Source organism: Lissotriton vulgaris, unplaced genomic scaffold (genome assembly GCF_964263255.1).
Source record: "Lissotriton vulgaris unplaced genomic scaffold, aLisVul1.2 SCAFFOLD_1450, whole genome shotgun sequence".
Lineage (NCBI taxonomy): Eukaryota > Metazoa > Chordata > Amphibia > Caudata > Salamandridae > Lissotriton > Lissotriton vulgaris.
Window position 1 is genome coordinate 327,069 of NW_028243200.1, and position 72,089 is coordinate 399,157.

At 47.2% G+C, this 72,089-nt stretch overlaps 2 protein-coding genes across 2 annotated transcripts; one reads left to right on the forward strand and one right to left on the reverse strand.

Moving 5' to 3' along the window:
• Window positions 1-8,743: 8,743 nt before the first annotated feature.
• On the reverse strand, window positions 8,744-29,325 carry LOC147668670 (uncharacterized). The gene is made up of 2 exons (XM_086948531.1): window positions 29,187-29,325; window positions 8,744-13,263 (listed from the first exon to the last, which is right to left on the reverse strand). Exon 2 carries the CDS (start codon window positions 12,097-12,099, stop codon window positions 11,056-11,058), a length of 1,044 nt encoding a protein of 347 aa, XP_086804657.1. The 5' UTR covers window positions 12,100-13,263; window positions 29,187-29,325; the 3' UTR covers window positions 8,744-11,055.
• Window positions 29,326-31,014: 1,689 nt separating this feature from the next.
• LOC147668671 (uncharacterized) lies at window positions 31,015-35,651 on the forward strand. The gene is made up of 2 exons (XM_086948530.1): window positions 31,015-31,495; window positions 34,632-35,651. Exons 1-2 carry the CDS (start codon window positions 31,015-31,017, stop codon window positions 35,630-35,632), a joined length of 1,482 nt encoding a protein of 493 aa, XP_086804656.1. The 3' UTR covers window positions 35,633-35,651.
• The last annotated feature ends 36,438 nt before the right edge of the window (window positions 35,652-72,089 follow it).

Sequence of the window (72,089 nt, forward strand, 5' to 3'; positions counted from 1 at the left end):
AGTAGCGCATGCGCTGGCATCCACCAACGGACTAAGGCCTGAGGGTTTTGCGCCAGCTGAAGGCCGCACGTGTCTAGTTGGTAGCACTAGACTTGGATCGAGTGGAGTATGCCGCACTGAGGCTGCACCACACTTTCTATACTTGTGGAGACAGGAGTGGGAGGCAGCTAGCTAATAGACTCCAGATGCAGAGACAGGCTGCGGGTGTAGTTGCAATATATGAACCGACTGGAGAGGTAGAGGAGTCCGATCATCAGATTGCAGGGACCTTTCGACAATATTACAAAAGGCTTTACGGGGCGCAGAATCTCCCTACAGTGGCACAAGCTAAGTATTTGCAAGGGAAAGCAGCGGCGAAACTAACACCAGACCAAGCAGATAATATTGAATCCCCCATACAATTAGTAGAGGTAATTATCACTATGTAACCACAATGACCAGATAAATCTGGACTGAGGGAACCAGAGGCACGGGGTACTGGTAGGCGGCAGCCACCAACATGAACTGTGTACCACAATGAACCGCTACCAGTCTGAGTATTGCTAATGTAAGTGAAGTATTATTTTGTGAGTGCAGGAATCTCACAAAAAGTGAAGGACTGGTCTCACACACCACCGGGTGTCATGCTTCATCATTGACCAGTCCTCGCCCTCTAAAAACTTGGTTTGATAGAGGGCGGGCATGCACCTGACGACAGGGATGCACTTCTAAACTAAGTGGGGGCCCAAAGAAAAATATATAGTGAGTTAATAGGCCGTTATGGGTGTCTGCTTAGTTTTAATAGTGCCGACATCCATATGGTAGTTAAAATAAGGTGATCGGTGTCATGGGAATGTTAGTGTCCCCCCACCGCTGTATGTGAAGTCAACATGTTTCTGCCTGTAGGCCCAGCTGGGTCCGCGGCATTCATCAGGACTATAATATAAAGGGCTCTGCTCTTATCAAACTTCGGTGAGGGGGTTCCACTTGGTGGGGTGAGCTATATTCACACTCCACTGTTTGTAATGATTAGGTCTTAGTAAATCTGAAAGACAAAAACAATTCAAACCTAATCGCACTATTATTTATACTAGCATACAAAGAAACAATTAAAGCCATAATCACCCAATTTTCTAGCGTGAGTTGCTATTGGTGCAATTTGTGAAGTGAAAAAACAATCTGTGCACCAAAATTGGAGAACCTTTTCCCTTTGCGCTTACCCTGTGATGAGGTAAAATACGCCCCATGGGAGGGAGGGCAGATGGACCCTTTAGGTCCTGGAACTAAAAGAGGGGAAGGTGTGGAGAAAAACAGAATATTAAAACATCAATGGCCCATAGGGACCTGCCACAACAATCTATGAGGCATCTCTCTATTGTATGATAGCTGTGTAGCCTGTAATGAAAAAACTCATTCATCTCCTCATTCAAACTCTTACTGTCATTTGACGTGATCCCCGCCTCCCAGCCTAGAACTGCATGTCTCTGCTCCTCGATGGTAAATGTTTCCGCTGGAGATTCGTTTTTATAGTCAGCGTGACCGGGAATTAAGTGATAGATTGGATAATTACAGAGCAGCTGTGGGGATTCCGGTGTCGAAGTTCCCCCTTCAGTATGTGCTAGTCAGAGTGCCTGACTGCCCAAATATGGACATCAAGATTGTTAATTACATCCGGCTCTGGAGTACGCCACCGGGTGAGCGGCCTTGACAGAAGTGTCCCTGTACTGCGCATGCGCATAGACAGAGGAGGGAACAGCGCATGTCCGGATAGGAAGCGCCGAGTGTTTATGAAAAAACTAGTCTGGCTAGTGTGCGCATTCCTATGATTGTGTTGCAGTGTTGTTATAAGAGCGCATGCCTGCCCACGTAGCTCCGTATTGAGAAACTGATGTTTGTAGTTTGAATGATGTTTAAATCATGGAATCGGAACTCTAATGGAAAAACCAGTGCTAGCATTCATAAACCTATGTTGGTAATTAATGTTGGCTAATGAATTCCTATAAGTTCACACATGAAATCAAGTGTCAGCACACCAATCCAAAGTCTACAATACATATTTATTTAGATTCCAATTTTGTGCAGAGGATGTGGGTATGGTTTAAATTCATGTTAAGATGGGAGTCAGAAATATACCCAGTATGTGTAAACTTTCATGTAAGAGTTTTTTACGATGATATAGAGCTTATATTAGTGGGTTGCTGTGGATGATCAAAAAAGTCCAAGAATGGTTATAGGGTTATTGACCGAGTTGGAGCCACGGAATGTCATCATTAAGACCTTCTTTCCAGGTGCGGAGGCGGTACACCCACCGCTGTTCTCGAATGTGCAGTGGTCTACTAAGGTCAGTGGTGTATTTTTTCATAACTTCTAGGACAGTCCACCTGAGATCTCTATCTTTGTGGTTCTTTTCTAAGAAGTGTCGGGTAAGTTTAGTGTTATTTTTTCTGCAGCGAATGGTGCTGCGGTGCTCATTGATGCGTATCTTGATTTTTCTCGTCGTCATCCCCACATACCTAAGGTTACATGGGCACGTGAGGAGATAGACCACATTCTCTGTGTTGCAATTGCTAAAAGAGTTCAGTAACATGGGCGTGTCGTTCCTATGTCAATAGTTTTAGAGGTAGTTGTAAGAGGGCATGCCACACATCCACCACAGGGGTAATGTCCAGTGACTCTTTGGGAGTTGCATAATGTCATTTGATTATCTTCTCTAGATTCTGGATCCTTGGCCCGTACTAACTCATCCCGCAGATTTTTGCTTCTCTTAAATGTGAACAGGGGAGGTTCCCAATGTTTTCCAGCCCCCTGAAGGATGTGCCAATTATTTCTGATAATTTGCTGTACTTTTTTTGATGTTGGAGAGAATGTTGTGACACATATCATTCTATCTGATTTCTCTTTGTTGTTTGTTTCAAGAAGGGCTTCACGGTTGACATTTCTTGCTCTTTTCTTTGCTCTTTTGATAAGTTTCCGGGGGTAGTGTCTTTCAATTAATTTGGAGTCCAGCTCCTCTGCCTGTTGCAAAAAGGTGTTTATTTCTGAGCAATTTCTACGAATCCTAAGAAACCGGCCGATAGGGAGGTTGTCCCTCAGGGCTTTTGGATGATAGCTTTCGTAGAGTAATGAGCTGTTCTTATCCGTTGCTTTGATATGAACTTTGGTACTGATGCCCTCTGGATCCATTTTGATATCAGGGTCAAAGAAACACTGCATGCTTCTTGCTCATTGAGTGGGTGAATTTGAGATGTCTGTCTTTTGTGTTGACCCACTCTACAAAAGACTCAGCTGTAGTCTGGTCCCCTCGCCATACGATGAACACGTCATCAATAAAGCGTTTCCATGTCTTCAGGTTGGCAGAGAAGGGCTTGCTGTCATGGAAGATGTAGTCAACCTCAAACTGTTGTACATATAGACATGCTAAACTGGTGGCAAATGTGCTGCCCATCGATGTGCCACCAATCTGATGGTATAGGGCACCCTCGAATTCAAAAACGTTTTCAGTAAGGGCTATTTCTGCACACTCCATAACGAATCTTTGTTGTGTAAGGAAATTCCACTCTGTGTTATTAAGAATCTGTTCCACGACTTCCAAGGTGCGTTGTTGAGGGATGCTCGTATAAAGAGCCTCTATGTCCATCGTGATGAACATATCTTCCATGATGTTGGTCTCTAAATCCCTCAGGAGGCATAGTACATCTTTAGTGTCCCTTAGGTAAGATCGTGATTTCTGGACTAGTGGTTTGAGAAACCAATCACAAAATTGTGACAGAGGTTCCAGGATGGAACCTATGCCGGACACAATGGGTCTGCCCGGCAGTGGAAACTTCTCCTTGTGTATTTTCGGTAGAGTATAAAATCTTGCTGTTCTCTGGTTGTTATTCACCAGGAAGTCTGCTTCCTGCTTGGTGATCCAGTCGTTACAGACAGCTTCATTGACAATTGTCTTGATTTTGGTGGTTAATCGTTCTGTCGGGTCGATGGTGTGTCTCTCATAGCTTGTGTTATCTGCTAGAAGACGATTGCACTCATCTCTGTACATAGTTTTATTCATTAGGACAATCGCCCCACCTTTGCCAGCTGGTTTTACTGTTAACTTCATGTTGTTTCGGAGTTGCTGCAGTGGTTTTCGTTCTCGATTAGAGAGGTTCTGAAAGCTTTTTTCTCCCTTGAAGTCGATCTGTTCCACCTTTTTTAGGACTATCTGTTCACAAGCTAGAATGTGACAGGGGATCGTTTGAGTAGGTGGCACAAATGTTGATTTTTTCTTGAGTCCTGTGTCATTGTTCACAGAAGATCCCTCATCATTCATTTCCCCAAAGTAATTGCGCAGTTTGATTTTTCTGAAGAATTGTGCTAGTTCTGTATTAAGCACAAAGGGGTCATTAACTGGCGTGGGGACAAAACCAAGTCCTTTGGAGAGAATCGACTCTTCGTCCTCAGAGAGTTGGTAGTCACTCAAGTTAACAATGTTCGTTACTCTTTGCTTGTTGAAGGGCCATTCCCTCTCCCTCTGCTCCGGGTTGCCATTGCAACTGGAGTTTGGTCCTCCCATTGGACCCGTGTGTCCTGTCGTTTTTGTCTTCCTTTTCCCCGGCCGCGGCCCCGGTATAAAAAAGCCTGCAGTCCTGGTGGAAATCCGATTCCAGATCCATAAAATGGTTGTTGCCAGAAGCCATATTGTGGTGGTGGTGGTGGATACATCATTTGTGGGGGCTGGTTCTGTTGTGGTCTTCCTTGATAGCAGTCAGTGCTTTCATCACTGCTGCTGTTCCCATTCGAGCTCCTCTCTTCACCCGAACTAAAGGTCCAGTTTTGTGGAGTTGGCCTAAATCGTTGCCGCCTTCTATTTTGTTGGGGCTGAACTGTTTTTTCATAATATTCATCGGTGGTGTATGGGTAAATGGTCTCTTTACTGAATTTCTGAACATCTTTTTTCAGTTTAGTGAGTTTAGACTGGGTTAGATATTCCTGGTATTCGGAATGATCCTTGTTGATTTCATCCAGTTTCTTGCGGAAGATGGCTGTTGTCTGTACCATGGTTTTGAGTTTTTGAGTCGATCCTCACTTTGTTGGATCTCTACCAGTAATGCATCTGCTAGTTCTCTGGCAGTGGTAATGACTAGCCAATCCTTTGTGCACTTCCATGCTATTCCAGACCATTTTTTTCTAAATTCTTTGTCTTTTAACTCACTATATATTTTTCTTTGGGCCCCCACTTAGTTTAGAAGTGCATCCCTGTCGTCAGGTGCATGCCCGTCCTCTATCAAACCAAGTTTTTAGAGGGCGAGGACTGGTCAATGATGAGGCATGACACCCGGTGGTGTGTAATTATCACTATAACAGAAAATGCTAAAATCCCCAGGGCCAGGTGGGTTTACAGCCCTTTTTTTGTAAATCCTGTTGCCATATACTGGCCCCAAACCCCACCAGAGTGTACAATGCTATCTGGTATGCAGCGCAGATTACCCAAAACATGCTATCAGTGGTGTTGATTCCCAAGCCTGGTAAGGGTAAGAGACACTGTGCCTCTTATACGCAAATCTCTCTGCTTAATGTAGATCTTAAATTATTTACAAGCGTGCTGGCCGCCAGATTGTCCCCCCTCCTTCCTGGCCTAATAGATCCAGACCAGGTAGGATTCGTCCCCGGCTGCCAATGCGCTGGTAACACTAAGAGATTACTCCATATCACGGATAAAGCACAGAGGTTTGAGACAGAGCATATGCTATCGATCGACGCTGAGAAATGGTTCGATAGGATCCATTACCCCTATCTATAAGCAACCCCAGGACATTTTGGGATCCCCGACAGATTCATCTGAATGGTCGTTAGTGGCTACACCAATCCTACAGCTTCAGTTAGAGTGAACGGATATACCCCCTCTCCTTTCCCAATATAAAGAGGGACTAGTCAGGGTTGTCCCTTTTCCCCTCTCTTTTTTGCCCTATATATATTGAGCCTATGGCTCAAAGAGTGCGTGATAATGCTCAAATTACTGGGGTTTGTTTGGGAGAGACAGGCACACCCTAAGTTTGTATGCAGATGATGTCATAGCATCTCTGGAGGTCCCCGAGGTATCACTCCCGGCCTTTTTGGCCGAGTTGGAGGAATTATTTCAAGCTGCAGGGTTTAAAATTAATATTCAGAAATCCCAAGCTCTTAGCCTATACCTTAAAGCATCCAAGCTAGCAGACCTACAAGCAGCATACCCTATCCAATGTGCACCAGACGCAATTTCCTACCTGGGGATACAATTGACCACTTCCCGCAACAAATGGTATCACTGAATTACCAAGCCCTGCTCAAGAAAATACGAACCTCTTTTAGCCATTGGAAATCATATACCCTGGACCTCCTCTTTTAGCCATTGGAAATCATATACCCTGGACCTCCGCTATCTTTATCAAGAGCGCCAAGAAACCGACGGTGATAGTGCGCTGTATAAATATTTTTAATAATAATAATAATAATAATAATAATAATAATAATAATAATAATAATACCCTATCCTGGCTGAGCCGATTAGCGATGATCAAGATGACAATCTTACCCCAAATTCTATTTGTTTTCCAGACCTTGCCGTTAGATCCCCCCTCTGGGTACAATACTTACCTTAAAAGAATTAGAGCACTTTATTTGGGCCGACAAGAAACCCCGCCTATGCCGAGATCTCAGTTACAGACCCCCAGGAGGGGGGTCCTCGGGATTCAGAATCTTAAAAACTATTATTGGGCAGTGCAGATCAGGCCCTTGGAGGAATGGTCCCAGTCTGAATCTGAAAAGCACTGGCTGTTCATGGATAGGGCCCTGGCCAAAACACCCCTGTAGAACATCCCCTTCCTCCAGAAACGGAACCGTCCCAGGAATTTTTACCTTCACGGGTCACGCAGACAGACCTGGGGGCTTGGGATAAAGTGGCTGAGAGAAAGATGTTAACGATGTTCCCAACTCCCCTGACGCCTATAGCAGAAAATTTAGATTTTACTCCTGGGTTAGATACAAACATTTCCACTGGTGGTCACAAGAGGGTAGTCAATCCATTGGGCACTTCTTTGATGAATCTTGTCCCCTGACATTCCAGGATTTTCGTCAACGCGTACACCTGCGTAGAAACCGAGAGATTTAGGTATCAACAAATCTGGCATTGGGTGATGCAACCCAAGATACGTCCTCAACAACGCCATCTGATGTCATTTGAGAAGTGGCTTCTGTCCAAGTCATCCGATTATCGCCTTATCACAGAACTATATAACCACTTAAGGGCCCCTCCCCCAACCATCAAATCCCCTAGCCAGAGGCGATGGGAAACTAAACTTGGTGGTGAACTCACATTGCACGAGTGGGAAAACATATACTATAGAGCTAGGCACACAGCTAGAAACGTAACAGGTATAGAAACCGCCTAAAAAATAACTACCTATTGTCACCTCACACCAATCAGATAACATTGTGGAAACCCTGCACGGAACCTTTTATGTTGGAGAGTGTGGGGCTCAGGGAACCTTGACACATATACTGTGGGACTGCCCAATTTATATGAATATTGGACGCAGGTTCTGAATGATATAGATAAGTGCTGTGACATAAAACTTCCCCGCTTTCCGAACTATGTTGTGCTGGGTCTACCTAATGATCTTATGTTTCCGCTTAAATCTCGGATAAGCAGACAGATAGGCCTTGAACTAGGTGCCACTCCACACAATATATTGGCATTGTGTGGGACAGATAGACTTCCAACCCATACAGGCTGGCTGCATCGCATATGGCCTATCATGGGCATGGAGCAGATATTCTACTCTTTGGCTAACTAGGGGACTTCTTTTTCTCAACTTTGGAAGCCATTTATAGAGATGCTCTCAACTGAATTTAAGGAACTCACATGCCCCAAGTATTCACAAATACTAACTTAGGAAACCAATGCAGGTGGAACATTCATAGATTGCAATGGTGATCTTTATGAGAAAGGGCCGGAGCTAGGAGTGAGGGGGCTGGAGGATGGAGGGGGAAGGGAGTAGGGAAGGGGGTTGTTGGGGTAGACTCTTCAAAAAGAGGCTGGGTAGGCGAGGGGTACGGTTAATCAAGTTTTTTTTTCTTCATTGTTCATTTATGTACCTAACATAAAATTAAAAAGATACTACAAACCTAAAAAGCTTATACAAGCTCCCACATTAGGGATTCCATGTTGTGTTAAATGTGCATAGGCCACTGGTAAGCACTTGTATGTAAAAGCAGTAGGTTGCGCTATAATTAGTTACAAATAGATTCCAAGTGTAACACACATTGGGTTGTAACCTTTTATCAGTCAAGCTTGAAAAAACAACATAACTAGTTGATTCCTATAAACTGGAAGATTAATCCCCAACACAACGGATTTCTCTGGTAAAAAGTGTGAGAGTATTGTGGACAAGCACGACTCAAAGTTCCCGCAAATAAGTACCTGACCAAAACGTTGGTGGCGGCATGTTGCATGGATTCTGCTCAGGAACAGAACTATGCGAGGAACTACAGAACATTAGCAAGTAGGGACTGAGAAAACATACCACCTCAGTAGCTGTGAGCCTGAGCCAGACTACCTCAGTATCTATGAGCCTGAGCCTGACTATCTACAGTGCCTTACTTGACCCCCACCCTTTCCAGAGAAATAAGTGAGTTGGCACCCCAGAACACAACACTCTTGCCCATCTCAGGGATTGCGATAACAGGCCGCAATCTTTTGCTCTCTCACTCATACTTGTCAACAATCAGATAAACAAGAGACACAAAAGAAGTTTATAATATTTATTAAAACTATTGTGCTCAAAGATGTAGTGTGTGCACCACAATTAGACAACAAATGCATACCCAAAAATATCATTAGCATGGTTAACAAACCATATACCATAAAAAGCCCAGTCATGTTATAAGACTGCTTAGCCGAATAACCCCCCTTCTACTGAAGCTAAATGATTATATATTATAGATCTCTGGGATTTGTGGAGGACCCCGTACATAAGCATACATACGTGGATGTTTGACATCTCAGCTGACGCAGCACTCTTGCTTAAGGACCTTGACTCAGTGTGTTTTTTAGAAACACCTGACCTCAGTTATATGACAAGATATGTGTGCTCACAAAGAGAGGCTGCATTCGCATGTTATGTCTAAATGATAGTCCCTGACCAGAGAGAATAACAAGGGGCATTGTTGTTTGACCATTTTTTGTTTGTTCAGTCTAAATCACAGGAAAAGAATAAAATACGAAAACAAGTGCAGTTTCTGTGCGAAAATACAATGTGGCACAAAGGCAAGCATGTTATGTAGAAACATGTGTAAAATTAAACTTCCCTTTAACGCTAACAGTTAGGTTCACATAGTTAAAACGACAATGGGCAATGCAGGAAACACACGACAGTGGTTTTCCCTTTCAAGCCATTCTTCTGGGCTCAAACCCCTACTGGCCACCCTGCCAAAAGATAGCACCTCTTACCCTGGGCAGATTGTTTGCTCCTCTTCCTGAGAGTTGTTCTCAAATCTTTCCAGGAGGGCAGCAGGCTGTCTGAAGGACAACAGTTGTGTGCAACCAAAGACGGTTGCTGGAATGTTTTTGGGCACCTAAGTGACAACTTTCTAAAAATTGCCATTTATAAAATAGTTACATTAAACTCAGCGTGGGCATCTAGCTGGAATTAATGCAATGATTCTTTTGAAACCATAAAGTTTCACATTAGTAACTCCATTTGGAAGTTAGCAATACTGAGTTGCGAGTGTGTAACTCCACACTAACCAATGGGGCTACTAGTCTTAATACAGTGAAAACGACAATGGAGGGTTTTTGCTGTCAAGACATGTAAAACATAACGGATATCCTTCTCTTTACCATAATGCACCCTTCGTTTGAGGCTCGTTAGACCTACCCTAGGTGTGACTTACAAGTATTAATTAGGAAGGTTTAGGCTTTGCCACAGAGGGAAATGGCACAGTCGAGTTAGCAGAGTTAAAGCTGCTATGCCAGCCTGCATTGGCATGTGTGGGAGAGATGTTACACCTTGTCACACATTAGGGACTAATGTATTAGTAAACTTATACCAATTGGAGATAAGCCAATCAAACATACACTTTTGAGGGTCAGAGTAATGCACCGAGGCCTGGGATGCAGGGACCACAGGCACTACAGTCATTACACAGCACTAACTCCAGCAACAGTGGGGCAAAAGTATACGGGGAGCCTGCAAAAAGAGTCTCTCTCACACTTAACTACATAATTAAGCTTGCTCTTGGCTTTTTACAGTATAGCATTTCACATACTCAAAATAAAAATAAATATTTTTAAAAATAACCAATGATAATAAACACCTTATTACATGTTACGGATCTCCATACGCAATGATGTTTTTTCATGAGAATTAGTCACAGGTCAGTCACATTGCATTGAGGATATAACATGGAATTTTGTCACAATAAGACATTTTTTAATCTTGCTTTGTTGTTGCAAATAAGGTTGTATTGCACATTTATTTTCACAGGTGAGTATCTACATGTGTGCATATGAATTTATGATACAAGTAGTATTTTTTAAGGACAAACTGTTGTCATTGCAAGGGGACAAACAGTTATGATTGCGAGGGAATCTTAGTGAGTGAATGGGGTCATACAGACTTTAAAAAAGCTCTTGATCTGATACCATGGCAATGATGATCTTTACTTTTATACTTTCGTCTATTACGCACACATTTATATTTACCAGTCTCGTACCCCAGTGCACGGCAAGGTGGCAATGTTTATTATAAGAAGAAATTGTCAAATAATAGTATACGTAAGGTGAAAGAGAGGACTCTTATTGTATTTTGGATCTGACTTCTGGATTTGCTCTTGTAACCATTCTATCTCCCAAATGCTGATATTTTTCAAGTCCCCTTGCTTCAGTAGTATTCCACATTCAAGGCTATGAGTTTTCTACAATGAAAGGATTCTAAGATTATTTTACAATATCTGCATTTTTGTGAAGCTTTTCTCATGTTTGCCACAGAGAATTGCCTTTATTGAGGGTATCTGAGTGACGTTTCTTCTAGATTCGGTACAAAGAAAAGGTTTCGCTCATTAGTATGGATTCTCTGACAGGGATTTCTTATCAGTAACGCTTTCCATACATTCTGTGCATGGATACGGTTTCTCACTAGTGTGGGTTATTTGATGTCTTAAGAGAGCTTTCTTCCTAGTGAAGCCTCTCCCACATTCAGTACACCAATGCGGTTTCTCACCAGTATGGATTCTCTGATGCTTCAACAGCGTGGCCTTCTCAGTAAAGCTTTTCCCACATTCTGTACACTGATAGGGTTTTTCACCAGTGTGGATTCTCTGGTGTTTCAACAAAGTGCTTTGCACAGAAAAGCTTTTCCGGCATTCTGTGCAATGATAGGGTTTCTCACCAGTATGGATTCTCTGATGGGTGAACAGCGTACTATTATGAGTAAAGCTTTTGCAGCATTCTGTACACTGATAGGGTTTTTCACCAGTGTGGATTCTCTGATGGTTCAACAAAGTGCTTTGCACAGAAAAGCTTTTCCGGCATTCTGTGCAATGATAGGGTTTCTCACCAGTATGGATTCTCTGATGGTTGAACAGCGTACTATTATCACTAAAGCTTTTGCAGCATTCTGTACACTGATAGGGTTTCTCCCCAGTGTGGATTCTCTGATGGTTCAACAATGTGCTCTTCTCAGTAAAGCTTTTCCCACATTCTGTACACTGATAGGGTTTTTCACCAGTATGGATTCTCTGATGATTCAAAAAACTGCTCTTCTCAATAAAGCTTTTCTCGCATTCTGTACACCGATAGGGTTTCTCACCGATATGGATTCTATGATGCCTCAACAACGTACCCTTCTGAGTAAAGCTTTTACCGCATTCAGCACAGTGATAGGGTTTCTCACCAGAATGGATTCTCTCATGCCTCAACAATATGCTCTTCTCAGTAAAGCTTTTCCTACATTCTGTACACTGATATGGATTCTCTGATGTTTCAACAACGCATCCTTCCGCGTAAAGCTTTTGACGCATTCTGTACACTGATAGGGTTTCTCCCCAGTGTAGATTCAGTGATGTTTCAACAAATTGTTTTTCATCGTAAAGCTTTTCCTGCATGCTGTTCAATGATTGGGGTTCTCACCAGTAAGGATACTCTGGTGCCTCAACAGCGGACCCTTCAAAGGGAATCTTTTTCCAAATTCCGTGCAGTGGAAGGGTTTCTCTCCAGTATGGAATCTTTTGTGTTTCAACCAACTATATGTCTTAATGAAGATTTTCTGACATTCTGTACACTGATAGGGTTTCTCCCCCTTATGAAGTATCTGATATACCAACAGTTTGCTCTTTGCAGCAAAGCATTTCTCACTCTGCATACTGATAGGGTTTATCAGCGGAATGGAATGTCTGATTCTGTACAGTGATAACGTTTCTAACCAGTATGGTACTCCGATGAATGTACTGTATGCTAATCCAAGTGAAGATGTTCTCACATTTGGTACACTAATAGGGTTCCTCACCAGTATACATTATCTTATGCTCCACCAGTGTGACCTTATCAGGGAATCTTTTCCCACTTTCTGTTCAGTAACATGGTTTCTAACAAGTGTGAGCTATATGACAACAATGATTTCTTCTCAGCTAAGTTTTTCTCACATTCATTACACTGAAAGGTTTGCCGTGAGCACGGATTATGTGTTGCTTTACAAGTGTGTCATTCTAAATGTAGCTAATTCCACATTTTAGACAATTATAGCGCTAACCACCTGTGTGGACTCTCTGGTCTCTCAACAGCTTCTTTGGTTCGGTGGAGATCTTCCCACATTCCGTATACTGGCATGACCTATCCTATGAAGGAACTATTTGATGTGTGTGCAGCGAAGAACTTTCAGTGCGGGTTTACCCACATTCCATTTTTCAGCTTGATTTTCTGCCCACTAAGCATTCTATGATATTTCAACAGAAATGTTCTGGGGTCACGCTTTTCTCACACTCCTTACACTGGTATGACCTATCCTCAGGATATTCAGATTAACTGCTCTAATTTCGCATTAGAATTACAATTGTGGGAGTGCTGAGTGAACCAAAGATTTTCACACTCGGTATACTCAAAGAGATGATCTCTGGTGTGCATCCTTTAAAACTGTCCATAAAGATGAGCTCTGTATGAGCGTTTTCACACACTAGGTTGGTGTTTCTCCTCTGAACGTATATATCATAGGTTGTGTATCCAGGTCATCTGGTGCTGGGGTGCTGCACGTCTCTTCATCAGGTTGTTCGATTCTGTGAATGAGAAACAAATCTGTGAGAATGGGAATGAAATCAAAGGGACTATAACAGACAGAGAAACTGGATGAGGAAGGAGTGATTTTGAAGAGAAAGGCAGAGAAGGAGGGAGGAAAAAAAGGGGTATACACTTAAGATGTTAAGATTTAATGTCACAGTTAGAGCATAAACATAAAGGTCACTTTTTTTCTGATTGCAACTGGTGAACAACTCCAATCAGATCACGGCTGATCAGCCTGTGCAGTTTTGAAAAAAAAACATAACATGACACTTTACTGGTTGCTAGCCCAGCTACAGCACTAGTACACCCAAGATTGACCAGTAACTTCTAGGACTAGTAGAGTGTATGAACCGTCCCACCATTGACTCAGATTCCAAATACCAGAGCCCTGGAAGCACCACTGAAACCACCTTAGGATCTCATTGACTTTGTGAAGTAAACTTCCATAATGCAAGTAATATTGGATTACTTTTGTTGGACTTGGCCCTTCTGGCAGGTTCCCCCCTGAACTTTTTGCCTGGTATTATTAAATAATTATAGTGATTTCTGGTCTTTGCACACTTTGACACTGTGGCGCAGTGTAAAGTGCGTGCGCTCCCTGAGTGCGTGGGTGAGATTGGCCTGCTCTCCCATAGGAATGCATGGGGAATATGTGTGTCCCTGGTAGTTCCTGATGCGTGGGGAGTGCAGGTGCGAGTTTGGTATGTGCGGACTCGTGTGATTAAATGCGCAATGATGTATGCAGCGTGATTGTGTCTAGTGTGGAAGTGCCACTTCTAGAAGTTGGCATGTTTGTGTAATTTGTGTCTGGCTTGTGATTGGCTGGAGCTGGCTGGTGAGCCTGGCTCCATGAGTCATGATGGGTCTGCCCCGGTGGTGAGTGTTGAGATTAGCATGAGTGATGTGAGGGAGGAGTACACCTGGGACCTGAATAGGGCTGGGCTTTCCCCACACAATGCTGGCTCCGCTCCCTTTGGTGCATCTAATGAACATACCCCGGCCAGTGAATAGTGAGAGGGGCTGAGCCCATCAAGAGTGCTCCCAACCCAGCTGCGTCTGCTTTTGCCCCCACCCTGCACCCTGAGACAAAGGAATTCACTGTATAAAAAGGGGCTGTCTCCTTACAAAATGTTCTTGTTTCTAACTCGAATCTACCAGGGGCATGCTGCTGCTGGGGCCCAGGGGAAGGCTTGCCTCCCAGGGCCCCGCCCAGCCCCTGGACTGTTGATGTCCTGGACTCCTGAAGGACTTTGTTGCTGACTTTTGGGCCACTAGCGCATGTGGGCGCTTTCTTTTGGCCCCTAGCGCTGGAGAGCGCTTTATTTTACACTAGCGCCTGGGAGCGCTTGATTTTGCCCATAAGCGTTTGGTAGTGCTTTTATTCCACTTTTGCGGCTGCCCACGCCGCATGTTGCTGGGTACCTGCTGTTGACTTGACCCCCAGCAAGTGCCCACCTCGCTGTATTATTGATTTTTGAGGGAGCCTACCCCTCGTTGTATCACCGAGTTCACCGCCGCTGGCCCGGAACCCCTCGTGACGTCCCTCCCCGGGCCACGCTGGGATTGGCTGCCGGCCTGGGATACCCCCATGACGTCATTCCCCGCCGACCCAAGGAGATCCGGAAGTCCCGCCCCCGCCGTGGAGCAAGAAGAAGCAGGAAGCGGCGGGAGCCTACTCCGCGCTCCTGCATTGCCCAAGTGAAGCCGTTGCCCCCCCCCCCACCCCCTGGGCTCCCTAGAGCGAGGAAGAGCCCCGGAGAGCGAGAGGAGGCCGCAACGTCGGAGAGTCCCGAGGAGCGGGAGCTCTCCAGCCCAGCCGCCGCGAAGACCCGGTGAGTGCTCTTGAGGGAGAGGGGGGTGTCGGGGCACATTGACGGTGCCCGCCTCTCCCCTCCAGAGTGAGGCCCCCAGTGTTGGGAGGCCCGTGGGGCCTCACTTGATTCCGAGTCCTCCAGGGAGGGAATCCAACGTCCGGGGGCATCTGTAGTGAAAGACCCCAGAGAGGCTCAAGAGATATTCCTTTATTTACAAGCCCACGAGAGCTTCGGGGGCACATCGCTGCACAGAGCCCACAAGGCTCCTGAGTGGCGCAGTTGATTTCGCGGCCACTAGAGGCTCCTGGGCACACAGTTCTTTAGAGCCCAGGAGGCTCCCCACCCGCATTGTTAGTTTTACGAGCCCTGGGAGGCTCTGGGGTGCCACATTTGTCCTCAAACCCAGCGAGGCTCAAAGGGGGCCCAGTTGTTTGTGCCTAGAGCCCACGAGGCTCCCACGTTGTTCAAGGGCCCCAGTCATTAATACAGAGCACACGAGGCATCCCAGTTATTTCAAGGACCTAGAAGTCCCCCCATGTTTGGCGCAGTTTTGCTCCTCTGTGCGCTATGTGTATTCCTAGAGCCTAGAGGGCTCCAACAGGTGGCAGATGTATTACCAGAGCCTAGAGGGCTCCCGTGTGTGGCACAGTTTGGTTTCCAAGGGCCAGTGAGAGCCCCTGGCGCAATTTGCTTCCCAGCTGCCCAGCAAGTAGTGGGCAGCTCCACCGTTTAGGTTTTTCCTTCCTAGGGACATGTGTTCTTTGGAATAAGGAGCGGGTCGCACTCCTTCATCCCTACCTTGGCCTTCCCCAGCTGCGCAGCACTTAGTGCCAGCTGCAGCGTTTAGACCCGGTTCGGCGCCCTGTGCCCCGATACACTCAGCGACACTCACCTTGGACCTCGAAATGAACTGCCATATTCTGTTTCATCGACAATGACACAGCAATCAGACTGCGGACTGCACTGTTCCTCTTCCTTTGGACTTGTCATTTCATGATGGACTCGGGCTAGCCCTCCATGGGCCAACATTGCAAAGTGGGGTTTGCATGGCCCTGTACTGCTCCAACTGCAACACTCCACTGAATGTGCATTAAACATTCACAATCACACAGATGTGTCACGTCTATAATCTTTCAAGTGTGGAAGTATAGATAAATGTAGGGTCATTGATTCCCTCTTATGTCCATGTTGCTCAGGTCATTGGACTTGGGCCACAGGGTGACATGCTGCCGAATGCAGTCCGGGTGACGCTGACACAACAGGGACACACGCATTAGTTACTTCCTTGTCCAGCCAAGTACGGAACCATGCCAAGAACCCCGGGGTCATTGTTCAAACCCTTATGCTGGACCGGCATATGCCAGGCCAGCCCACTCCGCTTACGCTCAAAGGGGGCGACAAAGCTACATGTCCCAGGTCTTCCCTGTAGTGATCTGCTGATTACAGGTCTAGTTGTCAGCATGCCACAGCCACTCCTTCACGGCTGGCTTATACCCACACACATCCAGCACACGGGTCACAGGACATGTGACCCTGCCAATAAAAAGGGCAGGGCGCATGTGCTCAACACCATTTCCACTGTCTCTCTGGGTGTATCCGTGTGGTTATTTATGCATGAGGACCTAGGGCCCTACAACATCCCATTCTCCAGGGCCGGAGGTGACATGATGGCATCCGCACCACAATACTCAATCATAGAGGGCCCATGACTTGCGGGGCACAGACCTGGTGGCACCGGATGCACTGTGGCCGGCACAGGCACACCGCCACAGGACGGTGACTTTCGGTGCACTGAGGTAGGGGCACCTTAAGTGCTGAGCGGGTGTACACCCTGCGATGATGCCCCGTCCGGGCGGTCCAGACTAGTGAGGATCACTATGAGCACTGCTGGACCGTAGTGTAGGCCTGAGCCAGCGGGCAGCACGGGCCGACCACCACATGGTGTTGCTTCACGGGTCACAGAGTTAGTGGCACCGAAAGGCTGAGCAGGTGTACAGCCTGCGATGATGCCATGTGTGATATGTCCTCTGCCATAGCGAAATCAAGACCCAGAATCAAGTGTGAGACCTGGTGGCCCGCAGGGCTGCATGATGTGGAGGGTGCCATGTTTGCGGGCCCTAGGCTAGGGGCTTGCACCGGCACGTTGTGGGCCCTCTTGTAGATTCGCCGGTGGGGGAAGGTGAGCAGTGAGGCCTGGGTGCGCAGGGGCGGGCATGCACCGATGGGCGGCGGGAGGGGCTGGGGTGCAGCTGCCTGGGTGCGCAGGGGCGGGCCTGCACCGCTGGGCGGCGGGAGGGGCTGGGGTGCAGCTGCCTGGGTGTGCAGGGGCGGACAGGCGATGATGGCGTGTGCAATTGTATGTACTCTGCCATTTATGTATCTGGACTCTGTTTCAGATGAGGGACCTGGTGAACTGCAGTGCATACCGGCACGTGGTTGGAGACACACCGGTGGCAGCAGGTGAGCAGTGAGGCCTGGGTGCGCAGTATTTGCACTCTCTCTCCCTATCCCTCTCTTCTTTTCACTGTGTGTCTCTCTCTCCCTCTCTTTCTGTCTTTCTTTCTCTCTCTCTCCCTCTCTCTCTCTCTCTCTCTCTCGCTCTCTCTTTCGCTCTCTCTGTCTTTTGATGAGCGCACGACACACCATCTTATCTGGATTTTTGTCTTGCAGGCTGTGACATACAGATTGTTGCAAGGAGACCGGCCATGAATCTTCAAAATTGTTGTTTTGTGTTTTTTGTGTTTTTTGAATAAAATGGTTGGCTTGGTAATTTGAAGGTAAATGTGTGATGCTCCTTTCTGTGAAAACACATGCATGTTACCTGTTGTGATTGTGCGACATCAGGTGAATTATTTTGTTCATGATTCATGTCATTTGTGGCCATGTTTTTTGCGCCTGATATCGCAGGTAAACTGGTGATATGGGCTGTTAGCACCAGCTTGTGAATGGGGCAATACATTTATCGCCACTTTGGCTGTGTTAAAGTGCTGATAAATCCTTGAGAATATGCCCCTCTATATTGAGACACAACTAATATTTTGGTTGAAACTGTAAGATTATTTTTTTTTTCAAAGTTTGGATGTGGGGCTCAAACATGCAAATCTGAATTTTAAGCAACACCACTTGCGTAGTGAACCTCGGAAGCCTGTGCCTTAAAAGGTGAAAGTAAATCTGCAAACCCAAGAATGCAAAATGTTGTTGCCAAAAAATGCCATAATAATGGGGGGTCACTTGTTATTGATTCTTTGACTCCAGTCCAAATTAACAATCTGGATTGTACATTAGATATATAGACAGGTGACCAGGTTTCAAAGCGTGTTCGACGGAGAGCAGAATTTTTACATAACCTCCATCATATTTTTCTGTAGGTGGCCCACCCCAACCTATGAGTACATGTATGAAGAAGCTTGTGGTATTGTTGACTGACAGTCCGATTTGGGGTGATACTGTTATTGAGAGATTTTATGATGATATTCATTCTTTTTTGAGAAGGTACTTCAGTACTTGGAGCATTTGTAGTGACAAGTTAGAACCTGGCTGGGCCTACTCTGACTTTCATCTGCCTGAAGTTAAGAAAAACCTGTTTTTCATAACGTATTGACAGCTATCCCGGAGAAATGGAGTTCTTCAACCTCATTTAACAAAGAACTGTGTCCTGTGACAGTAGTGTTCAGTCACTTTATTTTCACAAAAGTATCAGATTATAATAGTTTTGCTGATAATAAATCCTTATTTGAAGGTCCTACCTTTAGCATAAACGACTTCATAGAAAACACTCTCAGACACTTTAGACATGCCTATTTCAAAGTGGAATACTCTGCTAAAACAATATCCATTCATTTAAAGCTGAAGAGATTACAAATAAAATAAAGTGCTGCAATAATGCTGCAACATTTAAATTTTTGTGCCCCAAAATTAGCAGATTTTTGCCACAATATCATGGGGGTCTGCTCAGTGCTCCTGAGCGTCCTGCAGCCTCAATGTTCCTCTGAGCTCCCTGCAGCCTCAGTGCTCCGTTGAGCCCCCTGAAGCTTCTGTGCACCCTGCAGCCTTAGTGTTTCCCTGAGCTACCTGCAGCCTCAGTGCTCTTCTGAGGCCCCTACAGCCTCAGTGCTCCTCTGAGGACCCAAACGCCTCAGTGCTCCTCTGAGCCATTTGCAGCAGCAGTGATTATCTAACCCCCCTGCAGCCCTAAGTCTCCTCTTCGCTCTCTGCAGCTTCATTGCTCCTCGGAGGTCCAGCAGCCTCTGTGGTCCTCTGAGCTTTTGCAGCCTCAGTGCTCCTGTCCCCCCGCTGCCTCAGTGTTCCACTGACCCCCGTAGCCTAAATGTTCACCTGAGCTCCTGCAGCCTCAGTTTTCCTCTTAGCCCTCTGCAGCTCCATTGCTCCTCTGAGGTCCTGCAGCCTCTGTGGTCCTCTTAGCTCCTGCAGCCCAGTGCAGGCCCAAAGAGCTCGGAGGCAGAAGAGAGCTCAGAGGAACGCAGTGGCTGCGGGGGAGCACTGATGCTGCAGGGGCTCAGAGGAGCTGCAGGGAGCTCAGAGGGGCAATGAGGTTGTAGGTGCCTCAGAATAGCCCTGAGGCTGCAGGAGCTCAGAGGAGCACGTAGGCTGCAACTGGCTTAGAGGAGCACTGCGGCCACAGAGGTTCAAAAGAGAACTGAGGCTGCATGGAGATCAAAGGCACACTGATGCTGTGGGGGGCCAGAGGAGCATTGAGGCCCTATGGAGGTCAGTGGAGCACTGAGGCTGCAGGGGCCCAAAGAGGACTGAGGCAGCAGGGAACTCAGTGGAGCACTGAGGCTGAAGGGAGCTCAGTGGAGCACTGAGGCTGCAAGCTGCTCAGAGGAACACAGAGGCTGCTGGGTGCTCAGAGGAGCACTGAGGCTACAGGAGCTCAGAGGAACACCGATGCTGCAGGGGGCTCAGAGGGGCACTGAGGCTGCAGGGGGCTCAGAGGGGCAGTGATGCTGCAGGGGGCTCAGAGGAGTACTGATGCTGCAGGGGTAGACCTGCTGGATATGTACAGGGTTTAAGCACAATGAATCTGGTCAGATGTTTTTGATACTGTTTATGGAGCTAGGATGGACTGGGTTGGTTCAGGCTAATCCCAATCGATGTTAATGTTGTTAGAATGGACCATATAGTTTAGATGCAGCGGAGGTGGTCAGGTGGTGCTATAGTGGTGCTGTGCTGTTGCTGGGTAATGGTGAGGTGGTACTGAGTGTTGTTTATGTGGTGCTCCACTGATGCTTCGATGTGCTGCTGCGGTACAGTGTTCCACTGATGCACTAGTGCTGAGTTGGTGCAGTGGTGGTGTTTAGAGGGTGCTAGCGTGGTGATGTGCTGGTGCCGAGTAATGTTGAGGTGCTGCTCGTGTGGATCTGCACTCGTCCTGAGTGATGCTGAGGTGGTGCTCCCAACCCCTGAATAAGAGCTCATAAACCTGTCCCTTTTGACGAGGATGTGCCTCTGAGTCTGAATGAAGCACCTCAGCTCAGATGGCCACACCAGCACAGACTTTCTAGGACAAAAAATAAATGTCGCTGCACACCTTATGCCTGACCTATGACAAGCACTGCATAGGGCGCCAGACATGGACAATGATGTTAACATGACCAGAACACTCAAACCATCTGAATGCATAACCTATAGGTATTAGCTGGCAAACCGGAAGCCATTCTATCCAGCTCCACAAAGGCAGCATTAGGCATCCATAATCTTCCTTGTGTTAAATTTAGACTCTGGACTCCACAGATTAAACAGGCCGGTAGGTGTGAAAAACTAGTATGGCTAAAAGTTACTGGTATAAAGGGGCATGGAGTGAAGTGTTCTAAAGGTAAGTAGAGTGTAATGTTATGTAGTGGTACAGCGCAGAGAGGAGTGGCAGTGCATAGAGTGGAGGTGCACAGAGAGGCAGTGCACCGAGTGGCGCTGCACAGAGTGGCGCTCCATAGAGTGGAGTAGAGTGCAGTTGTCTGGAGTGGCGTTGCGCAGAATGAAAGTGGCGTTGTGAAGAGTGGGGTTGTGTGGAGTGACAATGTGTACAGTCGCATGTCGTAGATTGGCATGGAGTGGTGTGCATTTGTGTGAAGTGGCGTGGTGTAGAGTGGAGTGCTGTTGAGTGGAGTAGCATTGTGTAAAGCAGAGTGGTATTGTGTGGAGTGGAGCGGCATTGAGTGGAGTGGCATGGCGTTGAGTAAGGCGGAGTAAGTATATTATCCTTATCTTAGGTACCTCCCCCTCCGCCTGGGACGACTCTTGGTGGCTAGAGTCCCTTGGAAAAGCTCCCATCACGACGGACCACGCACGGAACCTGGGCGTCATCCTGGACTCATCACTCTCTATGAACAGACAAGTAAACGCCGTTTCATCATCTTGCTTCAACATTCTTCGCATGCTCAAAAAAACATTTCGCTGGATCCCCACCGAAACCAGAAAAACGGTCACCCATGCACTGGTTACAAGCCGCCTGGACTACGGAAACACCCTATACGCCGGTATCACCGCAAAACTCCAGAATAAACTCCAACGCATCCAGAACGCATCAGCCAGACTCATACTAGACATCCCGCGTAAAGACCACATCTCTAGTCACCTGAAAAACCTCCACTGGCTCCCCGTCAATAAGAGGATTACTTTCCGACTCCTAACCCACGCACACAAAGCACTTTATGAACATGGACCTGAATGCCTCAACACACGTCTTTCCTTCTACACCCCCTCGCGTCAGCTACGATCCTCCAACCAAGCCATTGCTACCGTACCTCGCATCACTAAAACCACCATGGGAGGTAGATCCTTTTCCTACCTCGCAGCTAAAACCTGGAACTCACTCCCCACTCACCTTCCTCTCACTCAGAACCATCTAGCATTCAGAAAGCAACTTAAAACTTGGATATTCGACAAATAACTCCCCACATTTCTTCAAGCGCCTTGAGACCCTCCGGGTATGTAGCGCGCTATATAAATCTTTTTGACTTGACTTGACTAGAGCGGAGTGGCGTTGCATACAGTGTGTGCATTGGTGGCTGTTTCTTCACAATATTAACGATAATATTGCACCAAAAACTCTATGCTGAATGTCTAAGATTCCATATAATATGCTCCACAGGGTTCTATGCAAAGAAATTAGTACATATGGCAAAGAACGCCAAATGCCCAAGACCACACCGTTTTATAGAGGTGAGAAGCTATGACCAGAAACCATGAAGTTAGAAACAAGACTTTGCAGTCTAGGTATTTGTCAACTCCAGCTTTCCATAATGCCAGTGGCCGGCTCCTCAGAAAAACGTTCTGCCCTTACAATTTTTTATAAGAAATTAGGGACCAGATAAATTTACAAATCAAAATATTACCAAGTGACGAACATTGTATTACAGTGTTTAAATGTCACCACATCATCGTTGCCCCAACACACCAGAGAAATGAAAACTCAACAGACCATTTATCAAAAAGCAGAGCTACGAATTTGCTTCAAACCACATTTACCACTTGTTGCACCAATTACATGCAAACAGTAGTTAGGAAAGTGAAAGAGGCATGCCCATGAAAGTTACTGAAATATTTAGCACAACCAGATCTTAAGCTAACAGTTCCTATCAGCAGGTTGTTATGCAGCACAACAAACACTATTACATACAGCAAGATGGTGTGTACATGACGTTACACATATTTATTGTATGAAAATAAGTATATTACACAGAATGCATTTCAATTTGTATCTCTGATTGTATCTCAAGTAACCTTTACCATAATGGTGTACCTTTTATCATAAAGTCACAGAGGGTACAGGTGGTTTACCAGTATAAGGAGAAGATATCTCTGGAGTAGACATTTTTTACTCTAATCAGTTTACATCAGGCAAAACTGAGGCATAGTTCTTTCTGCCTTATGCAAAATGCCGAAAAGTGCACATTTCATGTAATACATTGTTGCTCAAGAATACACGTCCACAAACAAAAATTTCACAAAAAGCCTAATCAAGACCTGACTGACTTAAGCTTGTTGCTTGTGGAAGAGGTGTGGCGCAGCGGCCAGGGCGACTGACTCCGAAACCTGGGGGCTTGCGGTTCGATCCCTGGTGCCAGTGGCAGATCAACTCAGCACCATGTGACTCTGGGCAATAGCTCACTTAATTTTCCCGACGGCCCCCAGCGCCATGACACCTTCGGGCAATTGTTTGTGCATTATAAATAGTGGACATTTACATTTAATCGAATGAAAAAAGGCTTTGCTTACATTGTGTGCCCCCATATTTGTGCAGGTGCTGCTGAGAGAGGGAGGATTTGGGCAGGTAAAAATGCATCCTGCCAACACAAACTTTCCATAGAGCAGCACTGTGAGAGGTGAGTATGTGCGAGACGAGACGCCATGCAGCTCAGGCGAAAAATCAAAAATGCCACCTTGGGTCAATCGGCAAATGCTGCTCACTGCTACGAGGTCACAGGGTATGGGTGGTGCCTTGCCTGAAAAATGCCAGGCCAGGCATTGCCCTGACACACGTGAGAGCAGTCAGTGCTGCCTGATTAATTTTTGTTGTCTTTGAAGATCAAACAGGCCGCGCTGCGAGAGACCACGTGATCCACACAGAGGCTAGGCGGGGGGTTGCTCAGCTTGATTGAGACCAGAGTGGCCTGTTTCAAGTTTGTCTCATTTACATCTAACGCGACCACTGCTTGCCAATACAATATTATTGTTATATATGTATTGCTCAACAATATAATTTTATTGAGAAGAGACTGGCCAATTACAGGGCTAACTAACTTAAAGGTGTTTTGATTGAGCCTATCAGAAAACACAGAATCTTCCACACGATAACCCAACATCCGGCACAGTCAAAAACTTAACACAGCACCTTTGGAAAAGGGTTTTATTTTACAGAATGAAAGGACTCTCTCTTTAGAATAAGGCTTGGGGTTTTATTTTACACAATGCATGTTGTGTTCCGGAAAAGATGCAGGAAATGTTGGAGGTGAGAAGAAATTTGCGTTTTGAGCAAGCACTATGTCCTGGTATATTTTGTCCACTTTCTGGCCAAAGAAGGAAGCCAAAGCCTCAAATTTCTGTTTACTGAGCGCAGGGGGTCTAGAATGGGGTTTGGAACCAGCTAGCTCTGACCGTATTAAAGAGTGTTTTGGAGCAGTTCAGAGTGTTCGAGATGGTGGTGGAGATATAGTCTGCTCGGGCGGTTCTGCAAAGAGTGTGATATATGTTTAGGGTGGCTTTGTATCTGATTTTGGATTCAGGTGTATAATTCCTTCTCCACTTGCCTTCCAAAACTTTACAGTTGTGTTTTTTCTTTTTTCAGCACTTCTGTAAGCAAAGGTGCTCTGGGCCGGTGATTGTTGGCTCTATTTTTTGAGAGAGGTAGGCAGGTGTTAATGACGTTAAGGATCCATTATTGCACCGAGGCTGAAAGCAAATTCACCAATTGTTTGGGGAAAGGCATGTGAGAGTTTAAGATATTGTTTATGGCACTGATATCGAGTTAGTTTTTTTCTAATTCCTGGTTAGGGATCCTGAGTCGGAGTTTGGTGCAGGTTACGCAGGAAGAGACAGGTTGAACCTTGTGAGAAAGTGATCAGACCAGCATATGGGGAGTTCCAGGGAGCATTGAATCTCAACAAGGTTGGAAAAGATGGAGTCTAACAAGTGGCACACCTCATGTGTGGACCCGGAATTGACTAAATTATCATTAAAAGAAGCCAAATCAGAAATCAGATTAGTGCTAGTTTTATATGTGGGATTCTCTAGATGGAGATTTAGATCACCCAGAATTGAGAAATTCGCTGTTTTTATGGCCAGGGGCATTATTAGTTCAGGGAAAGCAGAAGCCCTGGGACCAGAAGGTCTGGGATACTGGGGTTGGGATCCTTAATCACTCAGCAGGAGATGGGTCAATTGGTTTATAGCACCAGCTCAGGCCTTTTTACCTTCCGGGCTTCTCCTCCCCCAACTCTCCGGATACAGGGCAGCCTGGTGCCATCTCAACCCCCTACCTGGGTCAAGTCCTCTCCCAGCTCCACTCACCTTCAAGATTCAGACAGTCAATCCACCTTTCAGGAGAGACCCACAGAAATGCTTAAAGCATAAAACTCAGCCACTTTCTAAAAGACTGGTTTCTGAACACTCAGTGACAAAAACACTTTTACAGAAAGATGCGTTATGACACTGTGAGTTCATACATACTAAACTTCACCTCTCAATTTTAAACTTCTAGGAAACTAGGCTAACAAACATAACACCCAGCCTCCTCCATTCTGTCCTTTGGACAGTATGGCCTTTCAGCAGTGAAAAACGAAATGGAGTTTTTCACTGTCAGGACATAACACACACCTTAGTATATGTCCTGCCTTTTACCTACACTGCACCCTGCCCAGGGATTACCCGGGACCTACCTCAGGGGTGCCCAATGTGTATGCAAAAGGAAAAGTAAGCCCTGACAAGTGGTTGCACAATGCTGTTCCATGGATCCCTCTCTGCTAAGGGGGCCCTCCAAGGGTGCTGGACCCATGCCAACCCCCCCTGGAGTGGTACCCTGGGGAGACCCATCGGTCAGGATACTACCTCTAATTATCCTGTCCTCTAGGTTAAGAGTGGGTCTACCTTGGTCCCTCCTAGGGGACCCAGCCCCACTGACTGGACACTGTCCCCCTGGTGTCCCCACTGGGGAACACAACCCTCTCTTAACGTTCCATTTATTTTTCCGGGCCTGCCACTTAGGAATGGCACCCACAAACTTCAGGATAGAAGGAGCTCTGACTCCAGACTCCCCACGCCCTCCTGACGCTAGGTGTTCTTCCCCACACTGCTGGACACTACGCACGAGGCCTGCACTTGGGGGCTACCCTACGCCCCCCCCCCCCCCCCCACCCAATGTCGGGTGCTTCAGGTGAGAAGATAGGATGCTTGACGCTGCAGCCACGGGGATCTGGAGACGTCGACGATGACCAAAGTCCGGAGGTGAGCTGTCCCACAAAGGATGCTGAGTGCTGCGGGGTCAGTGTCCTGATTGAACACCAACAAGCCTTGGCAACGGTCACCCACGCGGGCAGAGGAAACCGGTTACAGTGAGGACCAGCAAGGTCCTGGGGACTCTTCAAGCTATGGGGAGTCACAGCACATCTGGAGCAACCAGGAAAGCCCACAAGAAATCAAGTTACTTTCGTAGGGACCCACAGGCCAACGGACCAGGGATTGCGATGGAATTACAAGATAAGTGCAGAGTTCTTAAGTCAGATTGGCCGGCTGTCTTGTAATGGTCAATCCGACATGCACTCTTCTGCTCAAAACAACTGAGCAACTGAATAACAGCCAGTGTATTGGAGCCACAGGCCACCAGTCACAAAAGTAACGCTGGGTTAGCCTGCTCCATCCAATCCAGGTGCTTCTCTCATGCTGAAAACAGGATTGGGTAGTGTGCAGGATTGGTTAGGTTTGAGTTAGAGTGACCAGACAGCAGACTCAGAGGGCACAGGCTTTTGCAGTGGACTTCCCTTTGTGGAGAAGGTCAACTAATTTTAACCGCACCCTGCTGTCGTTTTCTATCAAGAAAGTTAAATATTGGCAGTTTCCAGAAAAATTAAAAAATATGAAAGTCCCTCAGCAGAAAGCAATTCTGGTATTTTACTGACCTCTAATGGTCGTTTTCTATCAAGACAGTTAAATAGAGGCAATTGAACAGACGAAAGTCCCTAAGCAGAAGCAGACAAGTCCTAGGGCTGATCTCCAGAGCCCACAAAGTACATACACATATAAGTATACACTAAAGTATATTCAAGAGGTCTTGAATGCTGGACCTAAAAAGTAAAATTGCACGTTAAAGAGAAAATGATCTTAAACATCAAATAAGTCAGTGGCTACAGTGTCACCCTGGACGTCAGAAAAGCAACGGTGAAGAAAAGATTGAATATCAAAAAGAACAGTGTTTCAGTATCGCCCTAATAGGTCCATGCCTACAGTGTCAAAGTGTCTCAATCACAGCACGAGCAGCGGATGGACACTAATAAAGACATTAATCAGTAATTGTTCCATGCTTCATGGAAGAGAAACATACGAAGGCAGAAAGAGAAACTGGCATGCGCTGACCAATGAGAAGTGAGGAAATGAGTGACAACGAAGTCAACCAACGGTTTGGATACTATTTTTCTCCAACTGTATATCCAAGTCAACACCTGTTTTAACTGAACTCTCAAAGAATAATAGGTTTATGCAGTCAATGTTTACTCCAGCAGGCTGTTGTAGGTTTAAAACTTATTTACGGTTTGGCATAGTAACCACCCTTGAACTCAATCCCCTATCAGAGCTGAACCTCTTAAAACAATGGTTATTTATTTTACAGGAAGTAAAGTGGATCAGTTAAAATACTGGACAACACAAAACAGATCATTTGAATATCTTCTGAGCCAGATATATAACCACAGTTTTGAGACACATAATTAATAAAGCACTATGAAAGAACTGGGGAGTCAGTCAAACAATGACATCCTCAAAGTTTCCATCGAATGTGAAAAAGATGCAAAACAGGACACAAAACAATGTTACACACGTACGTAACGTTTTATGATATATATTTGACCACTGTCCTAGTTTCTGAACAGTCGTCTGATCAATGGAGGAGTTGTAGTGAGTTCGTGAAAAAGCAGTCGAGGTACGGCCGATATACAAAGACAAACGTATAACTTGGGGACTGGGGTTATACACCTTTGTGAATCAAGCCCCCCAATCCAGTGTCATGGTGGAGGGGTGGAGAAGTGAAGGCACAAATAATCGGGCTTAGTGCCTCTGTGATACCTGCTGTAGCGTCCCTTCAGTGTCCATACAAATATATGCATTCTCTCTGGAACAGGAAAGACAGAGCCAGCAGAGACTTGGCCTCTGTGTACTCAAAGGCGCTCTGTCCGCACTTCCCAGTGACCACTGCCGGTTGGACTCTCCAAGAGAGAGTGACTGATTACTCCAGACACACCCCTCCATCCCAAGAGTGATTGAATACTCCAGGCACACCCCTCCATTCCAAGAGTGAATGAATACTCCAGGCACACCCCTCAATTCCAAGAGTTAATGAATACTCCAGGCACACCCCTCCATCCCAAGAGTGAATGAATACTCCAGGCACACCCCTCCATCCCAAGAGTGATTGAATACTCCAGGCACATCCCTCCATCCCAAGAGTGATAGAATACTCCAGGCACACCCCTCCATCCCAAGAGTGATAGAATACTCCAGGCACACCCCTCCATCCCAAGAGTGATAGAATACTCCAGGCACACCCCTCCATCCCAGGAGTGATTGAATACTCCAGGCACACCCCTCCACTCCAAGAGTGAATGAATACTCCAGGTGCACCCCTCCATCCCAAGAGTGAATGAATACTCCGAGCACACCCCTCCATTCCAAGAGTGAATGAATACTCCAGGGCCACCCCTCCATCCCGAGTGAATGAATACTCCAGGCACACCCCTCCATCCCAGGAGTGATTGAATACTCCAGGCACAGCCCTCCATTCCAAGAGGGATTGAATACTCCAGGCACACCCCTCCATCCCAAGAGTGAATGAATACTCCAGGCACACCCCTCCATCCCAAGAGTGAATGAATACTCCAGGCACACCCCTCCATCCCAAGAGTGAATGAATACTCCAGGCACACCCCTCCATCCCAAGAGTGAATGAATACTCCAGGCACACCCCTCCATTCCAGGAGTGAATGAATACTCCAGGGCCACCCCTCCATCCCGAGTGATAGAATACTCCAGGCACACCCCTCCATTCCAAGAGGGATTGAATACTCCAGGCACACCCCTCCATCCCAAGAGTGAATGAATACTCCAGGCACACCCCTCCATCCCAAGAGTGATTGAATACTCCAGGCACACCCCTCTATCCCAAGAGTGATTGAATACTCCAGGCACACCCCTCCATCCCGAGTGAATGAATACTCCAGGCACACCCCTCCATTCCAAGAGTGATTGAAAACTCCAGGCAAACCCTTCTATCCCAAGAGTGAATGAATACTCCAGGTGCACCCCTCCATTACAAGAGTGAGTGAATACTCCAGGTACGCCCATCCATCCTAATATGTTTCAGCCGGGTTTCCGCTCCTCACCTGTCCTATCCGGGACTCCTTCGGTACCTTCGGATCAGGTCCCAGCCCCGCCCTGCGGCCCCAACAGTCCTTGGTTAATATTGTTTTCACTTGTTGCACTAAGACAACTGCCGGAAGTGGAATGGAAACCGGAAACGCATCACTTGCCCGGGTCCTTCGACCTTACCCATAGGAGCAGGCGACTCACAGGCGCGGCCAATCGTCACCAGTATAGGGAGCAGCTGCCAATGACACGCGAGGACGTCATCAGCCCGGAAGAGCGGCTCGATGCACTTCCGGTGCAGAAAGAAACGAAAGTGAGACACCTGAATGAACAGTGCTCAGCAGGGCTTTGCCCCTTGGTTCGGCCCCCCCCCACTCCCCAGGGGGAGGGGGGACAGTGGCTGGACCGGGGGTCTCAGTGGAGGCCACCCCCGGGAGGCAGAGCCCGAGCACCCAATGATTGGCTCGAGATAAGGGGAGCAAAGGCAGGGAAAGAGAAAAGAGCGGGCCCACCAAGCATTGGGGCTGGGCCAGCTCAGCCATAAATTTAAGGTAGGAATGTGTAGGGGGATTAAGGGCTATTTAAGGGTGGGCACCGGGCACAAGGCCCTCTTTTCTCCGGGGAACAAGCCCACCAGCTCTAACTCCCCACCCGCCCCTCCCACCCCGCAGCTACAGGCCCAAGCCTAATGCACTATTATGCAGTTATATACTGAGGGGCCCCTCCATTGCTGGTCATTTAAACTTGTCACTGGGTAGCATAATCGCATACCCATTGTTTAATCCATGGGCCAATGAATACACCGTTTTGTCTGAAAGCAAATAATATGCGCATAGACAAAGGGACCAATAAGCCACAGCGGCCATATCTCACATCCTAGTGCCCCTCCACGTTGGGGGACATATCTCACATCCTAGCGACCTTGCATTACTGGCACTTTGCAGCAGTGGTAAGACATCGTAGAGTCTCTCGTTGCTCAGATGGGCGGAATGTCTGAGTTATAGGTTCCCACGTCTGCATTGCGAGTTGAAGAAGTATAATGCGTGGCTTATGGTGGTTGAAATGTCACGGTAATGACGCTGAAAGTATGAGTAGGTCACGCAAGGGGTAGGGGTCAAGGCGAAGGGGTGCAGTAAAGCAAGAACACGGCAATAAAAGGGGGGGGGGACCAGGAGGGGAGTCGGTATTCGGCGCTGGGGAGAGCGGGCAAGGCTAAGGCCGGGGGTTTGGGGTGGGGGGCGAGTTGGGAGAATGGTGAACTCCTAACGCCTCCCTCCCCCTTCCCCAGTGCGCCTCCACCAGGGCCGGCAGGGGTAGGGGGGGCAGGGGGGCAGGGAGAAGGATGATCGGGGGTTAAGGGCGTGTCATAGACAGACGGAGAGGCTGCCGCACGAAAAAAGGGGTGAAGGGCTGGAGGTAGGCGAGGGCAGCTATATACAAGGGTGTCCAATGATGAGAACTAACATGTGGTTTCTTTTATAGAGTGAATACGGTTCGAATACAGTGGACAGTGAAGGACAGAGGAACGAACAGAGTGGGGCCAACAGTGGCGGAGGTCACTGACTGGGCAAAGGGTCAGGAACGAGCACAAAGGGTCGTGACGTGACGGAAGGTGAGTCAAGGGACAAGGGGGCGATGCGAGGCAAAGTCGTGGAACACCCCGGGGGGGCCAGAGGACAGCACAGCAAGGCCGGGGCACCGCAGGGGTCGGGGCGGCACAACTAGTGGGCTAAAGGAGTTCGCACGCGGAAAAGACACTGACAACAACTGCTTGCAAGGTTAACACAGTTTTTCAATTTTAGGTCAGCAACGTGAACGGGATTGCTCCAGGCACACCGGATAAGGATGGGAGAGGAGGGGATGTTTCACGGCGGTGCATTGGAACTAGCAGCAAACGAGGAGGCGGGACCTAGCGGGGTGGTCCCGGGAATGGAATACAACCGCGGCCAGGATGCTCAACAGCTGTGGGCCACCTTTGCATCAATAGCAAAGGCAAAGAATTGGGAAGGTTGGGGGCTGGCAATGGCTCAAATGCAAGGACAGGCCACAGAAGGCGTTGGACAATGCAAGGACGTGGAGGGGTTGCAAGGGGACTTTTCTCCTATTAATGGGCATACCTATGCAGCGACACGAGGGGAAAAACGGGGTATGGAGAAGAAGGCGAGGGGGCGTGGTGGAGCTGTCGCAGGAGCCAAAAAGGCAAGGTTACACACAGAGGACATAACAGCAACAGCATTTATGGGTGATGATGCACAAAGTGCGGCAAATTTGCGCAAAGACCAGTCGAGTAAACAAGGGGCATTAACAGCTGAAAGTGGTTCCTTAGGTGAGTTGTCAGAAGTCATTAGAAAACTGTTGGATAATTGGCATAAGCCTATTGGTACAAAGAAGGGGGAGGTGGTGGTGGTTGATGAAGAAACAACGAAGGGCGGGTCACAGGAGGGTTCCCCAACGCTAGTCTGGGAGGGAGGGAGCAGGGAACAGGGGGGCGAGGTAGGGGGGGGGAGGAGAGGAGCGGCTCAGGCGCTAAAGGGTAGCACCACGATCCTGGGACGGGATCCCTTGTCAAAGCCATCACAAGATAATGACAGAAATACAACGCTGCCAAGGAAGGTAGGGCTAAGGGGGGCTGAACGGGCCACGGTCAGAAGCATGGCACATACCTCTGGAGGTTAAAGAGAGAGTTTGGAGGAGGGAGTTCATTGATATTTTCACACTACTGGAGCATGTGCGCAGGGGGGTAGACACGCTACGGGTTGCTGGACCCGGCAAGGAAGGGAAGGATAGGAAGAGGATCAGGCCGGAGGAGAACATTAACAACTGGTTAGACGCATTTGCACTGCTAGCAGCAATAATGTTAGAGAAGTTCCCTGAGCAAGGTCCAGCGTTGAATAGATACAACCAAGCCATCCTGGACAGGTTCAGGCGATACGGAGGCATGGGATGGCTGCAATATGACCTCAACTTCCGCCAACGCATGGAGGAATCACCTGCTATGTCATGGGATGAAAGAGAGGCTAAGGAATGGATGGAACAGATGGGGTCCAAAGCAGGTTATGGTATAGGTTTGGCGGGCGCAGACAATGGTGTACAGCACTGGGGCGCAACGTCGGCGGGACAGGGTTGGCAGGCTAACAATACACAGGCGCATTCGCGGGTGAGTGCGCAATATGGGTTGGGTCAACAAGTAGGGGCAGGATTCACACAGCAGCAAATAGGACAGGTGCAGTTTCAGCAGGGGGTAGCATACGCGGGTAATGGATCAATGGTGGGGTCCCAGCATCAAGGTGCGGTAGTTGGGGCATGTCAACAGGCCCCTCTGGGTGGCGGGGGGCAGCAATATACATGGACAGGTCCCATGCAGCATCAGGCAAGTGGGGGACAGACGCTGCAACAGCATTTGGGACCAATAGGGCAACAGTTCACACAAGTGGGGCCTGACCAGCAGGTGGGTACCGGTAGTGCAGCGTCCACAATACAGGCGGGGGGGCAGCTACAACAAGGCAGCAATGGGCTCGCAAATGGGCAATTCAACGCGGGCAGGGGCCAGCAGCCGCTGAGGGCGGTAGGCTTCCCAGTGGGCGCAGGGCAAACAACGGCAGGGCATCAAGGGGAGCAGAGTCAAAACTACATGAGGACAGTGGATAATTCCTCAGGGTCAGGGATAGGACAGGGACAGATGATGGGTAGGCAGCAACAGCCTCAACAGGAGCAGCAGCAGGCATTTCGAGGGCCAAAGGGGGCAGATGATTTCAAACAGCCGCTACAACGTAAACAGAGGGATAATACATGTCGGCTGTTCAACGCTGGCAATTGCACCTGGGGGGTACAATGCAGATTTCGGCATGGGTGCGCCCAGTGTGGCGGAGACCATCCCGCTGTGGCATGCAAAACAATCGTTAGAGATGCAGCGGGCGCCACCCTCATGGGCTAGCCATGGTCTGGGCCAGGTTACAAAAGGCCCATCCCCAATACATTTTGAATTGCTGGCAACACTTTTAAATGGATACCCAAAGATTGAGGAGAGGGAGCTACTGTTTTGGGGTTTCAAGGAAGGGTTCAAAATACCTTACAGTGGTCCTTTAGAGGGCAGATCATCTAAGAACCTCCGCTCAGCGGAGGAGCTTCCGGAAGTGGTTGCAGAAAAAATACAAAAGGAGCTGCAGCTAGGGAGAATAGCAGGCCCTTTTGACACCGCCCCTTTAAGGAACTTCATTATTTCTCCGCTAGGTATTGTTCCAAAAAAGGAAGCAGGCAAATACAGAATGATTCACCACCTCTCTTATCCCAAAGGTAACTCAGTAAATGACTGGCTAAGCCAGGATATTTGCACGGTCTCCTATGCAACATTTGACGAAGCCATCGAGTTAGTCAGGCAGGCGGGGAAGGGAGCCCTCATGGCAAAAGCGGATATTGAGGCAGCTTTCAGGCTGTTACCAGTGCATCCAGACAGCTTTCATTTGCTGGGGTTCCATTTCAAGGATAGGTTGTATTATGACAAGTGTATGCCCATGGGTTGTTCGGTTTCCTGCGCTTACTTTGAGGCATTTAGTTCCTTTTTAGAGTGGGCCACGAACAAAGTCCAGCCAGTGGGTGGCAAGCTCCATTATCTGGATGACTTTTTGTTTGTAGGTGAGGCCAACTCACCCGAATGTGCTCAGGCGTTGGAGGCCTTCAAGGTCGTATCACAGGGCTTGGGAGTTCCATTAGCAGCAGAAAAAACTGAAGGCCCAACAACTAAGTTAACATTCTTGGGGATAGAGTTGGATTCGGAGGGAGGGGAGTCACGCCTCCCAGTGGGGAAAGTACAGGACTTTGCAGCAGCTATCAAAAAGGTATTGGCAAAGGAGAAGGCAACGTTGAAAGACGTCCAAGAGTTGATGGGCAAGCTCAATTTTGCATCCAGGGTCATTCCGGTTGGGAGAGTTTTTTCAAGAAGGCTGGCGGGGGCCACAGCAGGCATGACTCGGAAACATCATTTTATCAGGTTAAAGAAGGGGCTGAAGCAAGACTTGCAGATGTGGCTGTCTTTTCTCCAAAGTTTTAATGGGGTCAGGATATGGCCGTCGCTATGGACGGCGGATGAGAGGGCGCAACTGTACACAGATGCCTCCAGGCAAGGAGGTTTTGGGGCAATATTGGGGTCTGCGTGGTGTGCCAAAAGGTGGCCAACTGCCTGGCGACGATGTGGCTTCACCAACAATATCACAGCATTAGAACTCTTTCCCATTGTAGTGGCATTGTCATTATGGTCAGACACCTTGGCTAACAAGAATTTGGTCATCAGGTCAGACAACATGGCAGCCGTCCATGCAATTAATAATCAGGCGGCGTCATGTCACGTAATATTGGGCTTATTAAGGCAGTTAGTGAGCAAATGTCTCCAGTATAATATTCAGATAACAGCTAAGCATGTGCCAGGTTTTCAGAACAAGGCAGCTGATGCTCTTTCTCGCTTGCAGTGGGAAAGATTCCGTACAGAATGGCCAGAGGCGCAGCAAGAAATGACTCCCTTCAAAGAGGATTACTGGAGAATAATGCATTAGAACAGGAACTACAGAATATGGCTGAAGAGGCTTTAGCGGTGGGAACAAGACACCGGTATCGGCGCTGTGTGGACACTTTCCAAAACATGACGCCGGAGGTTTCCATGCTTCCGGACAATGTGCAGCAACTGGGGATGCGGGTCAAAAAGTTTGTGTTGTGGGCCAAGGGGGCCGGAAAATCCAGATCATGGGTGGGGGAGCACCTCGCAGCAATAGCATACTATGCAAAGATAAGGGGTTTGGAGGATCCGACTAAGGGTTTTGTGCTTAGGGCAGCATTGAAAGGATGGGCCAAAAAGGAAGGCAAGAAGCAGGACAACAGGTCCCCGATTGATTTTAACACACTAAAAATTTTAATGGACAACATCCCTAGGGTGTGTTACTCGGAGTCTGAGAGTAAGTTGTTCAGACTAACATTTTCTCTGGCCTTTTTTGGGGCCTTTCGCATTAGTGAACTAATAGCCAGGGCGAAAGGGGACAAAAGCAACAGGGCCCTGTTAGTGAAGGACATATCCATAGGCACACACCAGGTGTCCCTTCTGGTGCGACAATCTAAGACAGATCAGGTGGGAAGGGGACAGTGCATCACACTGAACAGGATGGAGGGGCACAGCTCATATTGCCCAGTGACGCTTTTAACAGGGTACTTGCAGGAGCGGGAAGGTGCGGATAGGAACAGCTACCTCCTCACTCACAGGGATGGGACTCCGTTAACACTTTATCAGTTTAAAAGGGTGTTAGCAGCAACGGTGCAAATATCCGGCCTCCAAAGGTGTCACTACACTACACATTCATTTCGCATTGGGGCAGCCACCACAGCCTTCCAGGAGGGCATGGCTGCGGAAGGAATAAAAAAGATAGGCAGATGGGAATCGGACAGGTTTAAGGGGTACATTCGCCCAACAGCAGACAGATAAGGAAATTGGAAAGACATGTGTTGCGGTTATTCAATTGGGGGATCGGATATACATGCTGTACAGCAAGCTTTATGTATAATAAAAGGATGATGGGTGACGTGTACTGAACATTTCCGTGCTTCTGTTCTAATTCACAGAATACAAAACAGTGTGGGTCATCGGACACTCATACGTGTCCAGGGCGGCTAACAGAGCTCACTGCCTTGGGTGGAATGCTACGTTCCCATTTCAACGGACAAGGGTGCAATGGTTCGGAAAAGAGGACTTGCGCTGGAGAGAATTGTGGGGTGTCATTGAGGAATTGCGCGCAGGTGCGAAGGATCCGAGTATTTTAGTAATTCACCTAGGGGGAAATGATCTTCCAGAGATGGGGCGGGGTGACCTGCTTCACACATTAAAGAAGGATCTCACCAATTTAGCCAAGTGCATGGGCTCAACGGAAGTAGTATGGTCCGAGATTATTCCTAGAATGGTATGGGCTGGTGCGCGCTCCCAAAATGGCATGGAGTTGTCAAGGAAGAGGCTAAATAGCTTGATGGTCAAATTTCTAAAGGGGGCAGGCTTAGGGATTATCAGGCACACTCTGATTAACTTGCGGCAGCCGCAGTATTACAGAGCGGATGGGGTATACCTTTCTGACACTGGGACGGATGTCCTGCTACGAAATATGCTTGCAGTGTTGTATGCAAGGGGCTGTTGGTAGTTTGCAGGAATGGGGCCGCAGTTAAGGCATGGGGGGGCCTCGCAGGCAGCGATAGCTACCGGCGAGGCATGGCGGTACTTACAAAGCGATCCAAGAAGAATACAAAAAGCAGGTGGCGCAGAGGGCTCAGACTACAAATGGGGCAGGCGGGACCCAGGGGGTCACTGGCAAGCTCCCTGAGCTCCCTGTGTTCAGGTGAACCGGAAGTAAACAATTAATGGCGCAACGCGGGCGGGGGGCGGGGACAAACGCCAACCCGGAACAGAATGTGTGGGCCCCGGAAGTGAAAAGGTCACCCGGCCGGGTGGGAACCGGCTGGTTACCCGGGAGTGATTGGACACCGGTGGCAAAGGGGGCCATCCGGTTTGGGTTAAAGCAGACGCTTACCCAAGGAGTGTGTGGAAACCGGAGGTAAAAGGTTACCCGGTCGGGCCGGAAGCAGAAGCTTGCCCGGAGAGAAAGGAAAAGGTTTGTCCCAGGGAGGGGGTGGCCTGGGCAAGGGTAGCTGCACTGAATGTAGGGCACAGTGCAGAGGCATTGGTGGTTAAGGACGGTGACAAGTCCCTTTGTAAAGAGAGCCGCACTGAATGTAGGGCACAGTGCAGAGCTGGTTGGGTAAGGACGCACGGTCGCCAAAACAGAAATAATGGCTTGTAAAGGATCGCTTGTAAGTGATAAATGCCTAATAAACTGCGGCCTTAATTCTTCCATAAAATAAACTGGTGTGGTCTGAATTTATTGGGATTCGGGCGGTGCGACCATGTGGGGGGTGCCTCTGCTGTGCCCCTTGGTTCGGCCCCCCCCCACTCCCCAGGGGGAGGGGGGACAGTGGCTGGACCGGGGGTCTCAGTGGAGGCCACCCCCGGGAGGCAGAGCCCGAGCACCCAATGATTGGCTCGAGATAAGGGGAGCAAAGGCAGGGAAAGAGAAAAGAGCGGGCCCACCAAGCATTGGGGCTGGGCCAGCTCAGCCATAAATTTAAGGTAGGAATGTGTAGGGGGATTAAGGGCTATTTAAGGGTGGGCACCGGGCACAAGGCCCTCTTTTCTCCGGGGAATTTTGGCAGGAGAAGACCCGCCCACCCACCCTTGGAGGGACAGGAATTGAAGGGGGGGATAGACAAAAGAGGTGAGAGTAGTCGCAGAGGCATATGGGGCTTACAAGAGATCCTGTGGTTTCGGAAGAAGGGACAATAGGCGGTACTTACAAAGCGATCCAAGAAGAATACAAAAAGCAGGTGGCGCAGAGGGCTCAGACTACAAATGGGGCAGGCGGGACCCAGGGGGTCACTGGCAAGCTCCCTGAGCTCCCTGTGTTCAGGTGAACCGGAAGTAAACAATTAATGGCGCAACGCGGGCGGGGGGCGGGGACAAACGCCAACCCGGAACAGAATGTGTGGGCCCCGGAAGTGAAAAGGTCACCCGGCCGGGTGGGAACCGGCTGGTTACCCGGGAGTGATTGGACACCGGTGGCAAAGGGGGCCATCCGGTTTGGGTTAAAGCAGACGCTTACCCAAGGAGTGTGTGGAAACCGGAGGTAAAAGGTTACCCGGTCGGGCCGGAAGCAGAAGCTTGCCCGGAGAGAAAGGAAAAGGTTTGTCCCAGGGAGGGGGTGGCCTGGGCAAGGGTAGCTGCACTGAATGTAGGGCACAGTGCAGAGGCATTGGTGGTTAAGGACGGTGACAAGTCCCTTTGTAAAGAGAGCCGCACTGAATGTAGGGCACAGTGCAGAGCTGGTTGGGTAAGGACGCACGGTCGCCAAAACAGAAATAATGGCTTGTAAAGGATCGCTTGTAAGTGATAAATGCCTAATAAACTGCGGCCTTAATTCTTCCATAAAATAAACTGGTGTGGTCTGAATTTATTGGGATTCGGGCGGTGCGACCATGTGGGGGGTGCCTCTGCTGTGTTCGTTACTTGCGCCACGACAGGAATACGAGGCAGAGTATCGGGCAACGAGAGGTCACTTATCAACACTGGGATTTGCGGCTCCATGTGAAGCTGTAGCAGGACATATACCGCTAAGCATAGGGTGGCCAGGCGGCCCGGGTTTTGCCGGGACAGGTCCGGGTTTCAGCAGCTGTTACAGCCGATTGCGAGAAATTAAGCTAATGTCCCGGTTTTTAGAGAGGGTCGACCGAAAACGATGGGAGGTGCCCTTTTATGTTTACCAAAGCAGGGATAGTTTGCAGCTGTGATGAGAACGCAATTTAATTAACCGGCTTGTCACTGGCTTACAAAAATTGCATTTGATTTACGTGTCTGTAATTCTCCGCTGAGGAGCGCTGTCATTTTCTGTGCTCGGTTGGAGTAAATTGTAGTCCGTCTATTTTTGTGAAATATTCCGGTTTTTGGCTTTCAAAGTCTGTTCACCCGAACAAAGCACAGGGCGCTAATGTGATGGGTAGAAATACACGGTACTGTGGAGCGCCTGGAAGACGAGTGACGAGCTAAGGGGGTGTCTCGCGAGCTACTCCAGAGAATGATGGATTATGAAAGTCAAACTGTCACATGCCTGATGTAGAAGAGGGTGGGTGCAATGAATGGTGCTGTGCCTAGGCCACTCGAGTGGTGCAGTGCCTAGAGCTCGCATGAATGCTGCAGTGCATACAAACCCACTCACGTGAATGAATGTTGCTATGAATATGGCTAATTATACTTGAAAGAGAATTACACTATGCATTGACTGGTCAGGTCTAACGACATGAAGGGTGCCATAAGCAACGACCACTATACAACAAATAGCAGTACTGTACATAGTGCCCCCTACATAATCATGTGAAATATCCGTGCTATAAAAAGGAGGAATAATTAGTGTGTTATTAGTAGAGGTCTTTCCTTGGGCTCAATACATAGGTAGAAATGGGACTCGCTCCAAGACTCCTCACATATGAATGAATTGGACTCCTGACACATGAATGAATGGGGCTTCGCGCTAGCCTCCATCGGTTCGGACACAACAAAGTTAGAAGTATATTTACTCATCCACCGTTCTTTTCAAGCCATTCGCGCTTCTCCTGTCCCAGGTAGTGGCTCAAAACCCCCACCAGTCTGTGGGGGTCTCTACACAGCCGCTTCTCCTCTTGGCCAGAGATCCAGCGAATGCAGTGAGCGCCACCAACCGACCCCAGCTAAGGTTGCCTCGTCACCCAGCTGCTGGGCCAGCCGGTGCCAAACCAGGGCAGACTCCGGTGCACAGCAGGAGTCTTGGAAGGAGTCCCGGTGCGGCTCCAGCACCTCGGCAGTTACGCTCATTAGGGTGCTGACCTTGGGGCTGACCGGTGGCCAAGAGCTGGAGGGGCCAAGGCTGCAGTTTCAGAGGTAATCCTCCAGCAGCTGGCAAGTCTCCTCGCTCAGAGAATCAGGCATGCCAGGATACAACAAATAATTTTTTTGTGTTCTGTCATTAATATGGAACACAGAAGACAACACGTTACCCTCACATGAGTCTCCATCAACAAACAGAGTATCACTTTCAGCTTGTTGTCACATTAAGCAATCAATCAGTTATTTGCGATCTGCTGTTTACTGTGTGTATGTAAAGCACTCTGATACTTACGGGTTAGGCTAGCGATATATAAAACTTTTAAAATAAAAAAAATTAAATCACCCGTGAGGGTCTCAAGGCGCTGAGAGGAGGCTGGGTGCAGGCGGCAAGATAGGAGATGGATCTTATTTTATGCATTTTTATATAGCGCAGACTTTACCCGAAGGTGTCTGAGCGCTTCACAATAGGAACAGAACTGATACATGAGGAGAAAATTACAAGTGAACAAATTACAAAAGTAAACGTTAAGTTACATGAGGCAAAAGTGAAAATTGTGAGCAAACAAAATACAAGAGGTAGCAAACGGTGCATTACAGGAGGAAAAAGTGACGTGTGCAGGTTACAAACGCGTACAAAATACAAGTAGAGGTAGTACTGCAATAAATGGCAGACACTCAAACACAAGAACAAACGTTACGTAGGCAGTGGTGGCACTTGTGCAAGTATCTAAAACAAACAAAATGTAAGAGGTAGCAAACAGTGTGTTACAAGAGAAAAGTGACGTGTGCATGTTACAAAAGAGTACCAAAAACAGGTAGAAGGATAATACTGCAATAATTGGCAGAACACACTGGGAAGGCACTTCCATAGTCGTGGAGAAAACGATTCTCTATAATGGAAGGTCTTCCTTCAGATAATAGAGAGGGTGTGAATTAAATTTGGAAGGGTCTTTGAAGGAGGAGAATTTTGAGGTCAGTTTTGAAGGCCTGGGAGGAGGTGGTGGTCCGGAGCTGAGGCAGAAGTGAGTTCCACATTCTCACTTGGTTGCCACCGGTGGAGGTCCTGTGGGTGTATGGGATGGTGGCAAGATCGGCGGAGCGAAGCTGGCTGTTCGGGGTGTAGACGGTGAGGCGTTTGTTGAGGTACACTGGTCAGTAGTTGTGGAGTGCTTTGTGAGCGTGGGTGAGGAGCTTGAATGTGATCCTCTTGTTGACTGGGAGACAGTGCAGGTCTTTCAGCTGGGTGTTGATGTTGGAGTGGGGGATATGTCGAGAATGAGGCGTGCAGATGCGTTCTGTATACCTCGGGAGTCTTTTTTGGGGTTTGGCCGTGGTTCCTGCGTAGAGGGTGTTGCCATAGTCCAGTCTGCTGCTGACGAGAGCCTGGGTGACCGTCTTTTTAGTTCCAGTGCGGAGGATGCAGAGGGTGTTGAAGCAGTAGGAGGAGATGGGTGGAGAAGTGTGGTTCAATGGTTAGAGCAGCAGACCCTGATGCAGAGGTCTAGCCCTGAACCAGGGTTCAATTCCCCGCCTCGGCGGGTCTTGGGCTCAAAAGTCCACGGACCTGATAATTCTCGCCTCGGTGCCTATTCTAATCATAGAGTCCCACTCTGCAACTCTGGGCAATAGCTTGCTTAATCTCCACAACGGCCCCCACAACGCTAAGGATTCCTGGCCTTCACCCTGGGGGTGCCCAGGAGTGGATGCCTCACAGGGAAAGCCAGGTCGGGTTCCACAGCGGTATTCGTACAAGCGCCTTGAGACCCTTTCAGGTGAGTAGTGCACTATACAAGTATCAATTTACAATTTAGACTGCGTTGACTTGCTGGCTCATTCAGAGCGAGGGCTCCAGGTTGCGTGCGTGGTTGGTGGGTGTGGGTGCAGCTCCCAGGGCAGCTGGCCACCAAGAGTCGTACCAGGCGGAGGGGGTGGAGCTGAGGATGAGGACCTCTGTCTTGTCTGAGTTAAGTTTCAGGTGGCTGTTCTGCATCCAGTTGGCGACAGCCTTCATTCCTTCGTGGAGGTTGGTTTAGGTGGTGGCAGGGTTCTTGGTGAGTGAGAGGATCAGCAGTGTGTCGTCAGCATAGGAGAGGATGTTGAGGTTGTGCGAGCGGACATTGTTGGTGAGCGGTGCCATGTAGACGTTGAAGAGGGTAGGGCTGAGGGATGATCCTCGGGGCACGCTGCAGATTATATTGGTAGCTTCAGAACAGAATGGGGGGAGGCGGACCCTCTGGGTTCTGACTGTGAGGAAAGAGGTGATCCAGTCCAGGGCCTTGTCGAGTATTCCTGAGTCGTGTGTGCATAGTGTGTGGTGACAGACTGTGTTGAAGGCGGGCGAGAGGTCCAGGAGGATGAGGGCCGCGGTTTTGCCATTGTCCAATAGGGTCCTGATGTCGACTGGCAGTGATGAGTGCGGTTTCGGTGCTGTGATGTCTGCGGAATCCATATTGGGATGGGGCCAGGATGTTGTTCTCCTCGAGGAAGTGAGGAAGTTGCCTGTTGACAATCTTTTCAATGACTTTCGCCCAGAGATGAAGCAGAGAGATGGGTCGGAAGTTCTTGAGGTTCTTTGGGTCCGCTGGGGGTTTTTTGAGTAGGGTGTTGATCTCGGCGTGCTTCCAGCTTTCCGGGAAGGTGGCGGTCTTGAAAGAGCTGTTAATGATCTTTTGGATTTGGGGTGCCAATATGCGGTTTGCTTTGTTGAAGATGTGGTGAGTGCAGTGGTCAGATGGTGAGCCGGAGTGGATGGTGTTCATGGTCTTGATGGTGTCATCATCGTTGATGTGGGTCCAGAAGATCGGATGGTTGGTGAGGCTGGGGTAGGGTCTACGGTGAGTCTGAGGTGTCGGCAGCTGTAGGGAGGGTCTGGGCGTTGAAGCTGTTGTGTATATCTGTGATGTTGCGGTGAAAGAAGGTGCTACGGAGTCGCAAAGGTCTTGCAACGGAGGGATGTCGTTGGAGCTGGGGTTGGAGAGTTCCTTCACAATGTCGAAGAGCTCTTTGCTGTTCTGTGCGTTGTTGTCGATGCCTTCCTTGAAGGAAGTCCTTTTGGTGGATTGGATGAATTGGTGGTGCTTGCGGCTGGCTTTCTTTAGGGCTGCGTGGTTGTCAGGTGTCTGTTCGCGTCACCCCTTTTTCTCGAGTCTTCTGCAAGTCTGCTTGGATTCCTGGAGGTCTGTGGTGAACCAGCTGGCCTTTCTGTTGGTGCGTCTGTTTGAGGGTTTTTTGATCGGAGCGAGAGTGTTGGCGCAGTCGTCCATCTATTCCCTGAGGTTGCAGGCGGCTGTGTCAGTGGTGTCGGTTGTTGGGTCTCCGGCAAGGGTGGTGATGAGCTGGTCTCCGGTAACCTTGTTCCAGCTGCGGTAAGGGGTCCGATGCGGGTGGTGGTGCGAGGTGGGTTTTTTAAAGGTGAAGTGGACACAGCGATGGTCGGTCCAGTGGAGTTCGTTGGTGTGGCTGAAGGAGACGTGTTTGCTGGTGGAGAGGATGAGGTCGATCGTGTGCCCGGCAGTGTGGGTGAGGGTCGGGACGAGCTTTTTGGGTCTGAGGTTATCAAGCAGAGCGACGGAGTTAATGTTGTTGGCTTTCTCAAAGTGGAAGTTCAGGTCTCTGAGGAGGATGTAGCCTGTGGAAGCAAGATTGTGCGTCCTGACGATGTCGGAGATGGCGTTGATGAACTGTGCACGGGTCCACGGGGGTCTGTAGATGAGTGTTACTCTGAGGGCCCTGAAGCTGTCACAGGCATGGAGAGATGAAGAGGGTGACAGAGGGAGGTAGAGGGAGGAAGACAGAGGGAGTGAGAGAAAGGGAGGGAGAGCGAGGGAGGTAAAAGGAGAGGGAGGGAGGAAGGGAAAGGGAGGCAGGGAGAGCGAGGGAGGGAGGGAGAGGGAGAGCGAGGGAGGGAAAGGGAGGCAGAGAGGGAGAGCAATGGAGGGAAAAGGAGGCAGAGAGAGGAAGAGGGAGGGAAAGGGAGGCAGAGAGAGGAAGAGCGAGGGAAGGAAGGAAAGGAGGGAGGACTGAGCTCAGCTAGACGGAGCTGCTGGGGAAGAGGGGATCACTGACCAATTACACTTTAGCGGAACCTTTACATGCATCTCTTTCACTTAAGTGAACTTTTTTTTTTAGTTGGAGAAAAATTTGTATGGACAAGTAGAAATACATGACATGTACCAAATGCCAATCCAAACCAAAGGACAATGAAAAACAAGAGGGGGGAGACAGACTGCGTGGGAGACAAGCGCGGCCAAGCCAATTATAAACAGATGGCCCATGCGCACCGCTGCTGGCTCCCAAGAGCAAAACGCTCTGGAAGTAAACATTTATCACAGTGGCTGCGAAAGTAACCTGATACTGGAATGCAGACTGCTGTCCAGCTGGCACACTGCGCACTGCGCACTGCTGATGACTGTGCTCGCTCCAGAGACACATAGGCTGTGAAAGGGAACATTTAAAGATAAGGCGCGACATACCCGAGCCTTTAGCCATTTGCGTGCTTTTTTTGTGGAAGCCTTACGCAAATGGCCAATCAAATGCGTGGCCGAAAGAAAAAGCAACACAAGGTTAAGATGTGTGTGATTAAAGTTCTTACTAGAAGCCTCACAAGGCAGCGCATGCGTGCTGGCTCAGGCGAGACCTAAAAAAGGGGGAGGTTGACGTTTTGAGAGCAAGTACTTCTAAGTAGGCATCAGAAGTGACAGCGGAGGCTGTTCGCATAGATAGGTGATTTCTTTTTAGATCAGAGAATTGTTGAGATGTACTGAGTTCCTGCATCTATTAGCCTGGACACTTTCAGGAAGATGACTCTGGTAACAAGGTTTATGTGTTTGTCAGGATAGGATCTAGTGCACAAACTCACAAACTTTCTCTCGGGCCACAATTTCAGTGTGGTTTGTGGCTGAGGGCCGCACCAGTGGGGGTGGGGCCAGAGGGAGAGGGCCTTGGGCTAAAGCAAAAAAAAATGTGACCATGAGGTTGAACACAGGTCCCTGCAGCAGATGCCTTCGTCCACTGAGCCACCACATGCATACGCACATCTCTCTCTCTCTGCCTCCCCCTCTCTCTCCCTCGCTCTCTCTCCCTCTGTCTCCCTCCGTCTGTCTCCTTCTGTCTGTCTGTCTCCCTCCGTCGCCCTCCCTCTGTCCGCCTCCATCTGTCGCCCTGCTCCTTCTGTCTCACGCCGTCTCTCTCTCTTTCTCTCTCTCTCTCTCTCTCTGTCTCCCTCTGTCTCTCTTCACTGTCTCCCTCCCTCCTCTGTCTCCCTCCTCCCTCTTTCGCCCTCCTCCCTCTCTCTGTCTCCCTCTGTCTCCGCCCCCTCTGTCTCCCTCATACGGTCTCCCTCCCTTTATCTCCCTCCCTCTCTGTCTCCCTCCCTCTCTTTGTCTCCTTTCCTCTCCCTCCCTCTGCCTCCCTCCCTCCCTCTGTCACCCTCTGTCTCCCTATCCCTCCCTCTGTCTCCTTTCCTCTGTTCCCCCTGACTGCCACTCTCTGCCACCCTCTGTCTCTCTCTCCCTCTGTCAACCCCTGTCTCCCTCACCCTCCCTCTGTCTCCCCCCTGCATCTCCACTCTGACAATCATTGGAATCCCCCGGCCCCCACAGAGATGAGTCTCTGAGAAACCGGGCGTTTACTGAAACAATAATAAAAAAAAATGTAAACATAGGTACGATGTCTGAAAGGTCCGCAGGCAGCCAAGGAAGGCTTACCGGGCCGTACTATGGGTACCCGTGCTCTAGTGGGTGGTGGCTGACAAGCTTGTGCCACTAGAGTGGGTGGGTCGTTTCGATACGTCTGGAGAGCGTGCGTCTGAGGCAGAGCGTTCCTTTGGGAAGGTGCAGGGAGGCCACTAAAGACAGCAATGATCCTTATGTAAGATATTTTTACTGGCAAGGCTCTCTCCGCTGCCGTTACAGAGACACAAATGTAACAAGTCAAAATATGATAGACTTTAATGATTGAAATTAAGACAACCATGAGGCCTTCCTCATGGCAGCACACCAGTCCACTGCATTGTACGTTGTCTGCACTATTTGAGATGGGATCATCTATATCATTGTTTCCAAAACTGTGGGTCCCGACCCTGTGGTCGCTCATGAGCTGATGTGTTGGAAAAGCCCAAGCAATAAAAAAAATACCTTTAAATTCTGTGTTTAACTTGTCACATTCATTGTGCTTCAAAATCAGAGAGGTCAAATGTCAGTCTAGGTCATCTGACGAATTGGTGCTTATTTTGTAAACTTGGGTATTGGTGTTTACAAACTCCTCTCACTTTGCAGTTATAGAAAGAAAAGTGATTTATATGACAATCTTACTAGGGTACAGACACGGTGAAGGGAAGGCTTCAGGGTTTTGTAGCACACCAAGAAATGTAATCCTTGCAAATGAAATATATACATTCAGCAGTTAGGAAAGTAAAAATGAAGCATATTGTTTTGTAATTCTGAAGGGTGAGGCAAAGAAAGATTTTATTAGGATCAATACAAATCAAGACACTTTACATGGTGATGCACAAATGATATTCACTGAAATGTGATGTGCACATATAATCACCTGCAGGCAAAATATTTTTTCAGAAAAATTGTTGGTCCATGCACATTTAGTGGTTAATACAACGGAAATGTGCTCTTTGTAAATGACAGTGCCATACCAAACTATGCTTTAGTTACATTGAAAAAATCGCCCACCTTGTGTCCATTCAAGCTCGGCCGTTTGCAAAAGTTTGCTGATCTTAAAAGTGGGTCATGGTTCTTAAAACTCTGGAAAGCAGTGCATTGTACAGGGTTGATTTTGGCCCACGGCCTACCACCTCCACCTAACAGCAGCTGCCACGAGTGGCAAAAGGAGCACTGATTCTGCCTCAACTGCAATGTGCGGCTGGAACAGCTGCGGAAAGTACAATTAGTTCGCAAACTGCACCTGAGCTCACAAGTAGTAGAGCCACATGTCAGGTACTTCAAAGCCACCTTGCCCAAACGGTTGCACCTGCACATCCCAGCTACATCTGGGCTTCTTGCCTCCACATACGAAAGTCAGCAAAGCTGACTAAAGCATATTAAACAACACGATATTCAGCGGATCGGGATGTTGACGAACAAATAGAGAAGTTTGGGCAAAATAGTCATTTTAGTGACTGCTATTCGATCCGCTAGCGAATGCGGTAGCTTGGGCCATTGTGCTGCTAGGTCTGTAACCCTAGTAATGACACTGCCATAATTCATAGAGAGCACCACATTAGGATCTCAATGCAACCATATGCCTAAATACCGCACTGGGTTTGTTTACCACGTCAGTGGGAAGTCCAATTCCACTTCACAGGTACCGCCCGTCAGCAGAAACACCATAGACTTTGCCGACTTTAAGTTTAGACCAAAATATCTTTAGAAATTCACGTATTCGAGTCGCAATTCCTGTAAACACCTAGCCGGCTCACGAACATACAGCAACATATTGTCAGCGTACAGCAAGATCACTAGTGGCCGCTGTCGAAATCGCAACGCCACTGGAGCATGCCGCTGACACAATTTACAAGCCAAAGGCTCCAATCTGAGCACAAAAAGCATTGGCGACAGGAGGCATCCCTGTCGCTTACCTCTTTTTATAGGGAAAGTTTCAGACACCCAGCTGTTCACGCGTATCCGCGCCACTGACGCAGCATACAGCAGTAGGTGTATCCATTTGAGGAAGAAAGGTGGCAGGACCATTAGCAGCAGCACGGTGAACACATTCTCCCACTGCAGAGTCGAACGCCTTTGCAACTCAAGCAGCACAGCCACCGCTTGAAAATCTGACTCAAAGTAATGCAAAGTGGCAAAGACAGTATGTGAGTCATGTGTCATCCATCTGGTAGGCATAAATCCAGACTGGTCCGGGAGTACCAGGTTAGGAACTAGGGGCTGGAGTCTACTGGCTATAATTTTTTCCAAAATGTTGGCGCCAATGTTAATAATGGAAAGGAACCTGTAGGAGTCGCACAAATTTGCCACTTTGTCCATTTTCAAGAGCATGACAAGGAGTTCGTCTTTGAGTGTGGGAGGGTGGGAGGAAGCGTTCCAGTTTCATATGCCTCCGCAAACACGTCCAATGACCTAGGGGCCAGTTCTTCGTCATAAGCCTTGCAGAAATTCTTCAGGAGTCCGTCAAGGCCCGCTGCCTGTGCACAAATACACACACCCTGTATCGTGACCTTGAATGCTTCCCACAGGACCTCTGCGCTGTCCACAGTGCCCTCATTTTCCTTAATATAGTTACAAATCGCCTAACCAACAGTGCTCTTAACCACTTGGATGCTATGCTACTTCTGGCGCTTCAATGTAATTTCCATTGAAATCAATGGAAAGTCCATGACGAGTTACCCTTGTCATTAGCGGCGAAGAGGTTAAAAACTGGATCAGTCATTGAGTCCTGTTGCAATTGCCACATAAACGGGGGCCTCGCTCACTTGTGTACTGTTGTGTGTCGATTTAGATACCGTATATAGGTTTCCCGATGTATGCCATTATATAGGCACAATTCTCATTGCCTTTATTTAGGCAAAGAAATCCAACCCTTATTTAGGCATTATCCATGCTAACCAAATACAGGCATGGTCACCTACATCCGTCCATCCACGTCACAACTAATTTACTATGCATGGCCATCTATTCCTTAGGGGTTCATTCATGACGTTCCTCTGCCCGACTATTACGTTAATAATGGCATTCCTAAACACCTTCTAGGTATAAATATACCTGCACTTGCCCTGGCAAACCACGGCTCGGCTGCACAGCTCGATACGGCTCGCCACAGCAAGTGTGGAAGGAATTCTAGTCTCCGCCTGACACACTGACCAGACGCTGTCCTCCTCCTTTCAGAGAATCCAGCTCCAGTGTTTCTGATTCCCCTTGCGGAGAGTTAGAGATCGAGACCCGGAAAGAGATTCCAACCTCTCTCATTTTAAGGTATGGAGCAGACTAGAACCTAGAGGGGCTTTTGGCAAATCTTGTCAACACCAATCCTAACTATAGCTAAACTAGACTATAGAAAAAACAGCACCTACTTCATACCTCGTACTACCCTTAGGTTAGGTACACTGGGGTAGAACTAGCTAGAAGCACCAGACGAGTATTCACATTTTAGCCTATGTTATTTATGTATGTATTTTTATGAATATATGTCATAGCTACAAACCATGCTACTGCAGTATTATTGTATCGTACTGCTAACGCTTTACGTATTATACTTCGCATTCTGTTTTATGATTGTAGCAGGTCATATCTCTTGCACGAGAAATAAGACTGTTCAATAAACCCTTTTTATTGAAAATGCCTGTCTATCTATTACTGTACAACTCTGTAGAAACGAAGCATGCCCGATTGACTGAGTGAAACTGTTATCTATTGTTTCCACGATTCTGAGAAGAACTGTTCCGATTCTAAGGGAAACAAAGTTGTCATGTGTATGTAGTTGTCAGAAACGAATCCCTTCTTGTTCATTCGAGAAGTTTCTAGTGACCTCTGAGTTTGCTGGCACACACAACTATTTAAGTTTAATGTACTCGATAGAGGCATACTGACCTCAGTTCTATGCTACATCTATAGGGTATATTATTCCGATGCGCAGAGCCTATCAGGGATATAGGAACTACACTACATGGCGCCTAATGGTTTGGTAACAAAACAACAAAATAGATGCCAGTACAGTGAACACTACTAAACAAAACTAAATTGTCTCACACAGTGAATTAAACTGAGTGCGGTTTCAAGCAATTTTTTCGAAAAAATCACTATTTATTTATCATTGTTTTTTAGAAGTTTTTTTGTTGGTTATTAAAAATGTGCAAGCTTGCGACTTAGACGCTGACACCGATTATAGGAGACTGTCATCCCCTCGAAGGTCCCCGACCCTTCCTTGGACTTTCAAGTCAAACGCGGCGGACTAACAACAACTCCCAAGTCCACGATTCAATTTTGGCAATCTACTCTATGCAGAGCAATTACAAATAACACACAGACTTTTGTGCAGCAGTAAATTGTCAACGTCAGGTTTCTGAGTAATTAGTGCACACCACTCTTTGTGAAGTTATGAGGTCCTGATGAGAACCCCCAACCTGTCAGGGGTTCGAAACGCGTAGACCGTGTGTTTACACCATAAGATCTCTCTTCACTAAATTGTGTTTCTGAAATTATTTAATAATTTCTGAGTATATCAAACAAGTTTCTTTAGTGTACATTTAAATTTCTATTTTGTGACATTGGAATTGTAAATATTGATTTGTATGTTGGTGTTGTGTGTGAGTGTGAGAATGGAGTGCTGATGTTGATCAACCACGTCTGATTGATTGTTTTGTTATTCATGCACATTTTTTAGGCTAATGTCATTTTCATCAAAATTGTTGTATGTAATGTCTGTTTTGTAATTTCCTCTGTGTACTTTTGGTGAATAATAACCAACAAAAAAACTTCTAAAAAACATGATAAATAAATAGTGATTAATTCGAAAAAATTGCTTGAACCTGCACTCAGTTTAATTCTCTGTGTGAGACAATTTAATTTTGTTTAGTAGTGTTCACAGTACTGGCATCTCTTTTGTTGTTTTGTGATTGAGAGGCTTGGCCTTACTGTCGGAAACCCACACCCAGTGTTGTTTTTCCACTAATGGTTTGGTAAGGCACTATTTTAATGCTAGATACTGAAGTGACTCAGTCGTGCTTTTCTCAGAGACCCCTCCGCATAAAACTCCATAAGATGTCTGGAGTGGGTAGGGATAATATCCACTATAGCTGAGTAGAACGAAAATCCTATGTATTAGCTGTTTTGTTTGTTCAACGTTGAAGGATACAGTGTTCAACTTGTCTCTGTTCCCTTGAAACTTGGTCTGCATTTTTTCATTTACAAAATGACCGAAAACAAGACTAACACCGGAAACAGTGGAGCTGCGGCTGAGCCAGTCGTAACAGCTTTTAATCGTAAAGGTTTTCAGGAAACCGATGAGGATGCGATAATCATCCCTCCTAATTTAAGGAGAGCCATCACTCTAAAACGTATAAAACATGGCCTAACACCAAGAGGTGGTAGAGCGGTTTAAAAAAAAATTATATATTATTATTTGAATTTTTAACCAACATAAACACAGCTGGCACGTCACAAGCGATTAACCATACACTTCTGCGCTCCCCGACCCCCACCCACCCTCCATAGTGACAATACCATAATCATCAGCATATCAAGATCCAACACCCTCCTACAGTACATCGGTTCGCATAGTCCATTAAACAGCCAGCAACCCCCTTCGAGTCCGGAGCCCCCAGACCACCCCTCAGCACCCCGGAACACAGCCCTATTCAGCAGGACCCTTAGCACATCAATCAGAACCTAACCCCCCGTCAAGGCCATGATACCTTCTCCACTTTCCCCATACTCTTTGGAATTTCCGGGGACAACCTCTAGCTTTATAAGTGACCCTTTCTGCCGCCATATACAGATCAATACCTCATCTCCATTCCCCCACCCGGGGCGGCGACACAACAACCCTCTTCGCTGCCGACAGGGCTAGCATAGCGAAGATCAGGTGTGGGCGGGGTAGAGTAGTTTTTGTGCTGGAGGCACATGAATCTCACCAGACAGAGGTGTTCTACTCACAGATAGTATTCCCTGAATCACACCCAGTAACAAAAATGTTTCACTTCTACAGAGAAGATGATCCACCTGAGGAATATATTCCTTTCAAGGATATTGAGATTCCTCTCATACACCTGGAGCATGAGCTCTGGTCTAAATGCGCCCTAAAACATTTAAATCACATTACCATGCTCGGTCCACTAGGTAGACCAGGAGCAACATAGACGATTTTAGCAGGTTACACACCTTATCCTGACATTGAAGACATGTCAAAGGATGAATTACTTGCTCACCTCAAAGAGTTAATCAAAATTTACAGACAATTGGTTCAGTATGTCATGCAGACTTTCACAGTCAAACCACCATTAGTTATTCCACAACAAACCTCTCACCACGGGAATACACTCAAAATCACTACACAGACTTTACACGCAGTCGTGGGTAAATTACCAGCAAAATGTGAACAAATTCCATTCTGAATAGCTCAAAAAATTACTCATATAGAAGCAGCATTTCCTGATTCTAGCCATTATGAGAAACACAGAATCTTAACGATCTGCTTACCATTGGGGATCACACCACATTTGGAGGACTGCACCTCTTGGGGCACAGTCTTTACTGCTATCTACTCAAAAACACATGGTGTTCCGTCTATGGCGGTAATACCTGATGTCCTGAAACAAATTCAAAATGAATACGGGACAGAGCTTGCTCTGAATTTAGGTATGAAACTATTGGATAATTTCGACTAGGTGTCAACAATAATATTATCTAATATTAAAGGAGAAGCAGCATCAGTGGCAATCCACCAGAAATTAAGGGAATTTGATGTAACAGAACAACAACAAGCACTACCCAGAATAATTGAAAAATCCTATGAAGAATTAGGCAGAGACAGTTTGGGTGGGAAATCAGTTAAATCACAATTGTATGAAAGTCCTGATAAGGGCTTTACTAAATACAATCCTACCTCTTCTAAAAAGAAGTGGGAAAATAGCAAGCAACATTCCAAAGAGAAGCGTTCTCCTCCCGAGGTAGGTCTCTTCAAAAGGAGCCATCTGAAGGGAGGTATGACCTCAGGAATAAGGATAATTTGAGAAAACCTGATAGGTATCAAGATACTGATACATGTTCCTCTCGTACCTTTTAGATATCGTCACAGACATCCAGAAGAAGAGGGCGGTCAGAACAAAAAGAAGAACGCGTTAAGTCCACAGACGATCAACACGTTCAGAAAAACAAACAAAACCTCAATTCTCAAAAAAGAAGGTAGCAGGTCTGAAGATCAGACATGCTGAAAATTCTGAGGACACAACTAAAGAACGGAGAATGGGCCCAGGCAATGCTGGACAGGGCAGCAGAAGTAACAATAGCTCACCAGAACCTGATCTTCAAGAGTGGAGATACCGATGAGGTCCCATTTGCGAAAACCCGTCAAGAGTGTCCACCTGGTGCAATTGGGTGCCGTACCACAAGGGGGTTGCCTAAGTCAACCGTCCCTGCTACCCCGTCTGCCCAACAGTATACCTCTATATCCGGATTGTTGTTCTACTGGCATACAGGAGGAAATCCTGATTTTTTTTACTGTAAAGTAATCGAAGCAGAGGAACCCCTTACATCACCACGCGTTCCAAAGCGAACGCCAGATCTGATGGTGTACTACACCACCATTCATTAATGATTAGAAGGTGAGATGCTGTATAATAGGCAAAAACATCTGCCGCTGCTATGCCACCGCAATATGTAGATTGTGCACGTTTGCAGCGCTACCTGGACAGCCCCTCCATTCCATAAGAACTTATTTTCTATGGGGTTAATTTGCGCAAACCCTGACAGCGGTATACGATATGGAAAGTTTGGTAATCTGTATAATAGTCTAGGAAGAGAGACCATCTTAAATATCGCTGAACGCCTGTTTAGCGAAGGGGGTGAAATGACCAAATATTTGTCTGATCGCGAAGGCTGGTCAAGAGTGGGTTTATATTATGCGCCCACAAAGTCTTTGGGCATGGGGACATGAAAATCCCTAGGTACTGAAAGCCCTCTGTCACCTGTACCAACTGAGCAGCCCATTAACCCCTCCTGTGGTTACCACAGACCAGGTACAATACTGATTTGGAGGGGTTGGTATGTAGCCCCTATATTTGTCCGAACACCAGGAGCATCTGTAGGATTCGTGGGCCCGAGATCCATTGGTCACTAAAGAAAAAAAGAACGTTGTCTGCATGAAGTGCAATCCGATCAGGTTGTGATCGAGGTAATTTGAATCCCCGGAGCACCGGATCTCTGCGTACCCAGACCGCCAGAGGTTCAATCGCCAAGGCGAACAAAAGGGGGGACAGGGGATAACCCTGTCTCGTGCCCCGACAAATGGGGAAGGGGGCCGAACTGTGTCCCGCAATGCGCACTAAGGCAGTTAATTGTGTGTAAAGTAGGAGGGTGCATACTATAAAACGTGGGCGGAGGTTGACCGCTTCTAGGAGCTGAAAAAGGTACTCCCAGCTAAGGGAGTCAAATGCCTTATCAATGTCGGTAAGTATTATGGCTGCGGGTCGTCCCAGTTCCGGGGCCAGAACCATAGCGTTGTGGACCCGGCGAGTGTTGTGATGGGTTGCCGGGTGTGGCATAAAGCCAGATTGATCTAAATGTACTAGGTCTTTTATGCAGGCTCATCGGTGATCCTCTAGATTCTTGCCCAGAAGCTTGAGTTCTAAATTTATCAGGGATATAGGGCGATATGAAGAGGGATCTTCTGGTGGATGGCCCGGTTTTAGAAAGAGAACCAACTCCGCAAGCCACCAGTCCGGGGGGGGGGGGTGGTTAATATTTGCAATCAAGCGCCTCCTCTATGGCCTCCAACAAATAAGGGCCCAAAGCAGTCACATGCGACTGAAGGAATTCCATGGGGAACTCACTGGTGCCAAGGGGCCCTTCCCGGGTGTATTGCCACTAGTGGTGCATTTAGTTCCTGTAACGTGATAGGGGCGTCCAGCTGATCCCTCATCTGGTCAGGGATGTCCCGAAGAAATTCTGCAATGAGAGCCTCGGAGAGCTGGTCTTGCAGTGCATAGAAGATGGTAAAATAATGCACAAATTCTAAAGCCACCGCCCAGGGGAGGAGTGTAGAACACCGTTGGATCCCCGGATAATCAGAACCGGGGCTGGAAGGCGTGAGTTCTGACAGAGCCTATGTGCCATTTTACTTGATTTATCCCCCCATTGGTAAATCTGATGTTGTGACGCCATCCAGATTTCTTTGGCTTGGTCTATTAGATGTTGCTGTAACTGCTGTTGAGCGTGAATAAGGTTGCACCGGAGGGAAGGGCTGGGGTCGCAACCATATTGTTTCTTTTGTGACGTGTAATGAGCCTCTAGCTCCGCCCGTTGGGTGGAATGTTCGTGTTTCTTGTGTGTACGGTAACTGATGTCGACCCCCTGGAGTGTGGGTTTTAGGGCTTCCCAGAAGGTTGTCTTAGAAGGGGCTGAGGCAGAGTTCACATCTATATATTCCTGTATTGCTCGGTTGGGAGTCTCCTGGTAGTCAACGTGCTGGAGATGCCAGGGGGACATTTACCACCTAGGGGTGGGTTTTTGAAAGTACATAAGAAGCTTAATACATACTGGTGAGTTGTCTGACAGGCCCCTGGGGAGGTGAGTGGCCTGGGAAAATCTATGAATGTACCTGTGTGGCGTAAATATGTAGGTCACCCGGGACAGAGAACCATGGACTGTGGACATATACGTGTATCCCACTTCAGCTGGATGACATTCCCTCCATATATCTGACCAACCTAATCTGGTAGCAAGTTGAGAAAGTTTCGAGGTATCTGTCCTAGGCCCTGAGCCGGACCCACGGCATCTATCCAATGGTAGCATTATATCATTCCAGTCACCCCCCAGTAGAGTTAAACCATCCGGAAGGTCGCTTCACAGCCGGGTGATGATATCGACAAAGGAAGAGCTCAAGGGAGGTGGGGGTGGCGCATAGATACTTCCAATGCTAATGTGTTCTCTGTATAATGTGCCTGTTAAGATAGCATATATCCCCCCCAGAGTCTGCCCAATGTTTCTCATAAAAAATGGAACACGACTGTGGATAAGAATAGCTACTCCTCAAGAGTCCCTCGTGAACCCTGCATGGTATATCTCATGATAACCAAACCTGGTCAAGCAGGAAGCCTTAGTACCCAACATATGAGTTTCCTGAAGGAGGAGGATGTCGGCCATATACTGCTTGGCCTGGCGAAGGATGGCTCCTTGCTTAACTCTGTGAAGTAAGCCCCTGACGTTCCATGACACCACTGTCAAATCTCCTGGAAGGGGAGTATTAACCAGGGTGGTCATCTATGTTGTATATATGGGCACTGAGTGTCGTGCAAGATCGGGTTCTGGATTGTGCGTCCGGGCATGTGCTATATCTAAAAACAACAGATACAAAACCCCTATAACACCCATTATCTTGCCCCTTCGAGACTGCCAAAAACAAGGAGCATCTGTCATGGTAGGGGGTACCCTTGCCCCCCAACGGGGGAACCTAGAGTCCCCCCTCCAATGGTTACCAACTTTTCCCCAGAACTTCAACATGGGGTGTAAATGTCTGGGGTAGGGCAGACAAACTGCGAAGCGTCCATGCAAGCATAGTGTATAGAATGAAAACGTTTAAATGTTCATCAGCTTGCTGGCATCAAAACCCAAAGAGTCCAACGGCAGGTCTGCTCAGGATGCCTGTTCGGGGCTGGAGGAGTGACGGTCAGATCCAGACCTATGTCGACTCTATGACTTTGTCCTTCTGGATTGGTTTCTCTGCGATCCACGGGATGAATCAGACTCAAGGGGCGGTGGAGAGCGAGGTTTCAAGTGGGTACGTTCATCTGACCAAGCAAACACGGCGTCCTGTGTGTCAAAGAAATGAGTCAAGTCAATAGTCAAGTCAATAGATTTATATAGCGCATACCCATAGGGTCTCAAGGCGCTTGAGGCAGGGTGGGGAATTACTTGTCGAATAACCAAGTTTTAAGTTGCTTTCTGAATGCTAGGTGGTTCTGAGTAAGGCGAAGGTGAATGGGAAGTGAGTTCCAAGTTTTAGCTGCTAGGTAGGAGAAGGATCTACCTCCCATGGTGGTCTTGTTGATGCGAGGTACAGTGGCAAGGGCTTGGTTGGAGGATCGTAGCTGACGGGAGGGGGTGTAGAAGGACAGTCGTGTGTTGAGGCATTCGGGTCCAAGTTCGTAGAGTGCTTTGTGTGCGTGGGTTAGGAGGCGGAAAGTAATCCTCTTATTTACGGGAAGCCAGTGGAGGTTTTTCAGGTGACCAGAAATGTGATCTTTACGCGGGATGTCTAGTATGAGCCTGGCTGAAGCGTTCTGGATGCGTTGGAGTTTTTTCTGGAGTTTTGCGGTGGTGCCGGCGTATAGGGTGTTTCCGTAGTCCAGGCGGCTCGTGATCAGTGCGTGGGTGACCGTTTTTCTAGTTTCGGTGGGGATCCAGCGGAATGTTTTTTTGAGCATGCGAAGAATGTTGAAGCAAGATGATGAGACGGCGTTGACTTGTCTGGTCATCGAGAGTGAGGATCCAGGATGATTCCCAGGTTCCGTGCGTGGTATGTCGGGGTGGGTGCTTTTCCGAGGGCCTCTGGCCACCAGGAGTCATCCCAGGCAGAGGGGGAGGTGCCTAAGATGAGGACTTCTGTTTTGTCTGAGTTCAGTTTCAGACGGCTGTGCGTCATCCATTCGGCTACTTCTTTCATTCCTTCGTGTAAGTTTGTTTTGGCAGTGTTAGGGTCTTTGGTGAGTGAGAGGATCAGTTGAGTGTCGTCAGCGTTAGAGATGATGTTGAGGTTGTGTTGGCGAGCGATGGTCGCAAGGGGGCTCATGTACACGTTGAAGAGGGTGGGGCTGAGTGAAGATCCTTGTGGCACGCCGCAGATGACTTCAGTGGCCTCTGATTTGAATGGTGGGAGGCGGACTCTCTGGGTTCTTCCGGTGAGGAACGAGGTGATCCATTCCAGAGCTTTTCCTTGGATTCCGACGTTTCTGAGGCGCTGTAGAAGGGTGCTATGACAGACCGTGTCGAAGACAGCAGAGAGGTCGAGGAGGATGAGGGCAACTGTGTCTCCGTTGTCCAGTAGAGTTCGAATGTCGTCTGTTGCGGCAATGAGTGCGGTCTCAGTGCTGTGTTTGGCTCGGAATCCGGACTGTGAGGAGTCGAGTGAATTGTTGGTTTCGAGGAAGGCGGCGAGTTGGTTGTTGACAGCTTTCTCGATGACTTTGGCCGGGAATGGGAGAAGCGAGATGGGGCGGTAGTTTTTGAGTTCGGTGGGGTCAGCTGTGGGTTTTTTCAGAAGGGCGCTGAGTTCGGCGTGTTTCCAGCTTTCCGGGAAGATGGCGGAGTTGAGGGAGCAGTTGATGACGTCTCGGAGGTGTGGTGCTATGATGGAGTCTGCTTTGTTGAAGATGTGGTGAGGGCATGGGTCTGTGGGGGATCCTGAGTGGATGGAGTTCATCAGGCGGATGGTGTCCTCAGTGGAGATTGGGTTCCAGTTGTTAAGGATGTTGAAGGGGGATGAAGGTCCTGCAGCAAGTTAAGCAGTTTGGCAATGACTGGCCGTGGGTTTTCCTTGGGGGGAGGCCTCTTCGTAAGTGCTCGAGTTGCCCTCTCAACCGCGAAGCTAGAGGATTCCATATCATCCGTGAAGAGCTCCCTGAGCCACTGGGTAAGGAAACAATTCATGGAGGTACTCTCACAGCCCTCTGGGAAACCCACAAAGCGAAGGTTGTTGCGCCTGGCGCATCCCTCCTCGTCCTCGACCCGGGACGACAATTCCCGCAAGACCACTGTGAGCTTATTGACGCACTGTTGAAGGTTGGACACTGTGTCTTTGACTGACGAGACCAGCGTTTCTGCTTCCATTATCCGCCCTTAGGTCTTGGCGGAGAAAGGAGACCTCGGATCCAACTTCGCCAATCTTAGTATCTAGGGTATCTCTGGCCTCAGTGTTGGCGGCTAGAATTGCTGCAGTACCCTGAATAGTCCCATTCAAGGTTTTCCCGCTCGTCACCATGGTATATTGGTCTGGGGTTACTTGTTTCGAGCCAGCGCCCCCAGGTTTGTCCTACTCCCTAATGTACGGGTTGTGGGTTGTCGCTGATATCTTAGGGGACCTGATAAGGGTACTAAGGCGTTACTCAAGAGGCAACCCCAGACCCCTGCGCAGCCCATGTCTGTCATCCAATGGACCAGTGGGGGGAGACACCTCAGGCCGGTCCTCACAGGAACTGGCCGCTCCCGGGCCGCAAGCCACACCAAACCTAGCCTGGCCCCTTCTGCAACCCGGAGCGACCAGCCATGTAGGCCCCCTACAGGGACCAGTGTCACGGGACCACCAGCCCACAACAGCCCCACGCCCCAGCACAGGCTCTCGTGGTATCGTCAGGTCTACTCAAGTGCCTCTGGCGCCCACAATGTTCGCAGCCCGTCGCCGTTGCGCCCGTGGGCCTCAGTTGTATGCTGCAGCTACGCACCGGTCAATTATGAGAGGCAAAGCAGAAAGCACAGGAAGGGGTGGAGGGAGTCAAATGGTGCCTGTTACGTGTTGCTGCACGCCCCAAGGTCCAGTCAGCAACTGGTCAAGTAAAGGTGTGCCTGAGGCGTCTATAGATCGCCGAGTCTAGCAGTTGGCACGCACATCTGTTTCTGACCGCATATGTGGTTGGTCACACCCCATTCCGGAGTTCAGCCTGAAGCAGCCCCCTCGATGGGGTAATTCCCACTTGAGAGTAAATGGAGGGGAAAACAGCCTGCAGGTCTAGCGTGCAGTGCCACCCGCTCTTCTTCAAGGAGGTACACATTTTTTAAAGTCCTTTCTTATTATATTTGTGGTTTACGTGTGCATTGATAAGAGGAACAAATATCGGAATTAGTTGATTGTCTTTATTTTTGTGTAGGCCAGGACATTAAAATACTGGTCAGGCCAGTAGAAAAACAGCCATTTTGGGACCCTGTGGTTCTAGTCAATATACATGGGGATAGAATTGCTTGAACTGGTGTTTGAATGCAATGGGCAGGGATGGTGGGTTAAAATTGGGAATAGGGCTACTAGAGGAGACTGGACAGGACCACGTTGGCTCTGATGTGCGTTAATGGGGTTAGAATAGACTGGACACGCACACAATGTGTAATAAAAGAAGAAATAACTCCCAGGAAGCAAGCAGCGTAGGAAAAAGAAGAAGAGCCTTTATTCGTGAAGGTTACAGGTTCAGGGTAGGTTCTTGAATGCCAGTCAACTGCCCGGCAACTTTACATATGCAGCGCATCTCCATTTGAACATAAATACACAACACGCGACTCTCACACGCGACACAGACTCGCATGCATACATCAACATTCAAGAAACAACATACCAGCCCGCGGTACCAACTTACATATACACCACACGCACACATGCACGCGACGATGCACATTCAAATCACAACTCGATATTTGTTGTTGTGAATGACGCGCATGAGCACACGCGCGTCATCACTAACAACAACCACACACTACACACCTCCCTCCCTTTTTATTTTTTTAATTTTTTTTAAGACAAAACAAAATCGTTGAATTTTGAAGGAATTCTCCGACATCTTGAACTCCTCAATAATTCTTGTGAATCACTTCCAGTGGTAGCAGTAGGTAATTCACTGTCAGTGGTAGCGGTAGAAGACTCAGATGACTTTGAGTCATTAACATCAATATCCAAATATTCATTGAATGAATCATCTTCATCCAAAACTGTATTTGATGAAACATTTCCGTGAAATTCCTTTCTACTATTATATCTTGAGACTCTGCTGAAATGCCATACGCTACCATCAGTTACTCTCACAGCGTTCCTGAACACTTCAACAACTTTAACAGGATCAGACCACTTTGCCAACCCTTTATGCACATAACTGCCTTTCTTCAACCTCACTAAATCACCAACATGTACAGGTACACAACTCCTTGTTCTCTCCCTTGATAATTCTTCCTTCATCTTCTCCTTATAAACATTAACTTTCCTGCGAATCTCCTCGAAATCCACCTCAGCAAAATCAATACGGTTGCTATCCTTATTCTTTAACCACCAGGGAACTAAATTAGTGCTAGGTTTACGCCCTCTTAACATTTCAAAAGGAGACAGCAAGGTAATAGCATTAGGGGTAGTTCTATAAGATAGTAACATGGACTGTAAAGCCTTGTTCCAGCACAAACCACCTTTGACAGCTAGTTGGATGGCTTCCTTGATAACTCTATTGAATCTTTCTATTTGACCATTGGCCTCAGGATGGAATACTGCTATCCTTCTGTGGAAAATGCCACATCTACTAAAATACTTTTCCATTTGTCTACTAACAAATTGTGGACCATTATCCGTCACAACTTCTTGGGGAATACCTTCCCTGCAGAAAATTTCATCCATAAACTGTATTATAGTATCACTAGTCACTTCTTTGACTGTTTTTATCTCTGGCCATTTTGAAAAGTAATCTATGAGTACTATGCCAAATGAATGTTGTTGTGGTAAAACACTGAATGGACCAATTATGTCAATCCCAATCTTATTCCATGGTGATGTCGGTAAACTGACAGGTTGTGGTATACTGGGCAAAGCTTTGGCCGTCTTGTCACTGTTAGTACACAAATCACACAATTTCACTTGTTGTTCAACAAAATAATCTATACCCGGCCACCAGAAATTATTTTTCAACCGTCTTCTAGTAACCGATATCCCAAAATGCCCAACATGAGCTAAATCCAAAAACCTTTTCCTGAGACCGAAAGGTGGAATAAATTTATCATTCCTCAGCAGTATCCCATTTTCTATGGCTAATTCATCCTTGATCATATGATAGCTCATTAAACCACCTGTAAAATTTTTCCCTTCAGGCCAACCATTCAACACATATTCCTTCACCTTTGTGAGTTCTAAATCTTTGTTCATTTCTTCATTCCATGTTTCCTCTTCAACTATTGAACTTTCACCAAACACCAAATTAACGTCATTATAAACACATGCTACTTCACATTCATCTTTATCAATCACATCAGTATCGCTGCATGGTAATGGAAGCCTTGACATGCAATCTGCATGAACATTCGATTTCCCAGGAATATATTCTAAGGAATATTGGAAATTTTGCAACCTTGATGATAATCTGGCTAACCTTGAAGAAAGAGTGCGTCCTCCACCCGGTGACAATATATGTACTAAAGGCTTGTGATCAGTTTTTATAGTGAATTTCGTTCCCCATAAGAAAGGTCTGAAATGTTCAGCACCCCAAACACATGCCAGGAGTTCTCTTTCAATCACCGAATAATGACGTTCAGTCTCTCTCAATGTTCTTGAGGCATATGAAACAATCCATTCTTTACCCCATTCCTCTTGAATCAACACAGCACCCAACCCACAATTACTTGCATCTACTGTCACTATACATTTCTTGCCAATTACAAATGGTTTAAGACAAGGTGCTTTGGTAATCATTGACTTCACAGCATTGAAAGTTCTTGTCATAGTTTCTGTCCACTCAAATTTTGCATTTTTCTTTAAAAGCATCCTGAAAGGTTCAATTACGCTCGCGTAGTTCTGGATACATTTCGAATAGAATTCAACAAGACCTAAAAATGCAACTAACTGTTCCTTGTTCTGAGGAATAGGGGCTTTGCTGATGTTTTCCAAATGTGAGTTTTTAGGTCTGATGCCATTAGCACTAATACGATGTCCAAGATATTCTACTTCATCTCTCCTAAATTTACATTTGGATGCACGTAATGTTAGCCCCTTCTTGGCCAAGGCATTCAATACTTTAAATAGATGGTTGTCATGTTCAATTATGTCCTTCCCAAAAACTAAAATGTCATCTTGGAATGCGATCGCCCCAGTTAAACCTTCCAGTGTCTCTTTCATTAGCCTCTGAAAAACTGCAGCTGCACTTGCTAATCCAAAAGGCATCCTGCAAAATCTATATAATCCTTCAGGAGTTATAAAAGCAGTTAAGTCCTTTGAGTCTTCATGTAAGACAACTTGATGATACGCGCTTGCTAGATCTAAGCACGAAAAAAATGTTGCATTGTTAAGTGTAGATACCATTTCATGTAGATTGGGCAAAGGATGTGAGTCTACACAAATTGCATTGTTTAAACTGCGCAAATCTATACATACACGAAGATCTCCCCCAGATTTGATCGAAATTACAATGGGAGAAACCCATGGAGACGATTCAATGGGTTCTATGATGTTCTTTTTGCACATGTCATCAAGAATTTCTTTCAACTTTCCTCTGTAAGAAAGAGGTACATTCCTCACTCTATGGCGGACAGGTATAGCATTTGCATGTACTTTTATTCGATGTTCAAACCCCTTATATTTGCCTAGAACATCACTAAATAAATTGGGAAAGGCTTCTTTAATTTTTAGGATCAGATCTTCTCCAGTTTCACTATGTACAGACTCACTTAATCTAGAGTCAATTGCATAAACAGGTGGATCAGCACTGGGATCAAGTTTCATACCTAGCTGATCAGCATGTGGCCAACTCAATAATGAATCACCAGATTCTGTTATATACACCTTTCCATGTGCAGAGTAGTTTTTAAATTTCAGTTCAGCAACAAAATATCCAATGAGTTGCAATTTATGTCCTGTATATCCACTTGGTGTGACATCTGGTGGTAATAATTTGATATCAGGCCAATTAGATTTGAACAAGATATTAGGTAAAACTGTGTACCATGAGCAAGAGTCAACAAATACTTTGGTAGTGACTCCATTAATGGTGATTAAACATGAAGGAAATTTCTTTACTTTTTGTTCTTTAGTTATACACATTATGGTATTCACATCAAATTCGCAATCACTTAAATTCTCTTGTTCCTGTTCTTGCACTAAACTAACTTTCCTTGGTGCTGATCTGCAAACTTTTGAAAAATGCCCCTTTTTTCACATTTTGAACACACTTTGTCTAAAGCTGGGCACACTCTTGAATTTCCCAAGTGAAGATTACTTCCACATCTGAAACAGTACATATTATAAGTTCTTGCATCTGGTTTCTGCCACATATTCACTCTCTGATCAGGTCTTTGCCATGTATTCATTCTCTGATCAGGTTTTTGCCATCTATACTTGTATTCATTTTTATACTGGTTATCATTCCTTGTATTAGTGTATTTCCCATATCTCCCTGAATCTTTAAATCTCTCACTTTCCTTGTTTACAATTGAAACATCAGATTTACTACTATTCTGTGAACGTATCTCATCTACAAATTTTTCTGAGTGCTCTATTGATTTCGCAATTTCAATTGCTGCATTTAAAGTCATGTCTGAAGTTGTCCATAGCCTTTGTTGTATTTTCTTGTTGTTTGTACACATGAGAATTTGATCTCTTAAAACTTGGTCATAGTTAATGTGTTCAAAATCACAAGTTACTGCCAATGCTCTCAATGCAGATACATAATTGTCTATAGATTCATCTGCTTGTTGTTTCCTTGAGTAAAATTTGAATCTTTCCATAACCATATTGATTTTTTTTCCATACCTAATGGCTAATTGTCTGGTAGCAATTTGGTATACATCTAAATTAGAGGTGTCACTCAATGGAGGAAGGCTTTTGAATTCTTTGAGAGCTATTCCGCCAAGACAATGCTTCAATAAAGCTAGTTTCCTTTCTGCTTCACATTCACCTTCCTCTAAAACTTCAACATACGCTAAAAACATAGGTTCCCAAATGTCCCATTCAATAGGAGGATCACCTTTGTTAGCTAAAAATAAGGGAGGAGGTTGAATTCCAGTCATAGTTATTTAAACAAGGGATTTAAAAGTTAAAAAAGAATAATTATTTATAATAACTTGTAACTCACAACGGTGTGTGCGAGTCACAGATGTCACTTACTGTCAATATCACCTTGTGAGTGCCTCTCTCCTTGTAAAATCCAGTTGTTACTGATCCAAATGAGGTGAATAATAAAGTATTCGTTTTTCCCCTTTTTTTTTTGAAGGAGCTCAGGTCATAACCAATGAAACGAGCTCTTAGTAATCCATATATTGTGATCCAATCAGAAGCGCTGAAAACGATCCAATAAGAAATGCTGGTGCGAAATCTTCCAAAAGTTGCAGCCAATGAAAACGATTCAATGTAAAAAAAATGAAAATCTTTGAAAAATATATTCGTTGCACGCGTAAATACGTGTTCCCGTTCGTCGCCAGTGTAATAAAAGAAGAAATAACTCCCAGGAAGCAAGCAGCGTAGGAAAAAGAAGAAGAGCCTTTATTCGTGAAGGTTACAGGTTCAGGGTAGGTTCTTGAATGCCAGTCAACTGCCCGGCAACTTTACATATGCAGCGCATCTCCATTTGAACATAAATACACAACACGCGACTCTCACACGCGACACAGACTCGCATGCATACATCAACATTCAAGAAACAACATACCAGCCCGCGGTACCAACTTACATATACACCACACGCACACATGCACGCGACGATGCACATTCAAATCACAACTCGATATTTGTTGTTGTGAATGACGCGCATGAGCACACGCGCGTCATCACTAACAACAACCACACACTACACACTGGTTTTGGTAGATGCGATATGAGGCTAGAGTAGTATTGACCTTCCTGTGCTGGCTCCAATGTATGTAAACAGGATGAGAGCGGATTGAGCATTAGTAAACCTGCTGGATGTGTACAGGGTTTAAACACAGAATTAATCTGAGACAAAATCCTAAACTTACTACTTTTGGTACTTTTGGTATTCACAGAAAGCAATTACGATTTTTGGTATTCACAGAATGCACTTCCGACTCCTAACTTTTCTTCCGCACTCAGGATGGAATTTCCGCACCCGGACCGTACTCTCCGGCTAGTGTCGTACTCTACGGCTCAAGCCATAATCTCCGGATGGGGCCGGATAAAGCGTAATCAATGGGCAGAATTGCAATTTTTACAAAAAGGAACATTAGAAATGTGTGATAAATGGTAGAAGAGGTCATGAAAAACAGTTTGGGCAGGGAAAAGCGTACGGCCAGACACTACATCATAACCCAGAAAAGTTTTCTTCTTTACATCATGGTGAATGCAGTGCACAATTTGTCATTTGCCAATGGACCTTTAGCGCCATTGTGATAGGCGCACGCCCCAACCAGGCTTAAAACCAGCCCAAAAAGTAGCCCCCTGTCAGGCTGAAGGACTGGGTTCTTTTGGACCCAGCGGTGCCAGGGCACAACACCTGAAACCTTCGTGGGTAACCTGTTCCGGCGTACAAGTCACAGAGACACGGGACACTTCCTCTGACGTCAAAGATTCAAGGTTTATTTGCTGCAGGGAACACAGAGATCACGACAAGTACACAGCGTGCAACTTGAGGAGACTGCTTCAAATTGGTTCTGTGGATCGCTCCTTTTATACAGTTTTTACCCATAGGGTAACATTTGAACACAAAAGTTTATAACCCAGTTCCCACAATTAGCCCCCAGAGGGGTCGCTTTGGTCACTTTGAAACACATGAGGTCCGGAACATGAGTGCGGAAACATTTGGCGGTTCCCAACTGTAAAAACCATCTTCCCACCATTTAGCAAATTCCAATCGGCAGTAAAGTAGATCGAAATAGGAATGAAGACAGGTGCAGAGGAAGACGGAGACAGTGGGGAGATTGGAAAGGGTGTAAAAAGGGAGGTAACGGGAAACACGAGATACAGGCATCAAAGAGACGTGCCTAATGAGATGCACGGCTGAGACAATAAGTCCGTGCGGCAAGATGAGCCTCGAGCGGCGCCATTTGCCTTACAGTAGCATCCCCCTCGTCATAAAGACATTTACAAAGAACATGTGTCTTCCGCAAATATCTTGGGAGACCCAGGGTCGCGAAGCGGACAGCGTCCGTTCGCTGGCTACTTGAGGGCAAGAGACAAAATGGATGCCGTATCTAAGATGGAACCCGTGGGTACAGATGAAAAACCCACGTAACAAACGAACGGTTTAAGTTAGCACAGCGAAACTGCGCACACTTACTAAACTCGTCATTTGCGGTTCATAGATACCAGACTCGACCATATTCGTGCGAGTCGAAAGCACCACTTACAATTGTCACGGAACCTCAGACGCTCCTTTTGCCCTCATGTAGGCAAGCACTAGTCGGAATCATATTCGATATTCATCAGACCCTCGAGATGTTGCTGTAGCATAGCTCTGTCCAATCGAGTCCCCTTGGTAACAGATGGTTGTCTCATACACGTTGTAGCACAGAGGCCACATAAGGCAGGACCACACTGCACACAAAGGCAACACGTGAACAGGAACACTACCACAACTCCGATGATCATCAGAATTTTCCAACCCCAAGTCGACATCAGGCCCCAAAACCATCCAAGTAGCGTCCAATCCCCTACATCCACATGTATGGATTCGGAGATCTTATGCAACCTCGAGATGGCTTGATAGACAGTAGGAGCATTATCTGGAATGAAAATGCAGCAGCTCGAATGGATCACCTTACATACCCCACCGCGATCTGCTAGGATGACATCTAAAACCATTCGGTTTTGTAACGTCATAAGCCTCTCCGCCTGAAGTTCTGTGGTGATATTACCAAGGGCACTGGCAGTGATATTAGCTGTCGATTCTACCACTCGAGTCAACTGTCTCAGGTTCCTACTATTAACCATAGGTCCCCAAAACGGGAAGAAACCCTTGAAAAAGTCTCCTGCCTCTTGACCGGCAGTGTCCTCTCCGCTAATTACGCCTCGCACAACTCTAGTCTTATGATAACCGGCATCTACAGTGAACGTCGGAGGCAACAGATTTGCAATAAAACATGTGCCCATGAAGTCTGCGGGCAACCATGTGTATGCACGATCATAACAGATAAAGTAGGTACCCTTGGCAGCCAGAAACACAGGGGATGAGAACATCGGCAAAATGTAATTTTCGATACAACCACTTGCTCCAAGTCGGGCTTGCGATCTTCGGCCACGACCCATGATACAAAAATTACCAGTGTGGGGTACGACCCATATTGGAGGCGAGCTTTTAAGCTGCTTTTCACTAGTGAACACACTATATTCACCTCTACTTAGGACCTTATAGGTTCGTACCTCTTCCTCAGGGATAAGCGAATAGTCATGGATCTCACTCTCCATATCCTCTATTGCTATCGATAAAGGCTTCTGATACGAGGTGGGGCCAGAGTAGGGGGAATGTGGTTCTCGAATGGGGTGGAAACCCAGTGCGCTTCGAAACATTGTTTGAAATGCTCGAGCTGACCCTTGGGAACTATACGGTAACACCAGATATGGAATTCCCTTATCCGTAGTATGTGGCATCAACCCACACACCCAACAATTAGTAGTGTTAACCACTAACTGATGCTGATGAAGGAGCTGAATAAAGGAATTATTGCGGAATTCTACACGTCTAGCCTGCTCGTGTTCCGGTAACATGTGAAAAGAATGGGGAGAAGCAGTAGTGGTAAGATTAGGGTAAGGAATAGGAGTAGGTGTAGCTGGTAAGAAGTAGGACATAGTGTAATACACCCCACCCGCCAATAATGCAGAAGCAGTCAATAACAACATAAACAATTGAAATATGAAGCATTTAGTACGACTAAGTTGCTGCAGCTTGAGTCTGTGCGCCTTAGCTCCCTCCAAATCATTCAGCTTCGAGAATGCCATTCCCTACGACCGTCCGCAACGTTTCTTGACGCACTCCGTTCTGTGCAGCAATAGTCAATCCCTAGGAGTTCCTAGGAACCGACGGCCTTTAACCTAGCGTCAAGACCTACTATCCAGAAGGAAGTACGCGCGCGGCCCTACGGCCTTCAATACACAATACGTATATTCAAGCACAAAAGTCTCTCTGCTGTAAAATGAAAAAAAAAGGTACAAGGAGGAAGCTCAATATATGTACAAAAATTACAGTGATATGAACGTTCAAAATTTATCTCGGGAAAACGGGGATGATGCAGTTGGCAGTTTCAACAAAGCAAAAATTTTATTTGTCCTTAGTGTGAGATCGCAAAGAATATCGATGTTTCCCGGGACGTGTCTGTTCGTTGAACAAAGGATCTGTTGAAAAGACAACGTCCTGCTGATCAGTTGATTGATCTGGTCTCGAGTCTTTTGCTGACAAATGTTCAACAGTGGCTGTCTGCTGCGCTGAGGACTCTCCAACAAGCTGTGCGTCGCTGAAAGGCACAAACGCTGGCAATGTTTCTGTTTCTGTTGATGCAATGCCTTTCCTTACCCACGGGTCTGCCGGCAAAGGAATAGGGACTCGCTTACAATGGGTAGCATGTACCCAATTTTTCCGCCCCTCAAGACGAACGGCAGTCCTCGTGGCCAGGAGCACCTGGTAAGGTCCGGTAAACCGGGGGTCCAGATTGTTCTTTCGTGAAAAGTTGCGTGTAACCACCCAGTCTCCGGGCTGGAGCTGGTGGCCTGGACCCTCCGTCTGCGTCGGCAATGCGTCGTAAACCTGTTGGTGAATTAACCTCAGTTTAGCAGTCAAGTCATGTAAATAGTCAATCAGCGTTGGATACTCAAGATCAGAAAATATTCCTGGCCTAGGAACCCCCCACACATTCGCAGGACGGCCGAACACTATTTCATAGGGACTAAGCCCTATTCGGGAGTGTACAGTCGCCCTTGTTGACAGTAATGCTAAGGGTAAAGCGTCAGGCCACGAAAGACCAGTCGTAGCCTGAATCTTTGCTAACTTTAGTTTAAGGGTGCCATTGTACCCTTCAACCAATCCAGCTGACTGGGGATGATTGGCGCTGTGGAACTTTTGATTTATTCCAAGGCCCTTACACACACTTTTCATCACACTTCCAACAAACTCGCTTCCGTTATCTGACCACACGACTCTAGGCATTCCATACCGAGGAAAATATTCCTTCAGTAGTATTTTCGCAGTAGACAAAGCAGTATTGTCTTTGAGGGGATAGGCCTCAATCCATCGGGAGAATGCGCAAACCACAACTAAAACGTATTTCAGGTTATTGCATCGCTCCATATGGATGAAGTCCAATTGAATCACCTCAAAGGGATACGAAGGAGGAGCAAAACTGCCAGGGGGAGTTGGGGTTCCTTTGCCAGGATTGTACATTATGCACACCATACAATTCTTCACCAGACGTTCAGCACATTTCGTAATTCCATCATTCTTCCACACAGGCGACAACAACTTACAAATACCTTTCGCGCTAATATGTGCCAACCCATGTGCCATTGTCACAACGGCCAGTACATACGCGTCAGGCAACATCCATCTTTTCTGATCTGACAAATCAATCCAACAACCATTTGCATCCAACTTTCCCGTACTTTCTTTCCACTTCGTCTTTTCAGTGTCGGTGGCCTCATTCTGAATTGCTTTCACGCTCTCAACAGTATCTTCACACATACTTGATTCTGTAGGCCACCTGACCGAACTCGTCACATACATTCGAGTGCTAAGGTTCCGGGCAGTCTCCTTAGCAATCTCATCTGCAAACGCATTACCACGACCAACATCATCCGTCACTTTACGATGTGCACTACATTTAACAATCGCAACTTGCGTAGGCAAAGTTAATGCATCCAAAAGATCGTTCACAAGCTGGCCATGCTGTATCTTCGTACCGTGCGACGTCAAGAAACCACGCTCTCGCCACAATCGTCCAAAGCTATGCGCTACACCGAACGCATATTGACTATCAGTGTACACATTCACACATTTCCCTTTCGCTAACACGCATGCTCTAGTAAGAGCAATCAGCTCCGCAGCTTGGGCAGAATTCTGATTCAATCTTGCAGTTTCAACAACAGTGTTCAATGTTACAACAGCATAAGCAGTAGTCACATCGCCATTCGGTAACTTGAAACATGACCCATCCACATACAGAGTGCCATCCGGATCGTCCAATGGGGTGTTTTTAAGGTCCACTCGACCTTTCGTTTCCTCTTCTGTCCGCAAGTAACAGTCATGTTCTGCTACTTCATCTGACTCTGAGCTAATTGGTAACAAAGTTGCCGGATTTAGGACATTACAACGTTTTATCTGAATATGGCTTGCCAAGAGCGTCAATTCGTACCCAGACAACCTCGCACTCGTCAAGTGCTGAGTTTTCGTACGATTCAACAAAGTATCGACTGCATGCGGAACCATCACCGTAAGCATATTATCCATGACCAATCCTGCTGATTGTCGGATGGAGACCGCAGCTGCCGCAGTTGCTCTCAAACAACTCGGCAATGCTCTAGCTACTGGGTCCAAGGTCGAGGAAAAATATGCACATGGACGTTGCTTACCACCGAAAGGTTGCGTTAAGACACTCAAAGCACAACCTTCCCTCTCGTGAACATATAGTGTAAACGGCTTACTGTAGTCAGGGGTACCTAACACAGGAGCCGAACACAATGAATCACGTAATTCAGAAAAACTTTTCTGACATTCTTCCGTCCATGGTAAAGGAGTTGGAACATCCTTGCACGTAAGAGCCACCAATGGTTTCGCTAGCAATGAAAAATTAGGAATCCACTGCCTGCAGTACGACGTGATACCTAGAAAGGCACGCACATCTCTTTGGGTTTGTGGCACAGCCATTCGCGCAATCGCTGCAATTCTTTCTGGGGTCAATCTCCTTCCCTCCTTTGACAATAAGTGACCTAGATAGGTTACTTCTTGACAACAATATTGGAGTTTAGAAGGTGACACCTTGTGATTTAACTCACAGAGATGTTGCAGCAACGACACCGTAGCAATTTTGCAAATGTCCTGAGTATCAGCAGCCACCAATAAGTCATCGACGTATTGGATTAAGGCCGCACCAACCGGCAACCGAAACGCATCCAGTTGACCCTTCAAGGCTTGGCTGTAAATAGATGGACTTTCACAGTAGCCCTGAGGAGCGCGTTTGAACCGGAAGCTACGCCCACCGAGAGAGAAACCGAAAAGGTCCCTGCTCTCTTCGGCAATCGGGATGCTGAAAAACGCATTTTTCAAATCAATCACCGAAAACCATGATGCAGTAGCTGGAATCAGAGTCAGTAGCGCCGTGATGTCGGGCACAACAGGAAATTGAGGAACCACAATTTTATTTACCTCCCGTAAATCGATAACAAAACGATAAACAGGCGGTTTAGTAGGATCAGTACGTTTAAGAATGGGCAGTACAGGGCTATTGCACACGTTTCCCCGCGTCTCTTCAATAACATCTTTCTCGATCAAGTCATAAATGATCGCTAACAGTGCTCGTTCACCATCAAGGGAGATACGATATTGGGGAATACGTGGCAATCGCACATTCGATTTCAACTGAACAACATAGGGAGAGATCTCAAGTAGGCCCACATCATTTGGACCCGTCGCCCACAAAGACGCAGGAAGAGAACTCAATTCCGGTGGAAGCCTATCGAGAGACAAATACATAGGAGAGACAACCCTCTCTCCTAACGTAAGCTTTACACCCGCAGGAGAACAATACAATGTTGCATACAAACGTTTAAGCAAATCCAGACCCAATAGATTTTCACCACAACCCGTGGTTAAAATCAACGGAGCTTGGAGCTCACGTGGCCCAATTTGAAGGGGCAAAGGGCGAGAAACTGGATTGCTAACGGGGGCGCCAGAGAATCCAACGGAAACATTTGTTAAGCCAGACAAAGGTGCGCCAGGGAGTTTCGAATGCATGATAGAACTTTTCGCTGCACCAGTGTCCAACAGAAAAGGCTCAACGACGCCCGATGTAGCAACTGCGACGTAAGGCCCTCTCTGATCAACCGGAACTGATACCACTCCCTCTCCTTGTCTATGGCTGTCCTAGTAATTACGGTCGTCAGTTCCCTGATCGACGTAATAATCGTCTACAGTGTACTGCGCCGATCGCCCTTG

What these genes read in the sequence shown, in the direction of transcription:
- LOC147668670 (XM_086948531.1), bottom strand. Translation starts at nt 12,099, where the DNA reads ATGCAGGAAAAGCTTTACGATGAAAAACAATTTGTTGAAACATCACTG.
- LOC147668671 (XM_086948530.1), top strand. Translation starts at nt 31,015, where the DNA reads ATGGGAGAGGAGGGGATGTTTCACGGCGGTGCATTGGAACTAGCAGCA. An exon ending in AGCTGAAAGTGGTTCCTTAG is followed by an intron (nt 31,496 to 34,631) that starts GTGAGTTGTCAG and finishes TCTCGCTTGCAG; the next exon opens with TGGGAAAGATTCCGTACAGA.